The 68742-nt window shown below is 49.6% G+C and overlaps 5 protein-coding genes, 2 long non-coding RNA genes and 3 other non-coding genes across 14 annotated transcripts in view; 3 read left to right on the top strand and 7 right to left on the bottom strand.

Moving 5' to 3' along the window:
• Positions 1-4804, bottom strand: part of LOC101824201 (myelin associated oligodendrocyte basic protein) — a 32032-nt gene extending 27228 nt beyond the window's left edge. Inside the window, exon 1 of one of the 3 annotated variants that reach the window (XM_040740324.1) lies at positions 4648-4804. The gene's annotated coding sequence lies outside the window, so the exon portion shown is untranslated. The remainder of the gene's footprint in view (positions 1-4647) is intronic. The other 2 variants (XM_040740325.1, XM_013122221.3) reach the window with 2 other exon arrangements.
• Positions 4805-14302: 9498 nt separating this feature from the next.
• On the top strand, positions 14303-17325 carry LOC121137675. The gene is made up of 2 exons (XR_005874986.1): positions 14303-15194; positions 16423-17325. It is a non-coding gene; the product is annotated as an uncharacterized LOC121137675 (long non-coding RNA).
• A 7878-nt stretch (positions 17326-25203) lies between these two features.
• Positions 25204-29498, bottom strand: Rpsa (ribosomal protein SA). Its single transcript, XM_005082331.4, has 7 exons — positions 29390-29498; positions 28568-28734; positions 27779-27897; positions 26272-26517; positions 25781-25909; positions 25524-25689; positions 25204-25363 (listed from the first exon to the last, which is right to left on the bottom strand). Exons 2-7 carry the CDS (start codon positions 28698-28700, stop codon positions 25269-25271), a joined length of 888 nt encoding a protein of 295 aa, XP_005082388.1. The 5' UTR covers positions 28701-28734; positions 29390-29498; the 3' UTR covers positions 25204-25268.
• LOC121137740 lies at positions 26087-26232 on the bottom strand. The gene has a single exon (XR_005875043.1). It is a non-coding gene; the product is annotated as a small nucleolar RNA SNORA62/SNORA6 family (small nucleolar RNA).
• Positions 27503-27704, bottom strand: LOC121137738. Its single transcript, XR_005875041.1, has one exon. It is a non-coding gene; the product is annotated as a small nucleolar RNA SNORA73 family (small nucleolar RNA).
• Positions 28086-28240, bottom strand: LOC121137739. The gene has a single exon (XR_005875042.1). It is a non-coding gene; the product is annotated as a small nucleolar RNA SNORA62/SNORA6 family (small nucleolar RNA).
• Positions 29499-31665: 2167 nt separating the features above from the next.
• On the bottom strand, positions 31666-51160 carry Slc25a38 (solute carrier family 25 member 38). Of its 3 annotated transcripts, none has more exons than XM_005082333.4 (7): positions 50989-51160; positions 46821-46942; positions 36228-36312; positions 34835-35014; positions 34429-34603; positions 33490-33656; positions 31666-32371 (listed from the first exon to the last, which is right to left on the bottom strand). In XM_005082333.4, the coding sequence occupies exons 1-7, from the start codon at positions 51115-51117 to the stop codon at positions 32249-32251; spliced, it is 981 nt and encodes a 326-aa protein (XP_005082390.1). In that variant the 5' UTR covers positions 51118-51160; the 3' UTR covers positions 31666-32248. The 3 variants fall into 3 exon arrangements, with proteins under 3 accessions (XP_005082390.1, XP_040595954.1, XP_012977621.1); XM_040740020.1 differs by lacking the exon at positions 50989-51160 and adding an exon at positions 49464-49674; XM_013122167.3 differs by lacking the exon at positions 50989-51160 and adding an exon at positions 48409-48543.
• Positions 36612-36966, top strand: LOC101824729 (40S ribosomal protein S29-like). The gene has a single exon (XM_040740021.1). It carries the CDS (start codon positions 36654-36656, stop codon positions 36822-36824), a length of 171 nt encoding a protein of 56 aa, XP_040595955.1. The 5' UTR covers positions 36612-36653; the 3' UTR covers positions 36825-36966.
• On the top strand, positions 48424-49607 carry LOC121137547. Its single transcript, XR_005874826.1, has 2 exons — positions 48424-48561; positions 49113-49607. It is a non-coding gene; the product is annotated as an uncharacterized LOC121137547 (long non-coding RNA).
• Positions 51161-63694: 12534 nt separating the features above from the next.
• On the bottom strand, positions 63695-65302 carry Ccr8 (C-C motif chemokine receptor 8). The gene has a single exon (XM_005082334.3). The coding sequence runs from the start codon at positions 64992-64994 to the stop codon at positions 63933-63935; it is 1062 nt and encodes a 353-aa protein (XP_005082391.1). The 5' UTR covers positions 64995-65302; the 3' UTR covers positions 63695-63932.
• Between the last annotated feature and the right edge of the window lie 3440 nt (positions 65303-68742).

Raw genomic sequence — 68742 nt, 5'->3', positions numbered from 1 at the left:
CGGGGGCCTTTTATTATTGTTCAGGTGCGGGTTGTTTACTGTAATTACTAAAGTCAAGTCTGAGCTCTGCACACACTCTGGTCTCCAAGTTCCAGCTCAGTGCTGGCCACAGGGACTCCCAGCAAATATTTGCTAATCGAGTGGGGGAATGAGTGAATGGGAAAACAAAATGTGACACAAGCTTTAAAAAAACAAAAACAAAAACAGGAAGAATGCTTGAACGTAGACTTCCAGTTGATTCGGAATTCTTTAAATCATTTGTTCACATTTTTTTATTTTGTGTGTGGCCACACGCATCCCTCAGTCCCAGAATTTCAACTTCCTCTTGTTAACCACACAGGGATGACTGGTTAACATCAGTTAATTGGTAGTGTTGGTGAGTCCAAGACTATTCCAGGTGTGGCTGCTGGGAACGTGGATGTCAGTGAAAAGCTCCATGTAGTGAGGGGTAAACTGAGGCATAAAGAGAAAGCACCTCTCCGTATCCTCCCCACTGGGAAGGCACGGCGCCTGTGGAGTTCCCAACTTACTCAAGGTCTGTGATTTAATGGGCTATTCACCTGTGAGACTGTAGTTGCCTTCATGCAAAGATTACATCACCATGAAGAAAAGTAGATTATAAGGGCAAGTGACATAGTCTGTTTTTCAGTGAACTTGGGCCCCCGGGAAGATTCAAAATGTAGGATGATAATAACAACAATAATAATAATAGTAATAATAATAAATAATAATCAGTAGAGGCTCTGACACCTGGTTTTCATTTGTCCCTCAGGAGGCTAGTGCCTCCCTTGGGGCCCTGAGGTGCTGTCCCATGATTCCCTGCTCCTGGGAACTCTGAGTAAAAAGTCTGCCTGTATCCCTTGGCTTCCTCCCATCAGAACAGTAACAAAATCCAGGTTCGTTTTTAAGCAGGCTGGGTCCTTGGTCACTCTGTGCGCAGATGCTATGGAATTACTATTATTATCGGATGCTTTAAGGGTCACAGGGACAGCAGGAGCCAGTAAGCTGCAGATGGGGGTCACAGCTGATGAGGGCTAAGCCAGCAGACCTGGCCCAGCCGACTTCTAGGTTGTAAGAAGCAGGCAACTCTCGACCACAGACTCTCCTGGCCTTAGACTTTACCGATCCTGGTCTACAATTGTTTTGACTGAGAAAAACGGGATTCTGTGTCTCCATTTTCCACTCCAGGGTGGCTCATCGTGGAGATGTATGATTAATTATAAAACACTTTATCGACGGTTATAGAAATAGCTCAACAGCTAAGAGCATTGTCTGCTCTAGCAGAGGTGTGGGCTTGGTTCCAGCAACCACACTGCCATTCGCAGTTACCCTTAACTCCCGATGCAGGGACCCCAGACCCTCTCCTGATCTCCATGGGCGCCAGGCATGCAATGGTATGCACACATACATGCAGGCAAAGCACCCAAACACATGACATCAAATAACAAAATGAAAGTGTTTACCACATGGTAACCTCTGTGGCCTTAACACAACAATCAGGATACCTAAAGCTGTTACCAGAGCTGGACCCTGGCTGTTCAAACAAGCTGCGTTTGACCTTCTGCCCTCACAGGCCAGTTCGAGAGACCAGTCAGTGAAAAGCAGGTGGGATCACAGGGTGGTGTTACCAGGTTTGCGCACAGGGTGGTGTGACCAGGTGTGATCACAGGGTGGTGAGGCCAGGTGGGATCACAGGGTGGTGTGACCAGGTGTGATCACAGGGCGGTGTGACCAGGTGTGAGCACAGGGCGGTGTGACCAGGTGTGAGCACAGGGCGGTGTGACCAGGTGTGATCACAGGGTGGTGTGGCCACCTGGGAAATGTGTGCGTTTCCTGCCTCACAGGTTTTGAGATTAGGAAGGCCTAACTTGCCTTAGAAACATCTTGAAGTTGTAATTCCCACCAAGGAAGAAGTCTGTGCTGGGAGTGGTTTGGGGACACATGGAGATGCTTGATCAGGAGCCTGCTAAGCTCCAGGACAGACAGCCATGGTGTTCAATTACTTCAAAGTGCACCTCAGCTACAGACGTTTGTGAGTTTCTTGTAATTTCCAGTTATAGAGACACTGGGTGCTCCCTTAAAATCCTAGTCACTCTTCAACAGAGCTTGGATTAAAGATTTACATAATCAGATCCCATAAATACAGTCAACTGAGACCCCACCCAGTCCAGCAGAATTCTAGATCATTCGAAGCAAGTGCCGTCCCCAGACCTCTGCCTCCTAAGCCCTCTATACCCTGATCCTCAACTGTTTTAACTGAGAAAAAGGAGGGGTTTAACACCTTCATTTCTACCCATGAATGATTTGCCATAAGAAAATATAAGCTGTCTGTCTGTCTTGAAGTAGGATCTTTAACCCAGACTGGTCTTCTACGTAGGTGAGGATAGCCTTGAACTTCTGATCTTCCTGAGTTCTGGGACCGTGCCTAGAGGTCATAGGTATATGAGAACATGCCTGTATAGCTTATCTAGTATTTGACTAAATCTGGGGCTCTGTGCATGCTAGACAGCACTGCTCACCATTCCCAGCCCCACAATGCTTTAACACAAACCCATCAAACTACAGGTGACTCTTGAGATACAACAGTCACGGTACCTAATGCTACATTTTCCCAGTAAGGGTGAGGTCTATGCTGGGTGGAAGTTCTGGAACCATGGGAGAAAGTGTCTTGGCCAGGAGCCTGGTCAGGAGCCGGGTCTAGCATTAGCCAATATAAACCTGTCAAAAGCTGCTTCCTCACTGGGCCTTGGTGGTGCACACCTTTAATCCCAGCACTCGGAAGACAGAGGCAGGTGGATCTCTGAGTTCGAGGCCAGCCTGGTCTACAGAGCGAGTTCCAGGCAGACTCCAAAACGATACAGAGAAACCCTGTCTTGAAAAACAAACAAACAAACAAAGCTGCTTCCTCTCAGCGTCATTCAGACCATGCACTGAAGGACATTTGATAACACCTTCACAGCTGCCAGCGTCTTAACTGGGGGGGATGACTCAGTGGGTAACATGCTCGCTGTGCAGGAGTTCAGACCCCTGTTTCACACATGACAGCCCGTCATGGGCACTGTACCGTCTGGCGTCTGGAGTGGAGAGAGGCAGATCCCTGGAGCTTCCAGCAATAGAGTCTAGGTCTAATAACAAGCTCCAGGCTCAGTGAGGGACCCAGTCTCAAAAACTAAGGTGTCGTGGGACAGGTGAGATCATGTGACATTGACTTCTCACCTCTGCACACTCACACACAAGTGTACGAAGGGAAGGCATACATTTCACACACACACACACACACACACACACACACACACCATCAACAACAGCCATGGCTGCCAGAGAATGGCTGTCCTGTGCGCGTTTGCAGGTTAAAGGAATCCGAAGAGACAAGACAGCCAAAGCAATGCGTGAGCCTGCACTGGCTGTGAGCCTGCACTGGCTGTGAGCCTGCACTGGCTGCTTAGAGCACTGGTGAGTTTGGGGGCCTCTAGATTATGCACGAGATTAGCGTGCTCCCTGTTAGTTTCCCGACATTAATAATGTGCGCACTTAATCTCAGTGGGGGGGGTAAGGTGCAGGTGTTTGCACATACAGAAAGAGTAATCAGGCAAACGTGCACAGCTGGAACTCTTCATGCTGTTTGCAACTTTTCCATAGAGTTGAAGCACTTTTGAGATCCTCTCACCAGCAATCCCCTGCATCTTAAATACTCCCCAAACAGCAGATCCTGGCTGCCTGTTCTGTTCTCTCAGCATTCAAAACCTTGTCTCCATTTTCTTCCTAACACTATAGCCAAGCTCATGGCTTTCTTCCCCTGGTGCAAATCTTTTCCATTTCCCTCAGCCAAAGACTGGAGACTCCGTGCTTTCTGAGAGATTTGTTTGAGACAAAGCATCAGCATGGCTCCAGTTAGGGTGCGGATTTGGGCTTCACTGCTGCACGCACACTTACAAACCCAGCTGTGTGTTTAAGGGGAGAAGGAAAAGCCCCTTGTATTTCTTTTTTAGCTTTAACTCCTCTACTCCTTTTTAAATGTTTTCCTTGGCATACACTCGTTGTACATAATAATGGACTTGGTTGCAACATTTTTACACATGTACATAATTATTTCAATCATATCCACCCTTATCACCTTCCCCTGTTTCCTTCCACTCCTGAAGATCCCCCCCTCTTCCCAACTAGCCTCCTCCCTAGGGGGAGGGGTAAAACCCAATGAGTTTCTTTAGGGTCCTTACAGGAGCATGCACAAGGGTCTGTTACCAGGAGCATGGTTACATGACTAGGGACAATGTCTCTCTTCCCCGTTAACCATTAACTATACATAAGTCATCAGGGAGGGGTGAGATCCCAATAAACTCATTTTTAAATCAGGATAATAAATAAGAGAAGAAATGCAGCCTTGGGGGAGACACCAACAGCACCGCTGATCACTCTCTCCAACAGCAAAGGTGTCAAACCCAAGAGAGTCCAAGCATCTTTCCCGGGGCAGGCAAACCCCGATGCTAGCAAGGACCATTCTGAGGCCCCTTGTTCTTTATCTCTTGGGCTACCTGCATTCTTTTGTGTCCTCCCATCCCCAACTGCCATCACAGCAGGCTTCCCCTGCGGCCCTTGGACCCTTAGGAATGTGTGCCCTTGCCCAGGGAGCCTCTGGAATCCTCTTACCTGCAGGTAACGGGTGCCGTGTGAAACAGAATCCCGTGGGTACCGGGCCCTTGTGGAGCCGGGCTACTGCAGGACGTGCAGAATATATAGGGAGAGGCTAAAGGTCTGGGGTCTCATTACAGAAGGTGTTTTTGATGGGTCCTCAGGCACGATGTACTTTACAACAAAAGCTACACAGGGCCGCACAAAGGCCACACAGACTTCCAACAAAAGGCTAAAGAAACACCAGACAAAAGCTAAAGAAAGTTGAAACAAAGAGTGAAACAAAGAGAAAACAAAAGCCAAGCGAAGACAGGGACAAAGGCCAACAAAGAGCAAAAGAAAAATCTGAACAAAAGCTAGAGCCACATCGGGCACGCACGCAAGCACTCCGCAGACCTCGCTCACTCCAGCATCCACTGCCACAGCCAGCACCCGCACAAAGCCTCCCCTTCGCCAAGGCTCTTACCCCACCGCTCTATCCACGACAGGTCGCACGTGCCACGTCCCTGCACACCACACAGATGCTCATCCTGCAGAACAGCCATGAGCCCAGCATGCTGGAGACACGGAGGGATACGCCTACGTCTTTCCACGGTGTCAAAACGTATTAACCAGACGTTCCCAAGCTACACTGGTGTTGTTGGCCGAGATTTGCTGGGTAATCCTGACTTCTCTTGATGGCCCGTCACTGGCAAACACAGGGTTTTGCATGCCAGATTTAATGGGCAATATTAACTCTCGGATCAAACATTACCCATCACACTGTAAACCATATCTATATCTATACCTATACCTATATCATCTATAGCTACACTACACAGGTTGTAGAATGGATCTGAAAGAGTTTAGAGTCAAAGAGACTCCACTCCAGGCAAAGCTGACACAGGCAGAATTGCTACAGAGGTATTCTGGTTTCCTTTACTGCTAGTAGAACCTCTGACCAAAAGAGACTTAGTAGTGGGGGGGTGGTATTATTCTAGTTTAAACATCCGGGTCGCAGTGCATCATGAGGGAAGTCAGGGCAGAAACTCAATCGAGAACTTGAAGCAGAGACCATAAAAGAACGTTGCTTGTTCCCGGCTTCATGCTCGGCTAGTTGTCTTACAGAGCCCAGGTCCACCTATTAGGGAATGGCGCTGCCTACAGTGGCTAGGCCCTCCCACATCACTAACAATCAAGGACACGCCCACGGACATGCCCACAGGCCAGTCTGAGCTCGGTGGTTCCTCGATCGAGACTTCCTTCTGACTCTAGGGTCTGTCAAATTGCCAAATAAAGCCTACTAGGACAAGGTGGTTAGATACACAGCAACAGTTCAGGTGAAGAACTTGCAGAGACCTGAAAAGGTGAGCTACGGGGCAGGACAGCTGAGGCTTGGGACCCTGACCATGGATGTGAGGGTCAGTGGAAGGATGGATGGACAGAGTGATGTTCAGATGACGGACAGGAAGATGGCAGCTTGATTGAGCCTTGTCAAGCTCTGGGGAACATGCTGAGTGTACAAAGACAGGTGCGTGTGTGTGTGTGTGTGTGTGTGTGTCTGTCTGTCTGCCTGTGCGTGTGTGTCTATCTGTGTGTGTCTGTGTGTGTGTCTGTGTGTGTGTGTCTCTGTGTGTGTCTGTATATGTGTGATTCTGTGTGTCTGTGTGTGTCTGTATATGTGTATGTGTCTGTGTATGTGTGTGTGTGTCTGTGTATCTGTGTGAGTGTGTCTGTCTGTGTCTGTGTGTAAGAGTGTGAAAACAAGAATTTGTGAGTGTGACTCTCACTGGGATGTGTCGTGGACTGTGTGGGTAGCTGTGGTGTGCTGGCAGCATGCTTACTGTGGCATGGGGCGTGTTGGTGGGTCTGTGGTCTGTGGGCAGAGCGGGCTGTGCCCTGCTCCAAGTCACTCCCCATTGTGTGAAACTCTGACTCTCAGGCCGTTCCTCACCCTGGGAGGCTCCACTTTACAAGTGGTGTTTGGTTCCAGTTTCAGTGCAAACACAGAGACGAGATGGCTCTTGTTTGTACATAGAAACACCGCCTGTCCAATCCCAGCTGGAGGGGCAGATGTATGGATATCTCATTCCTGAAAGGGGCTTAAGCAAAAGAGACATCAAGGCCCACACCCTCAGTGACACACTTCCTCCAACAAGGCCACACCTCCCAATAGTGCCCCTCCCTATTAGTTTGTGGGGCAAGTTACATTCAAACCAGCACAGGGGGTATGTTTATTTGCTTGTTTGTTTGTTTGTTTGTTTGAAGCAGAGACCGAGGAAGAAAGCTGCTGGCTTCCACTCAGGCTCATGCTCAGCTAACTTGCTTATTCCGCCTACGACCACCTACCTAGGGAATGGCACCGCCCACTGTGGGCTGGAACCCCCTATGCCACCAACGATCGAGGAAATGTCCCACAGGCCGATCTGATCCAGGCAGCTCCTCAACTGAGACTCCCTCCTCGGATGACTCTAGACTGTGTGAAGGTGACAAATCTAACTAGGTCAAGGTGAAGTTACCACATGTGTGGAGATCAGAGACACAGGTACTTCCCACATACACACATAATAAATAAATAATATACTAGTGGGTTTGGGGGTTTTTTGTTGCTATTTTTGCATTTATTTATTGTTGGCTGCCTTGGAACTTGCCTATGTAGACCAGGCTAGCCTGGAACTCACAGAGATTTGCCTGACTCTGCCTCCTGAGTGCTGGGATTAAAGGCGTGCACCACCACACCGGGCTTGTAATTTAAATTTTTGAAATTGTCTTATGCTTTGAAGGGGAGTCTACCACTGTGCCACCCTGGTTGCATCCCATGCAACCAGATAAAAAGACAGACAACCTTTTACACGCATGTTTTCTTGTATAAATAAGAAAAGTGAGCATTTTGTTTCATAAGCAACCATTGTAGTTATTGGGGGTAAACAATGGTATCGAGTTGACTGTGAAAATCCGGGGAGAAACAAGCCCGAGTCTCTCCTCACTTGTCCTCAGTCTTTGCTTTGGGTCTGAGTCTACAGTTCTGAGCTCTGCCTGAAGGTTTCCTGCTTCTTGGGCCTCTGACTTTGCACAGCAACTAGGTTTCTGATGCCAGCTGGACAGCCGGGCCACGCACACAAAGCTCCTGTGTGTCTCCGAGCTCCACGCCCAGCATCACTCTCTGTCTCCCCACGTTCTGCGAGGACCCAGTCACAATTGTTTCTGGTCAGTGGTGACCTGTGTGAGGATGGACACCGTGTTCCCTAAGTAAGGGACTGTGTTTTCTCCCGTTCTGCTGTGTTAGAAGCCCCTTGATTTTATAACCAACTCATGGGTGGTATTTTCTTCGCCATTACACCGGAGAAAGAAACTGGAGTGGAAGGGCACTGCACAGGAGAGACGCGGGGTAAGGCTGTGCCTGCGGGACACCAGCCTGCCACAGTGGTTCTGAGTGTGACGTCAGCAGTCTAGAAGGGGCAGGATCCCTACAGATGGAGACCATCTTTGAAACAAGCAAAGTCTATGCTCTGACCTTGTGTTGCTAAGCGGTGAGTGTCTGCTGGGTTGTTTTAAGAGTGCGCAGAGGAGCACCCAAGTGCTCCCCATGGGTAAAGCTGCTTGGGACAAGCCTGGCAAACTAAGTCATCCCTGCAGCCCGCATGGTCAAGGAGAGAACCAAATCCCACAAGCTATCCTCTTGCCCGAACACTGTATACCATGGCGGCGTGCACAGAGGCACGTGTACGCACACACCACAGAGACACAGCACACAGACACAGACAGAACACAAAGCACGCACATATACACAGCACACAGACACACACACAAGATGTGCAGACATGAAGTAGACTGGGGAGCAGATGGGTCGAGGATGAGGAGGGTTAGCAGGAGTGGGGGAGGAGGAGGAGGAGGAGGAGGAGGAGGAGGAGGAGGAGGCGGCGGCACTGGGGGAATAGGATCACAGTGCATTGTGTACATGTAAGAACCGTCACGATAGAAATAAAAAGTGAGGTCTTCTACTCTATTACGACTCACTGCCAAGAGTGTTGGGCACCAAATTCACACAAGCAGGAAAGCGGGGAGTCTGCTTGCCCCCACGCTGGAAGACAGAGAGGCGGGGAGGGGAACCCTGCATCTTCTATTGTTAGCTTTGCGTGAAGCATCCTCTTTGTGAGCAGATGAAGCCTCCATGTGCCCCTAACACCCTGTTTTGCCTGGTCCCCCAAAGCAACCCAAATAGAGTTATATGTTAGTTATCTGCACTTCACAGCTGATGAAACCAAAACTTTTTAAAAGAGCAATTTTTGACGAGGTGTGTGTGTGTGTGTGTGTGTGTGTGTGTGTGTGTGTGTACATGAGTGAGAGCACATTACCCTCAGAGGAGGGTTTTGCCTCCCCTGGGGCTGGAGTTGCAGGCTGTGTGAGCCGCCTGACACGGGGGGGGGTGGGGGGGGTGGGGGGGAAGCAGGGCTTGGGGCCTCTCAAGAACAGTTCGCTCTTAGCCACTGAGCCATCTCTATCCCCAGCCAAAACTCCTTAAGATCACAGTTAGTGGGCTGTTGTTTTTTTCTTTGCTAACTTGTTTTGTTTTGAGGGGTGGGTTGTTTTTATTTGGTTTGGTTTACTTGTTTGTGACCGGGTCTCACTGTGTAGTTCTGGCAGTCCAGGAACTCATTCTATAGACCAGGTTGGCCTTGAATTCACTAAGATCTGCCGACTTCACCTCCCCGGTGCTGGGATTGAAGGTGTGCACCTCCACGCCTGGCTTCGCTTTTATTTTGAAGGCTGGGTCTTGTTAGTGGCTCAAGCTGACCTCTAATTCATGGTCCCTGCTCCCACATGCCAGTTGGGGCTGTTAGTTGACACAACTAAGTCCCCTGAGAAGGGGAGGTCTCTTTGCTTTGTTTTGTTTTGTTTTGGTTTTGGTTTTTCTTTTTTTTCCTTTTTTTTTTTTTCTTGGTTTTTCGAGGCAGGGTTTCTCTGTGGCTTTGGAGGCTGTCCTGGAACTCACTTTGTAGACCAGGCTGGCCTCCAACTCACAGAGATCCACCTGCCTCTGCCTCCAGAGTGCTGGGATTAAAGGCGTGCGCCACCAACGCCCAGCTTGGTTTTGGTTTTTCGAGACAGGGTTTCTCTCTATTGCTTTGGAGCCTGTCCTGGAACTCACTCTGTAGACCAGGCTGGCCTCAAACTCACAGGGATTCTCCTGTCTCTGCCTCCAGAGTGCTAGGATTGAAGGCGTGTGCCTGAGGGACTGTCCAACTTGTGGGAGTATCTGTGGGTGGCTGTCTGGACTGCTAATTGACCCAGCTTTACGGACAGCCCCAGGTCCTGGGCAGGAGGTTCCGGATGCATAACCATGGAGGGTCTGGCAGAGTGTGAGCAAGCGAGCAGGCAGCGGGTAGCATGGGTGCATTCATTTCTCTCTGAATTTGACTGTGGATTCCGTGTGGCAAACCGTGTCCTGCCCCTGTGACTTCCCTGCAGTATGGGACAGTAACCTGGAACAGTAAAGCCCTTTCTCCCCTGTGTTGTCTTTACTCGTTTGTTGTTTTGTTTTTTAATCGTGGCCATAAAGATCAAACCTAGAAACTCCTCCTGCCTCCACTGTGATTACAGGCTTGGGCCACCAAGCCCACCGACGAAGAATTACAGTAGAGTCTGAGCTGGCAACCACTGTGCTGCACTGCCCCCTGGTGGTCTTAACTAGTCAGTACCAACAGTTGAAGGGCATTGAATGGCTCTTCCTGGATTGCTCTGCAGTTTCCTTAAGGCTGTGATATTAACCAACACAGTTTCCACACCCTACCGGTTCCCACAGCAGGTGACTTCCATGCTGACAGAGATAAGAAACTATACAGAATCTAGGCCAAGCCCATTTATGTCTCTGTTCCTTGTGTCCCTCCCATTTCACTGACTGGCCAAGAGTTTCCACGCCGTGGCAGACCTGTTCCTAATGGCATTAAAATACCCAGGATGTGCTGGGTGTGGTGATGCTCTCCTGTCCTTCCAGAACTCAGGACAGAGGCAGGAGCTGTGAGTCCAGGGCTAACCTGGTCTACAGAGAAATTCCTGGCCATCCTGGGCTACACAGTGAGACCCTGTCTCAAAAGCAAAACAGCAAAAACCACCAAGCTGGTTGGGGCTGTAATGTTGGTACAGTGCTCACCTCCTATACATGGAGGCAAGCACTGAATAAAGCCAAGCAGGGTAGGTGTTGTCTGATTTTTTTTCCTCAGGAGATGAAAACAAGCACTATTCACTTAGGTAAGGCACAAACAACCAAGGAAACAGTTCCTCCCAGTCGTGTTTAGTGCGTGCTATTTATAGGAGGGTGGGTGAGGAATTATAGAAGCATGGACGGCTTCAGGGCAGCTGCATCACCCAGCAGAGCAACAACCCACAAAACCTGCATCTCCGAAGTTCCCAGCACAATTTTCAGACAGCTCAGCCTGTCTGAGAATATCTGTCCAGCAATCATAGCTGACTGCATAACCTTGGGAAGGGGCTTCGTGAATCTTGTAAGTTTTAGGAACCTCCTGAGAGTTGTGTGTTTGCTTCCTGGGTCTTAAGGAACCTCCCTCTCCCTCCAAGAGCAATGCAGAAAATATGCAGTTTCTCACAATGGAACCTGCTGTCCAGGATACAAACGCCCTCTTGACCTTGTTATTCAGACTGGACCCTTTCACTGGTGCTTTCATATTTCCTGTGCTGACTGATGTCCTTCTGGTCAAGGTCTCCAGCCTGGCTGACTGACTCTTTAAATGGTGCATAGCTCCCACTTGCCCTTAGGAGCAGTGGAAAGCAGCGTGGGGTATCAGCCCCCTCCACCTGGAGACTAACGTCACCCTCCAAATAGGTTTGACCTTACTTTTATTTTATTTTTATTTTTTGGTTTTTCGAGACAGGGTTTCTCTGTATTGCTTTGGAGGCTGTCCTGGAACTCGCTCTGTAGACCAGGCTGGCCTCAAACTCACAGAGATCCACCTGCCTCTGCCTCCCGAGTGCTGGGATTAAAGACGTGCGCCACCAACACCTGGCCTGAACTTACTTTTAATGAAGAGAGAAAGAGAGAGAGAGAGAGAGAGAGTACTCACATCTGTTCATGTGGGTTTCCCATTTGCTATGAAGATCTCTTCATTGTTAATTTTATTTATTTTTATATATGAACACTCTGCTTGTGTGGGTTCATGTGCACCAAGTGTGTGCAGGTACCTGAGGAGGCCAGAGGTAGGCATATTAGATCACCAGAAGCTGGAGTTTCAGATGGGTGTGAGCAGCCAGACATAGATGCTGGAAACCCAACCCAGGCCCTGTAGCTGCAGAATGTCCAATGCCCTCTGCTGGCCTTTTAAAAATATCCAGCCGGACATGGTGCACACACCTTTAATCTCTGCACCCATGAAGCAAAGGCAGGCAGATCTCTGAGTTCAAAGCCAGCCTGCTCTGTAGAGCCAGTTCCAGGACAGCCAGAGCTACACAGATCAAAAAAAAAAAATCTAGACATCATGGTGGTCCACACTTTTAATCCTAGCCCTGGGGAGGCAGAGGCAGGAAGATCCCTAGAGACTGTCATTCTAGCTAACCTCTTTGGAGAAATCTAGACCACCTAGAGCCGTGGTTCTCAACCTTCCTAACACCGAGACCCTTAATACAGTTCCTCGTGTTGTGCTGACCCCCAACCAGAAGATTATCTTCATTTCCACCTCATAACTGTAATTTTGTTACTGTTATGAATCATGATGTAAATACCTGTGTTTTCCAATGGTCTTAGGTGACACCTGTGAAAGGGTTGTCTGGTCCCAGAAGGGGTTGCCACCCACAAGTTAAGAAGCACTGACCTAGAGACTGTCAAACAAAAAAGTGGAAGGCATCAGAGTAACGACACCTGAGGTTGTCCTCTGCCCTGTGCACACACAAACTCACAGTCAGTTCACACACCTTTAAGCCAGGTGTGGTGGCACACACCTCTAATCTCAGCACTCAGCACTGGGGAGGCAGAGGCGGGTGGAGCTCTGTGAGCTCAAGGTCAGCCTGGTCTACAGTGTGAAGTGAGTTCTGGGCCAGCCAGGGCTACATAGTGAGAGCCCTTTTAAAAAAAGAAAGAAAGAAAGAAAAGCATATACTTTTTAAAATAAGTGGTAAAGAAATGCCACACATATTAACCCCCATTCCCCCCCCAAAAAAATCTGCCATGCAGTTGAATTAAAGAGAAAGAGGGAAATGATGAGGTGTGGTGGGACAACTCAACCCCAGTGCTCAGTAGACTGAGACAAGAAAAGAGGTCTGTCTGCACACTCAAGTCCGGTTCTCGCTATATAGTATAATGTTGGGGATGCTCGACCACACTGAGAGCCCGAGTCTGCCTTTGTTTTAATTAAATGAGGGCATCTGAGAGAGACACAGGAAGTAGTAGGGTGGTTATGGGGTGGCGAGGCTTTGGGTCTTCTCAGAGATGCCAGCAAGGAAAGAAGGTTAGCTAACTGCAGCCCAGCCTCTCTGAGCTAGCAGGTTTTCACCCCAGCTTTGAATCTCGAGTCTTATTTGTAAATAGAATGATAGAGATTTAGTTAAAGCCACCTTTAGTGGCAGCAACAGAGCAGTTGCCTGGAGGAAGAGGATTCCAGCCAAGCAGCTGCTAGAGATGCAGACCAGTAACTGCAGAGTTGGAATTGCTGGCTAAAAACAGCAGTAGATTGAGGTGCAGTCTCTGTGCCGAAGTTAAAACAACACAGTAAATTTCAGACCAGCGTGGTCTGTATAGTGAGTTTCAGGGCAGTGTGGGCTACAGTATGAGACCCTATCTGAATAATAATAATTTGGAATTTTAAAAAATTATGTATGTATATATTTATATATGTATAAATATGCATATATTGTGTATATATGGCTGGAGAGATGGCTCAGTGGTTAAGAGCACTGGCTGTTTGTTTTACAGAGGACAAAGGTTTGGTTCCCAGAGCCCACACAGAGGCCCACAATGGTTCTATAACCCCAAATCCAGGACACCAATGCCCTCTCCAGCCTCCACTGGCATCAGGCATGCATATGGTGCACATAAATACATGGAGGCAAAACACTCACACACATAAAACAAAAATGTTAAATTATTATATATAATTGAAAAAAATTAAAATGTCACTCGTTGTTTTGTGCAACTAATTGGCATATGCAGAAAGAGTTCTATCCTTTGGCCTGGCTCCAAAGGTCATCTCTAGGCTTGTGGCATTTGTGTCTTTGCCGATCAATGACTGTTGACCTGGGGACCTGAGCCACCTCCGATCACCTAATGACAGGAGGTCACACAAAGTGGGTATCCAGAGGAGCAGGAGACTAGATGTCACGAATGTCATCAGTCACTGGTCAGGCACCAACTGTAACTCGGGAGACTAAGCTCAAGGTGTGAGTGGTGATCCCAGGCTCAGAGCCTTTACAGGAGGCACCCCTAGTGCAGCCCACCCTCCCTCCTCCCTGGGTCATGTAGCCACACCTTGAACCCTCCTGCCCTCTTCTCGTCTGGTCTTTCCTCCGTCCCCACAAGAGTCAGCGTTTCCTGCAGTCACACATCTGCTGGCCTCCTCCCCGGTGGCTTCCGCCTCTCCTTTCCTTCCAACTGTAGGTCAGCGCCTCAGCTCAGCTCCAGATCCTTTCCTAGATTCCCCGAAAGGCTTCTGGGCCTAAGTGCCAAACTATCCCCACAGGTTAAGGCCTAGCTGGCACCGTGTGGGGGGGGTGGTATTCAGGAGAGAAGCCCAGGGATCCTTGAAGTCAACGGGGCCTCTATGGACTGATTGGGAAATGTTGCATTTACTGGGGACACTAGGGACAGGGTAGAGGTTGTTGGAGTTGACTGGGAGCCATCTGTATTAACTAGGGGCAATTGGAGTCAGGCTGGGCTATTGGACACAAGCTGGTGACCGTTGGGAACCGAGGGGTGTGGCTAGGAACTGACTTCCGGCCACTGGGGACAAGCTGGAGGGTATTTTGATCGGGCTGGGGGCTGACAGAAACGGTGACCGGTGACCGTTGGGGCTATTGGGGGATGTCAGGTGACTGTTAGAGACAGGTTAGGAACTGTTAGGACCAATCCAGAGACACTGGGAGCTGGCTAGGTTGGGGCCACTAGGAATTCGTGGAACCCAGAGGAAGGCCATGCGTGTGCCTTGGCTGGATCAACCAGAACCACAGAGGCCAAAAGGTGGGAGCCAAGAAGCAGGCGCAGTGGAGACACACGCTGCCCACCCAAGAGTCCTGCCCCAGTGGTCTCCACCCAACATGGAACTTCGTGGGGTAAAGAGGAATCCAACTTCTCGCTCAACTGCGGGGCCCGGGCTGATGAGCAAGAGCATCCAGGGCACAGAGGGGCAGGCCTGGAGCTCAGAAAATCCTGACCTGCATGGGGTTCAACTGGTCCCCAAGCCCCCGAGCTCGCCTGCGCAGATCCAGGAAGCCCCCGCGAGCGGGCCACAGTATCCACAGGGGAAGCATGGGGTCTTTGGCTGGACTGAGGTACTGTGGAGGTTTCCGGACCTGTGTGAACACAGACTACAGTATTAGAGGCCGTAGACAGGCCGGATCACCCTGGCTTCTTTCTCTGTACACCAGTGAGTGGCGATTCATGTAGCTTGGACCGGTTGTGTGTGTACCTCCTTCCCCCAAGTCCAGGCCTAGGCCAGTGCGGCTCCATGTCAGGTGCGCGTGCGTGCGTGGGTGCCTGCGTGCGTGCGTGTGTGTGTGTGTGTGTGTATGTGTGTACAAGTTTGACCTAAGCATGTGTGTGTGTCCACGTGTTTGTGTGCATGCTAAGCATGTGTGCTAGCGCTCATAGAGGCAAGTAGAGGGCATCAGATTCCCTGGAGCTACAGCCAGATGTGGGTGCTGGGAACTGAACTATAGCCCTCTGTGAGAGCAGCTAGTGCTCTTAACCACTGAGCCACCTCCCCAGCCCAGGAACCTCCCTTTCATAGGGCAGTGTCTCTCTGAAATTCTTTGTCTCCTAGGCTAGAGTGGCTCAGGGTCTTCTGCATTTACGGTCCCAGTAACAAGCCCAGCAGATCCTAATGCTGGGCTTGTTACTGGCAGATGGTCAGTGAGGCCAAAGTGACAATAACTAAGACAATGCGATTAGAAAGTGGTGGATTGCGTGCGTGCGTGCGTGCGTGCGTGCGTGGTGTTTCCTGTAAACCCAAGTCCATAAAATCAAACCCTAGCTATCTTGGTAACATGACTCACAAACCGCCCCCAAAACACCCGAGGGGCCATCAGCAGCCACACAGCCAACCAAGCTGCCTTCTGCCTCCATCCATGTAGCCCACCCGGGACAGCTAAGCTCGAGGGAAGCTTGAGTTGAGATTTGAACCTCCAGCTCTCCCATCTGAATGCATTGTGAGTGCTGAGTCTGGAAAAGGCCAGTGAGCTTTCTAAGCAAGTTGTCCAACTTTTTTTTTTTTTCCCGAGACAGGGTTTCTTTGTGGCTTTGGAGGCTGTCCTGGAACTCACTTGGTAGTCCAGGCTGGTCTCGAACTCACAGAGATCCGCCTGCCTCTGCCTCCCGAGTGCTGGGATTAAAGGCGTGCGCCACCAATGCCCGGCGGAATTTTAAAAATGTATTGTGGGGTACACGTGAGGAGGTCAGAGGACAGCTTGCAGGAGTCTGGTCTCCCTCCGACATACAGCCCTGAGGATGGCCCTCGGGTTCCCAGGCACCTTTAGTGGCTCAACCATCTCGCCGATCCAGGCAGGGTCCCCCTATAAGAGCCACTCTTCGGGAGACTGTGGGAGAGGCTTTGTCCTCCCACACTCTAACCTTTCCCCTTTCCCATTCCTCCACAGGCTTCGCTCCAGGACTTTGACTAAGATGGCGACCGGAGCCTGGAGGCCGTGAGGACTCAGAGGTCCAACCTTCTCTCCGGCCCTCACACCCCAGCCCCAACGCCTTAGAGCAGAACAAAGGCCGTGGGAGGGAAGCGGCCCTCCCCTGTCTGAATTCAGGGGTGAGACTGATGGTTAGAGCTCTGCCCCTCAGTGCTGCTCCTGGCTGTCTTTCTACATAGAAAAGGATGCAAAAGGCCCAGAACTCTGCCCTAACGAGAATAAACCCGGGCCCCTCGGTGCCCTTTGCCTGCCAGCTCCTTTCTTCAGGAAGTGAATCCTAGAGAAGGACTCAGCCCATGGTGCCCCGCCCTTCTGTCCAGGCCTGGTTCTCCTCTTCATCCTGGTGAGCATACGTGAACAGAAACCCACCAGTTCCGTGTTTATACCAACTCAGGAGAACCAAGCTATTTTGTTCTGCCAAATTTTTTTTTAGCCTACCAATGACTTGGGCCTGAAGATTTCCTGACATTTGAAGTCTCTCCATATTTATGGGACCATCACCCACAGACAGACAATTCTTTTATTTTACACGACAGTCCCCAGCACAGATACGGGACAAGAGGAAGTAAACTCTGACAGTGGTGCTGCTGTGTTTCTGAGAAATGAGGAGGAAGGCAGGCAGCTTTGTGCCCCCGGCCCTAACTATGCCTTGTGCCTGACATGTTAGTGATGTCCTTTCTCCTTGGAGCTCGGGTAGATCCTACGGCAGAAGCCGTGAAGAGTCCAGAGTCGAATTCAGCTCCAGCCTTTCTTAGTTCTCTGGATTGTATGTATTTCTCAATTGTTGTTCTCTTCAATTACAGCACTATGTTACACAGCCATCGCTGTTTGCCTAATTGAAATACAAAACCCGGGAAAACATGGCTAGGGATGTACTTGCTTCCCTGCCGTGGGGTTTGCAGTTGACTAAAACCTCTGGTCCTCCGTTCATTCTGTTCTTTGCACTAGAGGTCATTTCATTCTGCCCGGATTTTAGTTGCCCACAGAGGGGTCTGAGGCCTGTCCTGGGCTGGAAAGTGAACGTCGGGAGGAACTGCCCAGGGATCCTTCCCCCTCCAGAAAGGACTTCCCTTCCCTTCTCTGCCTTCTACCCATCGTTGCCTCATTTTCCCCTTGGAGTTCTTAGTTGTTGTTGTTTTTTAAGCTGATTTTTTTATTTTTTAAGTTTTTTTATCACTTTAATTTTAAATGGCTTGCTTCACATGTCAATCCGTTTCCTCTCCCTCCCCTCCTCCCTCACCCCTCCAGCCATCCCCCCCCCCCAGCCTCCCACCCTATCCCCACTTTCCTTCCACATAGGGGATATCCAGAGTCTGTCATTTCGCTCAGGGCAGGGTCCAGGCACTCCCCTAAGAGTCCAGGCTGAGAGAGCATCCCTCTTTGTGTTATGGACACACAAAGTCCTTTTGTATGCCAGGGATAAACACTGATCCACTGCTCAGGACCCTATAGGTAGCCCAGGCCTCCTCATTGACTCTCACATTCAGGGGGTCTGGATGGGTCCCATGCTGGCCTCCCAGCTGTCGGTCTGGGGTCCAAGAGCTCTCCCCTGTTCGGATCAGCTGTCTCTGCTGGTTTTGCCAGCCCATTCTTTGCCAATTTGCTCATCGCTCCTCTCTCCCTGTCACTGGGTTCCATGGGTTCAGTTCAGTGTTTAACTGTGCATGTTTGCCTCTGCTTCCATCAGTCACTGGATGAAAGCTCCAGGATGGTTATAGACATCAAGTTCATTATCAGGAATGCGCATTTGAGGTGGTCTCTCTACCATTGCTTAGCTTGCCAGTTGGTGTCATCCCTTTAGATCACTAGAGGTCTCACTGGTGCCAGATATGTCTTATAACCTATGATTCCCTCTTCCTCCTATTCTACCCCCACTCAACCTTCCTGTTCCCCCATGACCTACTCTCTTTTCCTCTTCACCCCCTCTCTTCTTCCCAGCTCCCACTTCCCACTACCCCTCGCCATGTTCCCAGTCTGTTCAGAAGATCTTGCCTCATCCCTCTTCTCTGTGGTACCATGTATATCGCTTAGGTTCTTTCCTGTTTCTCAGACTCTGTCAGTGGAAGTGCAGACTGACACTATCCTGATCCATGTCTAAAATCCATATATGAGTGAGTACATACTATGTTTGTCTTTTTGTGTCTGGGTTACCTCACTCAGGATGGTTTCTTCCAGTGCTATCCATTTACCTACGAATTTCAAGATTGTTTTTTTCTGCTGAGTTATACTCCATTGTGTAAACGTACCACATTTTCTCTATCCACTCTTCAGTTGAGGGGCATCTAGGTTGCTTCCAGGTTCTGGCAATTACAAATAATGCTGCTATAAACATAGTGGAGCAGATGTCCTTGTTGTATGATTTGGCATCTTTTGGATATATGCCTAAGAGTGGAATTGATGGGTCTTGTGGTAGATTGATTCCCATTTTCCTGAGGAATCCCCATACTGATTTCCAAAGTGGGTGTACGAGTTGGAACTCCCACCAGCAGTGGAGGAGTGTTCCCCTCTCTCCACATCCTCTCCAGCATAAGTTGTCTCCAGTGTTTTTTATTTTAGCCATTCTGACAGGAGTAAGATGGTATCTCAAAGTTGTTTTGATTTGCATTTCCCTGATGGCTAAGGATGTTGAGCAATTTCGTGTCTCTTGGCCATAAATAGCATCGAATATCTGGGGATAATGTTAACCAAAGAAGTGAAAGACCTGTACCGAACTTTGAGTCTTTAAAGAGGATACCAGAAAATGGAAAGATCTCCCATGCTCTTGGATTGGTAGGATCAACATAATAAAAATGGCAATCTTGCCAAAAGCAGTCTACAGATTCAATGCAATCCCTATCAAAATTCCAGCACAATTCTTCACAGACCTTGAAAGAACAATAATCAACTTCATATGGAAAAGCAAAAGGCCCAGGATAGCCAAAACAACCCTATACAATAAAGGAACTTCCGGAGGGAGGCATCACCATCCCTGACTTCAAGCTCTATTATAGAGCTATAGTCCTGAAAACAGCTTGGTATTGGCACAAAAATAGGCAGGTAGACCAATGGAACCAAATTGAAAACCCTGATTTTAACCCACACACCTATGAACACTTTATTTTTGACAAAGAAGCTAAAACTATACAATGAAAAAGAAAGCATCTTTAACAAATGGTGCTGGCATAACTGGGTATTGGCATGCAGAAGACTGCAGATAGATCCATGTCTATCACCTTGCACAAAACTTAAGTCCAAATGGATCAAAAATTTCAACCACACTGAAACTCTTAGAAGAGAAAGTGGGAGATACTCTTCAACGAGTTGGTACAGGAGACCGCTTCCTGAACATAACACCAGTAGCACAGACGCTGAGATTGACAATTAACAAATGGGACCTCCTGAAACTGAGAAGCTTCTGTAAGGCAAAGGACACAGCAAGACAAAAAGGCAGCCCACAGAATGGGAAAAGATATTCACTAACCTCACATCTGACAGAGGGCTGATCTCCAAAATTTACAAAGGAGTTCGTAATTGTTATATGCTCCTAATAGGAGCAACTTGACCATTATGTCACAATCTACTGGCTAAGTCACAGGAATACGAGTAGACGGAAAAGTTCCGCACTGTCACAGAATATTTGTACACTGTGTGAAGATGTGTTGCCATGATTGGTGGAATAGATAGCTGAATGGTCAATAGCTAGGCAGGATGTACAGGCAGAACCTCCAGGAACAGAGAAACTCTGGGAAGAATGGTGGAAATGCTAAAAGACATTCGCTGAGCAAGCGGGATGAGCAGGAGGAGAGGTATCAGCCACAAGCCAATGGCAGAATGTAGAGAAATATAAATTGGTTAATTTCAGTTATAAGAACTAGTTAGAAACAAGCCTAAGCTATAGGCTGAGCTCTCATAATAAGTGTCTGTCATTATTTGGGAACTGATGGGATAAAGGCTTGTTACATTTGGTGTCCAATGCACAGCATGTAAATCCACACAGGGCCTGAAAATGCTGAAAAGAAAGTTCCATGTAGGCTAGGTGCTTGCAGCCTACACAGACAGGGGTGGCCACCAGGCACGTGAGTGGGGCTGATGAGCAGCAGGTGGTACACTGCTTGGTGGCAGACCAGGCTGAAGTGCCTATCAGAGCTGGGGCAGGAGACAAGCTCCCAGCAGGGGCCACAGGCATGAGACTCTCTCACCAACCCGAAGGGATGGAGCCAGCTGCCAGGCCATGTGTTGAACAGAGCCACATGGCAGAGGACCCAGCTGCCACTGAGCAGTTTAAAGTTTAGCTCACACTAAACTTTAGAGAAGGCTGCAAATATGCAAAAAGTCGGGTCTAGACGAAGAAAACCTCTAAGTAGATAAGTGTGCTTAAGTGTGCTTAGATGCTGATAGAAAAGATGGTATAGACAGTCATAGACAAAGTTTAAAGGTAATAAAGTGAAGTCAGGAAAGAGTAAAGCTCTATACGTATGGGTGGGGAGCCCTGGAACACAGGGCGTTTGGACTTTATATGTTTTGTTCTGAATTTTTTGAATGCTAATGAACAGAAAACAACTTATGAGAGACACTGGTTTGAGGAACCACAGAATTAAACCAGTGTATTTACTTTAGGAATGTCTTAACTTTAGAGTGGAAGTCAGAAAATGTATTGCATTGGGGGAGAGGTTACAATTTTGTTTCCACAGGAAACAAAAAGCTTCGGATTCCTTCAAAATTAATAGAGACCAGATTTGATTGGAGACCTCCTGAGGATCTTGTCTAGAGATGTGGGAAAAAGCCAAAAAAAAAAAAAAGACTACAGGACAGACAGGACGTGTAAGCTGTTCCCTCTACATGGGAACAGCTCTGAGACTGGATGAGACATGATAAATATTGTTGACTAGTCTTCATGACTTATTACATGCCATCCTTTCATATGGCATGGATAGAGGTTTGGTTATACAGTCCTAACAGACTTAAAAGTTGACAGATAACTTTTACCCGCTCAAACATAGAACAAAGATCTTTAGCTGAGTTGTGTACACTGCACATGAAGTGACCCAGCTCTCGGAGCGCCTCTGTTGCAGTTTCCTCAAAATCAGCATCCAGAACAACTTCAAAGCTATCTGAGATGGCCCAGCTTCAGACTACTCCAGCCAGACTTCAGATAAGCTCTACACTTTCCCTCACACAGAGACTGAACAAAAAAGAATACAGCTAGCTCTCCCAGGGCTTGACCAGCAAGTGTTGAGCAGGGCAACTGGTGGTGAGCGTGGCCTGTGAGGTGAGCCCGGGTTTCTTTTGGTTCTCTATGTAGGCCAGCTTTTCAGCTCCTGAAGGAATCATCACTTGCGTGTGCTTGTACTTGTGAGCACTTGTGACGTGTAAAACGGCACTTGGCAGTTAGTCACCCAATAGGAACAGAAGCAGATGTGAAAAGACTCAAAGCCTTGGTGATTATGGACTGTGGTCAGTAGAACCTGGAGACTTAATGACGCTGCTTGTTTTGCAACATCTGCAGACATGGTTCAACTTGAGACTGGACAGTACTTTTATAAGCTGGCCAGCAACTTAGTACTGTTACCTATCTGCTGAGCCGGGACGAATCAGTACACTGGAGACACCAATCTTTATGTGGCTCTCAACTGGAAAATGATGGTGTCAAAAGTAAATGTCCCAGGAACTCCAGACCAAGGTGACAGTTGTCATATATTTTCCTTAAAGCCACATGGCATCACTTTTGTCACAGCTTACTAATGAAGAGAATCACAAGGTTATAGCCATGAAAGGGAAGAGTCCACTGGGTATCAGCATCGTCATGAAGGGAGACAGGCAAGCAGGACATGAGCCTTTCTTACATTCTAAAGTGGATATTTAAATACTTTGCCTTTGGTAGTTTTCTCTTCAGATTGCATTATCCTCCTGTGTGCTTTGTTTCATGTATCCTCATCTCTATTAAAAATTTTCTACTTTTGGCCTAAACCCTAAATTGGTATTTTCTTAAGAATTTATATTTGGGGCCAGGCACTGGTGGCACACGCCTTTAATCCCAACACTCGGGAGGCAGAGGCAGGCAGATCTCTGTGAGTTTGAGGCCAGCCTGGTCTACCGAGTAAGTTCCAGGACAGCCTCCAAAACAATAGAGAAACCCGAAAAACCAAAAAAAAAAAAAAAATTATATTTCAAGGGCTGGAGAAATGGCTCTGCTGTTTCTTTTCCAAGAGGACTGAGGTTTGATTCCCAGCACCCACATGGCTATTCACAACTGTAACTCCAGTTCCAGAGGAGCTGACACCTTCATACAAATGTGCATACAAAAAAAAAAAAGGTAGGGTGGTATGGCACGCTTTTAATTCCAGCACTTGGGAGGCAGACACAGGTGGATCTTTTTGAGTTCGGGGCCAACTTGGTCTACAGAGCCAATTCCAGGGCAGCTAGAGATATACAGAAACCTTGTCTTAAAAGAAAACGAGTTATTTCCTTGCTATGTGTCTGTAATGTGGCTTTTGCCTGTTACTGAACTTCTCAGATGGAAGCACTTCTTAGGGACAGTTTCCTGATGTACTTACTTGGTTCAAAGTTGTGTGCCACACAGCCCTTCCTTTGTTCATTTTCACTGTTGTCTGGCATTTGACTGCCAGCTATCCTGTAGATGCATGCCTCATCTGCTTTTGGTTTGTTGGCTAGCACTCTCATGTTGCTAAATAATGCCAAACTACCAATTTCTACCCCCACCTACTTGTTCCTATGATTTCACCCAGCTTTCTCTCATCTGGATGGACAGCAGCCCCTAATCACCTTAATGACTGCTTCCTGAGCGGCAGGACAGCTTCTGCAGGCTGGCTGGATCCCACTAGAGGACCAGTCTACGGAACAGGGGCCAGCAGCTGAGAAAAAAAAAAAAAAAATCAAGGAAAGTCAATCCTTCCAGGGTTTTCCTACCATTCATTCCCTAATGCCAAGTTTGGTCAGTACCCTACAACAGAAGGGCTCAAACCTAACTGGAGCCTTCCTTCCATTTGATGAGGCCTGGCTTCAGGTTAAGACTCAGGTTAACGATCACAAGCTGGGAGCACGAGCCTTAGTGAGCAACCAGCTAGTGCCTTCTTAGTACTGTCGGATGACACTAGGACTGCCCAATCTCCCTCATCCTTCCCAACTGAAACTATTGGCATTCTTTTCTTTGGCTGCTTTCTAGAAACTTCTTGGTTCAGGAATTATTCTCAGGACATAGCTCAGGACAAGTTTGTAAAAACTATGTTAGAACACACCAATATCCTACACCCATGTGAATCAACCAGGGGACTCACCATGTCAGCATCTATCTTCTGTCCAATTTTGTTATTTGTAGTCATTGCTCATTTCCTGTTTGGTATCTAGGCAGCCCAAGCAGGCCTCTCAAGCACAGCAATCTTGGGTTTCTCAAGTGCTGAAATTATTATAGGTTTGTCCACCATAGGAAGTTTCAGGTATTCTCTAGTTCACTAAACCCTTCTCCAGCATTCTGGCCCTATTTTTCATTCAGACCTAAATTGCTGGGTTTCATACTTTTAAAAACACTATTTGCTGGGCAGATTTTGAAGCAGCTACCATAGTGGCCCAGCACGCCTCACATGGAAAGTCGAAGCACATGGAAAACTCAGGTGTAAGAAGGTGGCGCAAGGCCAGGCATTGCTGGCGCACGCCTTTAATCCCAGCACTTGGGAGGCAGACGGATCTCTGTGAGCTCGAGACTAGCCTGGACTACCAAGCGAGTTCCAGGACAGCCTCCAAAGCCAGAGAAACCCTGTCTCGAAAAAACCAAAAAAAAAAAGTGACGCAATGTGTTCCACCATGGGCACTGAGTCTGAACCAGCAGGAGGAACCAGTGACCACCCAAGCAGTCATCCTAAGCTGTGTGTGGTGTCCTAGAGGCTCCTGTTTTCTTGGCTCAGATTTTCTATCTCATTATGACTCGTGCCACCCTCACAATCACAAGTCAGTGACTCTGGTCACTGCTGTAACATGGGCGTTTAAAATTCTTGATCCAGGGTTAAGTGCTAAATAGGTCAAATGTAAAAAATCTTCAATAAAAATCACAAAAGCAGAATTTACAGATTGTCAAAAGCAGCCAGAATTACTCAAAATTATAAAACCAATGCAAATCTTGGCTGTCCTGGAGCATACACTGTTAAGCCCTGCTTGGTGCCAATGGGAAGCTACTGAGTTATGACTATCAGTGGTACTTCAAAGCTTACAGCATCAAGTACTACTGGCAGACATAAGAGCTATATATGGAGATGCCCTCTTCTGACCAATCTTAGCACACGGCAGCACCAGAAGCGCAGCCTTGCCTTCAAGACTTCCCCACTCTAGCACACATTACAGAGCATCAGTAAAGAGCCTAGATTTGCGACCAAAGCTAGTGAGACCATTGCCTGTGCATCACTACCTGGGGACCCCTGGACAAGTCCTGAAGGGAATGCCCAACAGTGGTAACTGTTGTGGGACCTAGACCCCCAGTGGCACAAGCCTCTTCTGTCTACACCCCAGAAGATGACTGCATTCGAAGGAAACCATCATCAGTGGAACATTAATGTGCTGTCTTTTGCACAAAAACCCTCCCCTAAAACCTGTGCACAAGATCAAGTACTCATCAATCAAGTCATTACCCCACCCCTCCAATGCCCGTGCTTGCTTCTGTTCCTCAGCACCTTTTACCCACAGTGCCCATTAGCACCTTAGCACCCTGCAGCAGCAACCCAGGCACTGGCCTGGAGTAAAGACTTCAAGAGACAGCTTGTAGAAACTTTATTTTCCTTCCACCTTTTTTCCCTTTGCTCGGGTGTCCCCAGAGCAGCTCAGGACCACTCAGTGGTGGCTCCAACCCACTCAGTGGCCTGCGCCGTGGGAGCTGCTGACCAGTCCTCAGTGGCTGGCTGGGCACTCCAGTCTTCTATAAAAACAAAAACAAAATGCCATCAGTTCTAAGAACAGAGTAGTACTTTCCCCAGCCCCACAAACATCCTGACTCAGTCAGAAACAGCCCACACTGCAAGGTCAGAGCAACACCTTCAGGCTCCCTAGCAACCCGATGCCCTGGCCTGGACACTTACCAGTAGGAAACTGCTGGATGGGTACAGAGGGCACCTGCACACCTTCAGACCAGTCGGCCACCTCTGGCTGAGCAGCAGTGAACTCAGGTGCTGGCGCCGTCCATTCGCCCTGAAATTCCTCCTTGGTCACAGCCTTCTCGGCGGCAGCCTGCTCTTCCTTCTCAATCTAGTGTTCCAAAGCAGACAAGTGTCAGACCAAGGTGTTCCTCCCATTCCCTCAGTGGCAACAAGCGCTGAGCAGACAGAATGAGCCTTACCTCCTCTGGGTCTCTGTAGAAGTAAAGGTCAGGCATGACCTCCCATGGATGCTCTCGGGAGATAGTGCCACGCATGCGGAGTACTTCCCGGGCCAGCATCCACCACATCAGACCCACTGAGTGAGCTCCCTGAAAGAGTGAGGCTCAGTAAAAACAAGCTGCTCACCTCACTACCTCTGGGGGCATAGGAACACACTGGTACAGACACACACGCAGGCAGAACTCACACAAAAAACCCCAAATTAGGTTTAAAAAGCTAACACTCCTTGAGAAGACAAGGGCCCATGATGCAGGCACAGCTGTCACACTTGTAGCAAAGGTTACTATCAGACCCCACTCACGGGACAGAGCGGGGTGTTAGCGAAACCTTGCCACTCGTTTAGCACACTACCTACACTTGGGAGTCACCGACCAGTTTATGACCTCAACTCCAAGCTCTAACAATGTGCACAGGAACGAGGGTCTCCCCACAGCTCTCCACCAGAACACACCTTGTTGTTGCACGGGATGGCAATGTCCACGTAGCGCAGAGGAGAGTCTGTGTTACACAGAGCAATGGTGGGCAGGTTGACGTAAGACGCCTCTGTGAGGGGCTGGTGGTCAGCCCTGGGGTCAGTGACCACCAGAAGCCGAGGCTCCCGGAACGCTGCTTGGATCTGGTTGGTGAAGGTGCCAGGAGTGAAACGGCCAGCAATTGGAGTGGCTCCGGTGGCAGCGGCAAACTTCAGCACAGCTCGCTTTGAAGAGAGATGTTGTTGACTCAGCATTTTCAAGCATGATTTCCAATGGAAACTGTTGACGCCCACCCCACTTCCAGCCACAAGACACCGCCCTTCAAACACTGTAGTCCAAGTAGCAACACCTCCTTCAAGTGCACTTTCCTCAAGCTAAACTGAAATCTGCATGCCCCACCCATCTCGCACACCCCAAATTCCTCAGTACACACACACAGCACCCCTGGCTTCTGCACAAATTTATCAGAACAGCAAACCCATCTCCCTTCCTTTTCCTCTCGTTTCTGTGCCACTTGTACAAGTATATCACTCATACACATGGAGGTCGTGGCCACTGGACCCTCTGAACTGGAATTGTTTTTGGCTGTAAGCCTAGCCTTTAACGGCTGAGCTGTCCCTCCAGCCCTTGAACTGGGAATTATTGATGACCGTGAGTGCTGGCTTCAGGGCCTGTTAGAGCAGTTCTTTGTCAATGAGTATCTGTCCCCATTTGGGGGTAGACAGGGTTAACTGTGTAGCCTTGACTTTCCTAAGAGATCTATCTGCCTGCTCCTCTCACCCCAGGTTTCTTGACTCCAACTCCCTCCCGGCGATGGTCCTAAGCACCAGCAACACTTCCTGTGGAGGTTTAACAGTAATTAAGCCATATTCTATTCTGTCCCACAACACAGGTCTAGCCAGGTCCATTCTTAAGGAACCATCTGCACAGACACAAGACCCTTACTGCAACATTAAAGGTTTAGCTGGAATTTAACTCAGGATGAATTGAAATCTCCAACCTAACTCAGCCAGCCTATATGTAACAGAAATAGCAATTTTCTTAACAGCAAAAGATACACTTTCTCATTTTTAAAACATGAGTCACTCAAGTTAACAAGTAGCTTTTAAGACCCCAAAGGACCAGGCTAAAGGAAATAGTTATTTTGTGGCTGACATCACCTTTCTTTTTCTTAAAACACACAGCACTATGTGCCAGTGAGGAATTCAGGACTGTTTCCTGCATGGTTTGCCTCCTCAGTCACTGTCCACAGGACTCTGAGAAGTTGTAGGAATATGCAGGCGCAGGCACAAAGCCCAGCTTCGTCTCCAACGTTGTGGAAAGGGACTGTACTTCATAGGCAACGCCTCTGCTCCCCTACGCCACCAGGACAGAGCCCAGGGAGAGTGACCTCCTGGGGTATCCACGTTGGGTGCCTCTGGCTCTGTATACCGCCAATGTTTTTTGTGAATCACTGCCACAAGTATCTACCCCCATTCTACAAACCTGCCCAGTGTTCCTGGAGGAGATGACGCTGACATCAGCCGGGTTCTCAATAGCAACGATGGCCCGGGCTGCCAGCAACAGCTTCTCCCATGTCCTCTTCAGATTTATGATGTAGATACCTATGTGACAACAAGTGAATTAGGGCAGGGTTTAAGAGTTTGTTACCCAGGCACTTTATCAAGCTGGCCTCAACTAGATCTGACTGCCTCACAAGTGCACCGGGCAGCAAATAATTTCTAAATGGGGTGCCCCAGATGGATTTGCTAACGACCTGGGAGAACAGGACACTACAGGAAGGCAGACTGAGGTATGTGGCAGAGACCACTATCAACTCCAGTCATCGAGGCAAGCTCTACTGGTGTTAGCGAAAATCCTGCCGTGTATTCAATGTAGCACACTTCCGACACTCAGGAGTTCACTGGCCAAGGGTGGCCTCCACCCTGAGCTTTAATAATGTGCAGCTTCAGTTCTGTCGGTTCTCGGCCCTTTGGACCGCTGCAAGAAGACCAAATCCACCCCACCAATGCCCCACAACGCTTCATTCCTTCCCCGGCACACGGTGAACGCACAGCCCCCCCCCCAGTCTTCTCACACCCACCCCGCCAATCACCAAACCTACGACTCCCGCTGCGACTGCGCCTGTGATACAGGGTGCACTGTAGGAAGAGATCCCATCACCCTACCCTACCCCTACAACTCTCCAGCATCGGAACATTCATGGCGGCGCACCACCCACCAGAGCCTAGTCTTTAGAGAGCTTCACCCTGCTTATCAAGAGGGGTCACTGACCATCACTTTTCCTTTTGTAGATGTACTGCTCCATCTGAAAGTCAAGGTTGGTGCCACCTAAGTGGGTTCCTGCAGCAAGGAACTTGAGGACATCTTCCTCCTTCATCTGCAGGACGTCAAGGGCTCCGGACATTGTGTAAGTTTCCCTTTTAAGTTACGACGGGAATCTGAAAATGCAAAGATTCATCTCATCTCTAATCTCCCTTTTCTGAGTCTAGGTTTCAATGCCGCCGGGGCTGTCCTAAGCCCCGGGCGTCACTCACAAATATCCACCGTGCCTCCAGAGAGCGGGGATTAAAGGCGTGTGCGGCCGCCACGCTCCGCACTCTCCAGTCTATCATGTGAAGCTCTAGTGGGGCGTGCACGAATTCCTCTGCCCCTCTCAACTTCTCCGGTCCCCATCACACAAGCGCCCCGGAACCAGCAGGAACGCCGGGCAACCCAAGTCAACGCTCCCGCAGGCACACGGGTACCCCGGCGTGGACGCACGACAACGCGTAGCGCATGCGCGGCCGCGTCTGGGGCGCTCCACGTTTCACGTGGTTCCAGACTGCGAGCGGCAGCTCCGGACCCGCCCCGCAGCCCCTTCCTTCCCCAGCACCCTGCCGACAGGGCCCCCAGCCCGGCGCGAGCCTACAGGGGCCTCGGGCGGGCGGGCGAGCGCCCGCCCCACCTCGCTGGAGGACGACACGCGGCGACGACCACGCCGATACCGAAGCCGCCCGCGTAGCCGCCGCCCTCGGAGCGCCCGCACCCGCTCACGGAGCGGGAGGAACGGGCCCGTGGCGTCGGGCGGCACCGGGGACCCCACGGGACACTCACCAAGAACAACGCCGTATGGACCCGTCCCAGGGCAGCGCGGAAAGGACCGGCGGCCGGAAATGACGTCCTTAAATACCCCGCAGCCAGCCAATGGCAAAGCAGAGCGGGCCTGCTCGCGGCGCACGCGCAGACTGGGCAGGCGGGCCGGCTACAACGCCCGGAGCGGAAGTCGGGACGTCCCGCGCTGGCCCTGGCGCGGTGGCTGCGTGGAGCGCGGGCCGGAAGGAGCTGCGGACCCGGAGGGGGGTGACTCCGCTGCTGGGGTGCGAGGCGCGCTGGCCTGTCTGGCGGTCTGTGCGAGGCAGGCGACTTCGGCAAGCTCGCCCTGGAGCGCTGGCATGTGGTGTCTGGAGGACGAATACCGACGCGCAGTTCAGACTTCATTTCCGGCGTCTTTTCTCTGCCCTCTTTTGGTTTTTCCAGGCAGGGTTTCTCTGTGTATCTGACTGCCCTGTAGACCAGGCTGACCTCGAACTCAGAGATCCTCCTGCCTCTGCCTCCTGGGATTAAAGGCGTGCACCACCAACGCCCGACTCTGGAATGTTTTCTTAAAAGTATAAACGACATGACTATATATAAAGTTATTCTTTTGGTCAAAGAGAAAATACAGCTAATAAGTTTATTCTGTTCAATAGAAAGCTCTAAGACATTTAAGGATAAAATATGACCTGTCGCACAAAAGAATGAGAACCTGAGGACAACCACGAAAATAAAGTTGACATCCTATGTGTGAAAGATGGCTGTAAAAATGACTAGATTGTCAGAAAAAAAATATTTACTTACCCCTTATAACCACCCTAGGCGTGGGCGGCGTTACTGCCCCCATTTCTTTGACCAAGTGAAGAACAGGTTTTAGCCCTGGGCATGTGTCAGGTTAGTAAACACGGGAGCACAAACCCACCTGCCCCTCTGCTCCTTGCAGAGAGTAATGGCTCCTTCCTGAGCTTGATAACAGCACCAAAAACAAACAAATAAAAAAAAAAAAAACATGACGGGTGTCCAAGAGGACATTCCCAAAGTGTTGAAGGATATGTGGAGGTTTGGATGACACGGGTCATCTATCTACAGAGCATTTACGCTGCTCATCCTGCTCAGGGGTAGAGTGCTTGCCTTACCTCACAAGGCTCTGGGTTTGCTCAGTTCCCAGAACTTCAGAAGAAAAACTCCTGTTAATTCTATTGCTCTGAATGCCAGAGAAAGAGGGACACGGGTAAGGGTGTAGTAATATCATCCCACAAAAGCAGTAAAGCTAAAAAGAAGAAAGTATTGAACTTCTACATCAAGACCTCAAAATATTTTCGTAAGTAAAAGAATACAGCTGGGTGGTGGCGCACACCTTTAATCCAAGCACTCGGGAGGCAGAGGCAGGAGGATCTCTGTGAGTTCCAGGCCAGCCTGGTCTACTAGAGTGAGTTCCAGGACAGGCTCCAAAACAATACAGAGAAACCCTGTCTCGAAAAACAAAAAACAAAAAAAATATATTGTTTTAGGAATTTGTATGGTAGGTCAAAACTGAAGTCACCTCCAAATTGCTCTGCTATCCTCAGGGAGTGAAACATACTATTTAGGTTTCCCAACCAGCATTTTTTTTAAAGATAGATCTGATCATGTAGCCTTGCCTGACTTGGAACTCCCAGAGATCTACCTGCCTCTCCTTCTCAAGTGGTGGGATTTTCTTTTTTTAGAGATTTATTATGCATACAGCATTCTGTCTGCATGTGTGCTTGCAGGCCAGAAGAGGGCGCCAGATCTCATTACAGATGGCTGTGAGCCACCATTTGGTTACTGGGAATTGAACTCAGGACCTCTGGAAGAGCAGCCAGTGCTCTTAATCTCTGAGCCATCTCTCCATCCCCCTTCAAGTGCTGGGATTAACAATGTGCTCTTCCTCTATCTGCTAAGCTTTTGTTGTTTTTCTGTTTTTCAAACAGCTCTCAAAGTGCTTTATTCCTCTGAACTTTAATTATGGGAAATGTGAGATTAGCACAGATTAAAGCAGTACATTGGTGTTGGTGGTGCACGCCTTTAATCCCAGCACTTGGGAGGCAGCGGCGGGCAGATCTCTGTGAGTTCAAGGCCAGCCTGGTGTACAGAGTGAGTTCCAGGACAGCCAGGGCTACACAGAGAAACAAAGACAAAACAAAAAAACAAAACAGTACACAAGCCAAGGAAGTCATTGTGCCCATTCTCTAGGGCCTACAGGAGATTCCCTAGGAACAAAATTTGGGTGTTTTGCTGTTGCTCCTTGGTTTTTGTTTTTGTCACCTCAGACAGTCTCCAGCCTGCTGATGTCTTTATTTAAAAAAGAAATTACATTTATTTACATGTTGGGTATGGGTGCTTGTCGAAGTGAACGTGAGGAGCTACTTCTCCCTCCTCCATGGGTCCTGGAGACCCGCTGCGGCCGTCTGCCAAACGCCTTTACTTGCTGAGCCATCTCATGGTCCAGCTCTCGTTAGCTCCATCCAGTCTTCCCCAACTTGAGCCTCCTCAGCCATGGCAGGAGCCCAGCTTCTCCGTTGTGGGATTCCGCACTTACAGGCATATCTAAGGTGCCCTGTGATGTAGGGAGGTGGCTGAGACAGTAATCTGGCACAGTTCTCTCTCTAGAAATGCCTCTCTTGTAGCCAAGCTCGACTCCTGGCTCCTGTGTGCACCGACGGGGAGTGTTTCTGGAGCTGTGGGCATCGGTGACTCCACTGCTGAGGCTTTGGGGACTCCAGTCTTCCCCCGGTCTCTCTGGATGGGGGACTAAAGGCAACGCGCTTGCCCCGGGTTCCTCAGACAGCGCTTCACCTGACTCCACAAGGGTGAGCTGCAGGGGCCCACGGCAGGATCTTCCGTCCCCAGCGCTCTCTGTCAGGACTTCAGGCCCATCCTGGCCATCATTTCTTCATAGACAGTCCACGCCATGGCAGCCATCAGAGTTCTGCGGAGCGCCCGGGGAACACTGCCGTGAAAGAAGCCACGCAGGCCGTGGTTCTGAGGAAAACAAACGACAACACTTCAGAAGCAAAGCCGTGCAGCTGGGTGTGTCCCCACCACACAGCTGTCACTCCTCGGCTGTCCCCATCACCAGACAGCTGTCACTCCACGGCACAGTCTTAGTTTTCAACTGCCAAAAACGCCACACTGGGAATTATGGGCCCAAGGGATAACCCATGACCCTCCAGTTTTCTGTAACTGTTAGGGTCACCTCTTTAGATCTGCACTACCTAGGGAGACTTCTTAGTCTGGAGTGGTGTCACACGCCTTTAGTCTCGGCACTCAGGAGGCAGAGACAGGTGGATCTCTTGAGTTCGAGGCCAGCCTGGTCTACATAACAAGCTCCAGGACAGCCAGGGCTACACAGAGACACCCTGTTTCCAAACAAGGACACCCAGGAGCTGAGAACACTGACTGTTCTTCCAGAGTTGGCTTTGCAGACTACATGGCAGCCACAATCGGCTTAAACTCTAGCGCCAGGGGATGTGGTGCCCTCTTCTGGCCTCCATAGGCACACACACTCACACACTCACACACACACACACGCACGCACGCGCGCGCGCGCGCCCGTAAGTAAAATTAAAGGGATTTTTAAAAGACCATTACAAGATTCATCTGGGGTGCTAGAGGCAGCCGAAAGGCTCTCTACACTGGGAACTCCCTTATGCAGGGCTGCTGTGTGCGGGTTGGCTTGTGTGTTTGTAGTTCTGTTTCCGTTGCTCTGTTTGTCTGCTTGCTTTGAGATGGGACCCTCAGTACTACCATAACCCAGACAACACTGGCTTCAAACTCATGACCCCGCCCACAGATCTCAGAGCTACCGTGTCAGGTGTGAATGACGACACTCAGCCAGCTCTACCACGTCCACACTGCCAAGAAGTGCCAGGCAGTACACACAATCCAGACCAGGGCTGCTCACCAAGCCTGGGATCTGGATCCGGCTGCCGGAACTGGGGTTACAATGGGAAGCTGGTAGACACGAGGTCTGACCGCTGCGCCATCTCTGCAGCCTTCCCCAGGGGATCTAATGCTCCCGGAGTCGCTGGCACACGGGGAGGGTGTGTGCTCTAGAGCCGGCCTCCAGCACAGGAGCCGCCTGCACTCTGCAGCCTTACCCTGAAGATGAGGGTGGCCGCCTGGCCAATCCACTGAGACTTCGCTGGGGAGAGCTGCATGTGAGTCTTGATCACGTCTGCAGGCTGCGTCACCAGCGAAGCCAGAATGCCAGCCAATATCCCACAGCTGAAATTAACCAGGGGCATCAGAGCAGCGTCCATCTGGTCTGAAACAGAACAAGGGCAGCAAAGGTTACAAAGCCACGTTCCTCACCTACATGGTGGAGAGGCAGTGTGCTCAGACAGGCCTGGCCAGGCTCCCACGGTGGGAATGGATGACGGCGGCATGGGAAAGCTCATCATTCAGTATAATGATTTTAAACAGTTAATATGTTGTTTATATCCGACAGTTAATTATGACTCTCTGACAGCACCTGAGTGGACAGTGCAGGGATGGACGGCCTCTGACTGGACAGTGCAGGTGAGAACACCCTCAGACTGGGCAGTGCAGGTGTGGACATTCCCACCTTGTTACTAACTCTAGGTAGAAAAACTTGAATTTTTATTCATCAAGGACACTATTGGCTTTAACGATTCAATATTTGCCAGATGTTGGTAGCACACACCTTTAATCCCAGCACTCTGGAGGCAAAGGGAGGCAGTTTTAGGCCAGCCTGGTCTACAAAGCAAGTTCCAGGACAGCCGGAACTGATATACAGAGGAACCCTGTCTCAAAAAAAAAAAAAATTCCAATGTTAAAAAAAAAGGTATTAACTCCCAGCTCCTTTTCCAGCACCGCGTCTGCCTGCATGAGGTCATGTTGCACCGTGACAGGAATGGACTGAACCTTCTGAACTGTAAGCCATCAGTTAAATGTTTTCCTTTGTAAGAGTTGCCATGGCCATGGCCTCTTCACAGCCATAGAGACCCTGAGTAGGACAGCCATTCCTAAGACTGGGGCCAGCCTCTCAGGGACCCCGCCCACCCGCCCTTCCTTACCTGGGCCTCGGAGCACTGTGGCTTTGGTCTGACTGTAAAACATCAGGTAGAGCCCTGAGAAGGGCGCGTCACGCAGGAGAGTTGCTGTCAGGCCTCTGAAGAGGCCCCGGTGGCCCTCGCTGCAGTAGATGCTCCTCAGGGCTGCATAGACGCTCTCATAGCTGTAAGTCCCACTCTACAAAGGGAGAGCAATCCGGTGACTGGCACAGGCCAGCCTCCGAGCAGTGGCCCAAGCAGACCTCAGGTTGCATACCGCCACCGGGGAACCAGGCTTTAGTTCACATGTGACTTGCCCTGCCTACAAAACTGAGTTATCAGAGCACATTTGACCCTGTCAGACTACTCACCTGGGGCCGGCATAAACGCTCACCACCCAGAATCCCAAGGTTCTAAAACTGTCACTTACCTCATAGCGCGTCTTGACCACTGTGATGGGTGACATGCAGACTCCGGCGACAGAGCGTGAGCCCATGCCCAGGATGACCGACTCCAGGGCAGTCGGGGGATGGCCTCGCAAGAAATACTGCTTCAAAGAATACAGAGTACCGAAGTAGATTCCCACACCAGGGACACACCTCACAATGGACTGCGGGAAAGGAGAGGGTGAAACCTAAGACTGAGAGCTGCAAGATGCCTGCTGGGCGTGTCCCTGTGCCATCCCAGGGGGACCCCACGCGAGCTGCCGGCTAGGCGTGTCCCTGTGCCATCCCAGGGGGACCCCACGGGAGCTGCCTGCTGGGCGTGTTCCTGTGCCATCCCAGGGGGACCCCACGCGAGCTGCCTGCTGGGCGTGTCCCTGTGCCATCCCAGGGGGACCCCACGGGAGCTGCCTGTTTAAGGTGTGAAGGGGGCACCGGAGGGAGGAGGGGCAGAGACGGGACAGGCAGCAGCCAATAAGGAGTGTATCCACGCTGTGGGTAAGTCAGTCCCCTCGGCAAGCTCAGCCAATCGGTGAACACCCCATCCCCTGTGCTCTTTCTGCTGACAGGGCAAGGAGTGTAGCAGCTAAACACCACTTCCCATCTCTTAGCGGCTGAAGGCTGCTGTGGGTGGAAGTTGGGAACCAACGCTTGGTATTTCCACGAGCAAGGTGGGTCCGGGGCCAGAAAAGGCTTTGGGCAAAGAAATAAAGGTGCAGCTGCCCCAGCCCGCCTTCCCGCTGGTGGCAAAGGTGAGGCAGTGGATGGCAGCTGTGGAGCCGGCGCCACGCTAACGGTCACACAGACATTAGGGACGCACAGGGGACGGGGACGAGAGTAGTCCCCCGTCTGTCGGGAGCAGGAGTGGGTAGGTAACACTGAGCACTGTGCACTGAGCACTGTGCACACTCTCCTCTTGTTCTCCACTGTGCAGACACAGGTGCCTGAGCATCATTTACAAACAGGCGCAGTGACAGAAACTGTATGACTGTCCTGAGAGGCTGTGAGAGCTCAGGCAGGAGGCCCGACCGATGGATGTGGGTCACAGGAGCTGGCTTCTAGGCACGCCCTAGCCCCACCTACTCCTAGCCAAGGCGCTCTGAGGTGGGACCAGTTATATCATGCCCCTCCCACAAGGAGAGCTATTCCGCTACCATGCCTTTCCCACCAAGATGGACTCTGTCCCCACACGAGCCCAGACAAGCGTCTCCTCTCTTGAGCTATTCCTGTCAGGGATTTGGTCACAGCCATGAGGAGTGACTGACACACACTAACGGGAGGAGCCGCACAGTCTAAGCAACACCTGGTGAGGTGAAGGGGAATCATCACAGGGGGGGGGGGGGACACGGACACGAGGACCCAGACCTAAAGGCAGCTTACAGGGGACATCCCTTTCCAAAGGCCCAGAAGACTTTCTGTGCGAACCACCTTCAGGAGCACAGCCAGCATCCCGACACGCCTGGACCTGACGGGGACAGGGAGAGAAAGCAAACGTTAGACCCTCACAGCAGAGCTCCTACCCAGACGTCTGAACAAGCAAGGACCTCTGCTGGGGACGGCCTTCTGGGTATATGTTGTCCTATTGGTTGATGAATAAAGCACTGCTGGCCAATAGGGAAGCAAGAGAGGTGGGACCCGGAGAGGTGGAGGATTCTGGGAAACAGAGGCACAGTCAGTCACCCTGTAGGATGCGAGAGGAGTAAGATGTCTGGACCCTTTCTCCAGTAAGAGAAGGCCACGTGGAAAGACTCAGATTAGCAGTTATGTTAACAATTAAGTCAGAGCTTTCTCCTCTTGGGCCGACAGATGGGTCACCAGCAGCTCTGCTGGAGTCACCCGCGGAAGTTCCGCCAGGGCTCGCGCTCTTGCCGAGTCTGCTCTAACCGCTATGGCCTGATCCGGAAATATGGGCTGAACATGTGCCGTCAGTGCTTCCATCAGAACTCGAAGGACATAGGTTTCATTAAGTTGGACTAAGCAACCTTGAATGGATTATTCAAGACTCTACCCAGTGAAACAGATCATGATAGCCTTTGTACATAAAGAATAAAAAGATGAAGACCTTCAAAAAAAATAATTAAGTCAGAGCTGGCCAATGAGAAACCATAGCAAGGGCTGGAGAAATGGCTCAGAGGTTAAGAGCACTGGCTGCTCTTCCAGAGGTCCTGAGTTCAATTCCCAGCAACCACATACATGGTGGCTCAAAACCACCCATAATGACATCTGGTGCCCTCTTCTGGTCTGCAGGTGTATGTGCAGGCAGAATACTGTATGCATAATCAATCAATACTTAAAAAAAAAAAAAAGCCGGGCGTTGGTGGCACACACCTTTAATCCCAGCACTCCGGAGGCAGAGGCAGGCGGATCTCTGTGAGTTCAAAGCCAGCCTGGTCTACAAGAGCTGGTTCCAGGACAGGCTCCAAAACCACAGAGAAATCCTGTCTCAAAAAAAAAAAACAAAAAACAAAAAAAAAAAAACAAAGAAACCATAGCAAACAGCTTCATAATTAATATAGCGTCCTATGTGTTCATTTGGGACTGATGCAGCTCTGGGACCAGGCTGATGGGAAGAGTTACTGTAACAGATCTCTATACTGCATCTTAGAATTGCTCTTTTTTTTTTTTTTTTTCGAGACAGAGTTTCTCTGTGGCTTTGGAGGCTGTCCTGGAACTCACTCTGTAGACCAGGCTGGCCTCGAACTCACAGAGATCCGCCTGCCTCTGCCTCTCAAGTGCTGGGATTAAAGGCGTGCGCCACTGTGGGAACACCAGACCTTGAGCAGAGACCCACTTCCCCTTCTGCCTGGGAGTAGGCAGCTGTAAGACAATGTTTAGTAAAAACATGTTTACTAAAAATGATACAATAAGTTCCTGGGAAAGGCCTTCCCACAGAAACCGCCCTGACCTCGACCTTGTCCAAAGACTAACCGCACCTTCAAAAACCCACACACATCCACCTCTGGTGTCAGAGCAGAACCAGCCAGGGGAGAGGAGAGAGCAGAAGCTTCTCTGGTGGGAGCTTTTCTTAGGAAGTTTTTCTTGAACCTTTTTGGAGCCTGTTTAAAGTTCTCTTTATATCGTTGAACGAGTCTCTGTGTTGTCAATCCCCGACACCCTCCGCACATTCTCGGACACAGGCCACGCAGCAGACGTGACAATTGGAGGTCCCACTGAGATCGTGAAAGCGAGGTAAGTGGACGGGGTTAAGAAACTATGGGGAATAGTTCCGGGAAGCTAGAATCATTGCAGTATCAACTAAAAAAGTTACTTAAAGAACATGGGACTGCAGTCAAGTCTAAAACCCTAGAAGGCTTCCTAAAATCGATCGAACGAGCCAGTCCATGGTTCATTACTGGGGGAAGCTTAAATATTCCAGATTGGGAGGAGGTTCACCGTGATCTTCATAGACTTTTACGAAAAGAGGGATCTGAGTCCTTGCCCCCTACGACATTCTCCTTATGGAGATTAGTGAGGGGAGCACTTTTGACAGATAAGGTTCGTCACCGCCAGGTAGTTCAGGACACAAAAGAGGCTTTTTAGAGTTACAAGAGACTGAGACTCAAGCCTCCTTGAGTTCAGGGGCAGAGAGTGATGATGAAGAGACCGTGATTGAAACTAGAGGCTCCATTGTTAGTGAGGATGAGGAGGAGTCTCTTAGTAACAACAAAAAAACGGGTAGACATCTCCGGGCGCGACCCAAAAGAAGGACTCCGGTCAGAATCGGTTATATCCTTCTCTATCAGACCTAGAAAATGGAAGTAGCTCAGACTCAGACTCGTCACAGTCTGAAAAGGAACGGTTACTTGCTGAGATCGCGGCCCTTAAAAAGAACTAAAAAAGATTCTAATTAAGGAAAGACAGGACAGAGAGAGAAACCCTTCCCCATACTCTGAAAAAAGGGACTCCTCCTATGAGATAACCCAGTCCTTCTTGGACCTGGAGGGAAGACCCAGAGGAGGGGTCCAATGCTGCCCGGTGGTGGCCCCAGTAATGGAAGTTCCAGACCCGAACAATTCTCGACAGGTCATTCGGCGCCATGACCCTTTAAGTTTCAAAGATATAAAACAACTGAAAGAGGCAACTTTAAATTATGGAGCACAGGCTCCCTTTACACTTTCCTTAATGGAATCTTTTGCGTCTCTTAATTTGACACCTGGCGATTGGCAGCAGCTTTGCAGAGCAGCTCTGTCGGGGGGAGATTATTTGATTTGGAGAGGTGAGTTTCAGGAAAGATGCAGCCAGACAGCCCAAAGGAATGCACAGGCCGGACAGCCCCAGAGAAATGTGGAGATGCTTACCGGAAGTGGTCAATATGCCACCATTCAGCAGCAAATTCAATATGACATCGCAGTCTATGCCCAAGTGGCAGCAGCGGCCCAAGGGGCTTGGAAAGCATTGCCTTCCAAGGAAGGAGGAGATCATCTGTCCAAAGTCCTTCAAGGACCTTCCGAACCTTTTCAAGACTTCGTAGACCGTCTCAGTCAGGTAGCAGAAAGAATATTTGGGGGCATTGGGCCTGCGATGCCAGTCATAAAGCAGATGGCATTTGAAAATGCAAATAAATATTGTAAGGAAGCCCTTCGCCCCTATCGCAATAAAAGTCTAAATGACTATATCCGGATCTGTAGGGACATTGATGGGAACTTCATCCAGGGCCAAGTGTTAGCTGCTGCTATTCGGCCCCAAGTGGGGAAAGAAAGACCTACTCTGGGAGGGAGAAAAACATGTTTTAGCTGCGGTAGGGAGGGACACTTCCGTAGAGAGTGCCCTCAAAATAGTACTACGGGTCTCAAGAGACCTGGTTTATGCCCCGTTGTCGAAGGGGATATCATTGGGCCAATAACTGCTACTCTAAAACTGACAGGGAGGGAAATTTCCTTTCTGCTAATAATAATCAGGGAAACGGGAGGAGGGCCCCGCCCCAGGGCCCCAAAACCAATGTGTACGGGGCAATGACCCCTGCTCTGGGCAGTGGCAGGACTCATTTTCTCCCCCAGAGCAACCCCTTCATATCTCAGACCTCCTTAGAGCCACCTCGGGGAGTGCAGGACTGGACCTCGCTCCCTCTGCCCGGGCAATCCTAACACCGGAAATGGGGATCCAGGCCCTCCCTACTGGGGTGCATGGGCCATTGCCCCCAGGCACGGTTGGACTACTCTTGGGACGGTCCAGTACTATTCTTCGAGGCATCCAGGTACACCCCGGTGTTATAGACCAGGATAGTGAGGGGAGATTAAAATAATGACATCAGTGGGCAGTGGGGTTGTTGCCATCCCTGCAGGAGAACGGATTGCTCAGATACTCCTTCTCCCTACAGCTCCTTGTGAGGCTAGAAAAATTAAAGAGAAAAGGGGCAACCAAGGTTTTGGAAGTACCGGCCCGGCAGCATTTTGGGTAGCCACTATGGAGAACCGCCCCAGCTTACATTAAAGATAGAAGGCAAGTCCTTTAGGGGCGTCTTAGATTCTGGGGCAGATTTCTCTGTCCTCTCAGATAAATTCTGGCCCCCCGCCTGGCCGAAAGAGGAAGGGACAGTGACCCTCCAGGGAATAGGACAGGCTGTGCCCCAAAAAAGCCTCAGAATCTTAAAGTGGCAAGACTCTGAGGGCCACACAGGGCTTTTCCAGCCATATGTTTTGCCTGGCCTCCCTATTAACCTCTGGGGACGGGACCTCATGCAAGAAATGGGAGTGGTCCTCACCACTCAGGCACCCAAGTCCAAAAGCAGGGGCCCCCAGATGATGCAAGGGAGGGGCTGGAGCCCGGGGAGGGAACTAGGTAAACTAGAACAGGGAGAGGTTTGCCCTGTGGCATCCCTCCCTTTGGAGACCAGGGCCCCAGGGGATAGGAAGGGTTTTGGCCATTTTTGATGAGGGTCACTGTTGCGCCGCCAGCCCCCATACCCATCACATGGCTATCAGATGATCCGGTATGGGTGGAACAGTGGCCCTTACCAGCGGAGAAACTAAGGGCGGCTCACCAGCTAGTTCAAGAACAATTGGAGGCAGGTCATTTGGTTCCTTCCACGTCCCCTTGGAATACCCCTATATTTGTAATAAAAAAATCTTCAGGGAAATGGAGGTTACTACAAGACTTGAGGGCCGTGAATGCGACCATGCAGCCTATGGGGGCTCTGCAGCCTGGCTTGCCCGTGCCTGTGGCCATTCCTAAAGACTGGCATTTGATTGTCATTGATTTGAAGGATTGCTTCTTTTCTATTCCCTTGCATTCTCAAGATAGTCCTCGGTTTGCATTTAGCCTTCCTGCGATTAACTTTAGGGAGCCTGCCCTTCGCTTCCAATGGGTGGTGCTCCCCAAGGGATGGCTAATAGTCCAACTATATGCCAGATTTATGTAGCTGCCTGTTTAGATCCCCTCAGACGTAAGTTTCCTGATCTTTACATTATCCACTACATGGATGATATTCTTTTGGCCGCGGCCGAAGAAAGACAATGTTACATAGCCTTTGCAGAGCTACAGGAACTTCTGGAGGCCCGCGGATTTATTTTGGCTCCTGAAAAGATCCAAAAGAGACCCCCTTATACTTATTTGGGTCATCAAATTCAACAAACTGGCCTCCGGCCACAAAGACTCCAAATTGATTGTTCAAATTTAAAAACACTTCATGATTGGCAGAGATTCTTGGGAGAGGTGCAATGGTTTCGCCCTTCTCTTTCTATTAAAACAGGGGCTCTTAAAGCGCTTTATGATATTCTTCCTGGAGATCCTGCTCCAACTTCCCTAGACAGATTACCCCAGAGGCCAGGGAAGCCCTACAATTGTTGTTAAGAAGTATAGAGCAAGCCCACCTTTGGCGTATAGATTATGGGCAGCCCCTTGTTCTGGTTGTACTTTCATCTAGCTTTTCGCCCACTGCCGTGTTTTGGCAGACTGGTCCTATTTATTGGGTACATTTGTCAGCCTCCCCTAAGAAGGTAGTGACCCCTTACTATGATCTCATTTTACAATTGTTGTGGAAGGCACACAAGTTTAGCATTCAAACCTTTGGAAAGAGTCCTGATAAAATTATCCTTCCTTATGGTAAGGAGGAGGTGGAACATCTACAGATCTTCCATGATGGGTGGACCCTGTTTATTACATCTACAGGCGCACAGTTTGATAACCAATATCCCAACAGCCCCTTGATGTCTTTTTTCAAACAACACCCTGTGATCTTTCCCAAGATTTTAAAGGAGAACCCTCTAGTTGGAGCTCGCTCAGTCTTTACAGACGGCTCCTCCAAGGGTTTCGAGGTGGTGGTTTCTTCTCAGGTACAGAAGAGGGTACCCATAGGGCAGATGTCAGCACAAGCCGCCGAGTTGTTTGCATGCTTGATGGCTTTCCAAATGTTTGAGGGAGAGCCCTTTAATTTATATACGGATAGTGTTTATGTTGCCAACATTGTTAGACCTTTAGAAACTTCTCCATATGTTCTTCCAACCTCCCAGGTTCGTTCCTTATTAGTTCAGCTCCAACATCTTATTTGGCAGCGCATCCACCCTGCTTATGTGGGATTTATTCGTGCACATACTAACCTTCCAGGACCCCTTACCCAGGGCAATCAAATTGCTGACTCCTTGACCCGCCCTAGGGTCTTATTTACTCAGGAGCAGCTGGCCCACCAGCTCCATGAGAGGTATCATCTAAATGCCCGCTCCATTAAATTTCACACTGGGTGCCCCTTATCCATAGCTACACAGATTACCTCTCAGTGCCCTGATTGTGCCCCTTATCATAATTCTCCCAATGAAGGGGTAAATCCCCGGGGCCTCAGGGCCAACCATCTCTGGCAAATGGATGTCACTCACCTGCCACAGGCAGGGAAATTAAAATACATGCATGTCTCGGTGGATACGTATTCTAAACTGATTTTTGCCTCTCTCCACTCAGGAGAGAAGATTAAAGATGTTATTTCTCATTGCCTGCAGGCCTTTGCCTACATGGGTGTTCCAGATGCCCTAAAAACGGACAATGGCCCTGCCTATGCCAGCAATCGCTTTGCTGCCTTTTGCAGGGAACATCACATTGTCCATTCTTTTGGTATTCCTCACAACCCCACGGGACAGGCTATTGTGGAGCGCACCCATGCCACTCTCAAACAGTATTTTAAGAAAATAAAAAAGGGGGAGTATGTTACCTCCCCCAATATTCAGTTATCCACCATACTTTACATTTTAAATTTTTTGACCATAGACCATAATAATTTGTCTGCTATGGAGAGACATTGGAACAAACCCTCCCAGTCCTTGGGATGGGTCAGATGGAAGGATTTGATTACAGGAAAATGGCAGCCACCCACTCCCCTACTAGCTAGGGTCCGAGGGGCTGTTTGTGTTTTCCCTCCAGGAAGTGAGAAGCCCATTTGGGTCCCCGAACGGTGCATCAGGCATGTCGACCCCAATACTACTCCGGATACTAGTAATGCTCACCATGATAAAGATGATCCAACCATTGCTGAACACTCAGGTAAGGGAAATATGGGCGTTGGTGAGGATTCCCCCCCATGTTAATGCCAGTTAGTCATTCCAGCTCCCTGTTCATCAATTTTTATAACACCAATAATACATTGGAAGCGGCTGCTGCCAATGAGATTAAAAAGTCAGAAACTAGACATTCTGAGTTTCCCCCTCCTAAGCCTGATACCAGGGTCAGGAAGTAGGGGAATCCAAGAGATTCCCAGCGGCATACGCTTTTAATCCCAACACACCTTTATGCAAGTCCCAGGACAGCCTCCAAACAATACAGAGAAACCCTGACTCAAAAAAAAAAATTGGTACTGGTATTAATTAAAGAAAAAGACAAAGACAAAGGTATATGGAATGGAAAATTTTGTTTACATTTAAGTTCTATTTTGTGAGTCATCTCTAAAAACTTTTGGCCAAAAGCCTGGCCTCTCTACCTTGCATCTACAGAGTTACAAGGAGTAGGTACGGCTGTACCCCATGACTGTAGCTCAAATGGAGGAATGATAAAAACATATAGGACTTTTTAACCTTTTTAGTTCAAGGATTGGCTGGAGTTGTTCTTTTACATAGATTTCAATTAAGGAAGCTTCATTGCAACAGACTAATCATGACCTAGGGAAAAAGGATGACTGAAAGATGCATGTATGTTCTGAATGTATGGTGTGGCCACACCGGTATGTATGAAATGTGATTGCGAATGTGTGAGTGTGAACTGCTTATATGATTAAAAGGATACTTAAATCCCTTCAAAAATAGTTAAGAAGCTACCTAGATTGCGTTAAATATAGCCAAAAGGAACATCCAGCCAGTCTGTTAATGTTTTAACAGAAAAATTTAAGATACAAATGAGGCCTTGTCAGCTAGTGAGAGTTCTACAGGTTAGATTGGGAAAGACTGCTCACAGACTTCAAATAATTTTCAAAAGTTATTTAGTAAGCCCAATTTACCTAGATAGTTAACCAAGGAGGGTAGACAAATCCTTCTACTGTTATGGTCCAGCTTCAACAGTTCAAAAAGAAAACTTTTTTAGAAAATAAAAAAGGGGAATAATGCCCCCAGTCCCCACATGACTCATCAAATAATACACTCCTCATTTAAAAATTTTATAATGTGAATGCCAGTGAGCTTCAGACAGATTCTGGCATGATGGAACTTGAGCAACCATTGCTCAGGTCAAATGGAGACATCCATACACTAGACAGTGGAGAAGACCCTAATTTGGGGTCGAGGGCATGTTTGTGTTTTCTTGCAGGAAAAGAATAAAGCTTCGGCAGCTGTCAGACCATTTAGTGAGATGCATGGAGCAGAGAAAAACTGGACCTGAGACCATGGGAGCCTACCTAAGCCAGTTTGAGTGAGATCTCCTAAATCAGTGTTCCTGACCCTTGATGTCATCGAATCTAGAGCCCAAGAAAGAAAGAAAACAGTCGGTTCGAGATTTCCAGTTTCTCAACAGACCTGCTGCATCAACCTTCCGGACCCATGAGTTTTCATCGTGAAGCCAACAGAGAAAAAAGGACCCATTTAAAGCATTTGGACATTGGTATGGACTATGATGAATGGCAAAAGCCTCTTTTCAGTATTTGAACAGGACATGGTCACTTGAAATATCAGACTTGATGGTTCCTATTTCTGGAATCACGACTAGGCCAGTGTATTTTTCTGGAGAAATGCAACTTGTCCTAATGCGACAACTATTGTTCATATTTTTCATAATGCTACATGTGTAACATCAATGATTGTACCCAATGTATCTGTGCAAGTGCACTTTCTAAATGCTTTCCTGAGCAGATCTTAAAACGATTGGAAACTTTATCAAATTGTAAATGTAAATCACATGCGGGTTACCCTTGTAACAGACGAAGGCTGGTAGAATGTTATGGCCCAGATCTGGTGATGGGTATGGTAATGGAGAGGCGCTATGTCAATGGGGGTCCTGGAAATGGTGGCAGTGGCGGTAGGCATTCTGGCTTTATGCCGAGCTCAAACGTGCCTTGTTCCAGAGACAAGAGATCCGTAACCAAGTATTGCTTAGCTTAGCCCATGGCAATCCCGATAGCCATGAAGGTTGGTTACAGATGATTTAAGGTTGGGGTATCTCCGATGACGGGCAACCTGTGGGGAAGACCCCTCCCACCTAAAACAGGGGTTCAAGGTCCCCCAAAGACGGGAAAGGGAGGGTGACCCTACTTGACCTAAGCCAGGAGTGCCTCATTTGAAAATAAAAAGGGGTGAATTGTGGGAACACCAGACCTTGAGCAGAGACCCACTTCCCCTTCTGCCTGGGAGTAGGCAGCTGTAAGACAATGTTTAGTAAAAACATGTTTACTAAAAACGATACAATAAGTTCCTGGCCACTTCCCCTTCTGCCTGGGAGTAGGCAGCTGTAAGACAATGTTTAGTAAAAACATGTTTACTAAAAATGATACAATAAGTTCCTGGGAAAGGCCTTCCCACAGAAACCGCCCTGACCTCGACCTTGTCCAAAGACTAACCGCACCTTCAAAAACCCACACACATCCACCTCTGGTGTCAGAGCAGAACCAGCCAGGGGAGAGGAGAGAGCAGAAGCTTCTCTGGTGGGAGCTTTTCTTAGGAAGTTTTTCTTGAACCTTTTTGGAGCCTGTTTAAAGTTCTCTTTATATCGTTGAACGAGTCTCTGTGTTGTCAATCCCCGACACCCTCCGCACGTTCTCGGACACAGGCCACGCAGCAGACGTGACACGCCACCAACGCCCGGCTAGAATTGCTCTTTTAAAAAGTTATGTATCTCGTGTGTGTGTGTCTGTGTGTGTGTGTGTGAGAGAGAGAGAGAGAGAGAGAGAGAGAGAGAGAGAGAGAGAGAGGGAGAAACTTGTAGGAGTCAGTTCTCTCAAGTGGGTCCTAGGGATCAACCTCAGGCTGTCAGGCTTGGTTGGCGGCAGCACCTTCACCGCTGACCCATCTCACCAGCCACTGAATTATTCTTGACTTCCATGTATTCGTGGTTTGGTACACACACATTTAATTGTCTACCCACACCACAAGCAATGGGATAAACTCCTCTTTACATACACTTTGTGTGGTTCCCACAGCACTGAGAGACACAAACACTTTCAAAATGGATGTTATTTCCAAAAACAACCCAGTACCAGGCAGCACAGTTACAATGTCACACGCTAGCACAAGAAAAATGCAGATGTCACAAAGAAGGTCTCCTGGAGCCATTCAAAAAGTCCCCAGTCAATCAAGAAAAATCAATAGAATGCATGTGAATATAAAACTATTAACTTTCTCTTCAGAAAACAGCATCCACAAAGTTGAGGCAGGAGGCTGGCCAGTTCAGGGTCAGCGTGGGATGCACAGCAGTACTCTTGTCTGAAGCAAACACAAAAACAAAAACAAAGAAAGGAAGTCCAGCCTGGCTGAGTTTCTCTAACGTAGTGAAGTCGGAGTTAACCTGTAGGGCTAGTCCTGTGGCTGAGGAGCTGCTAAAGCCTGCTCCTCCATCAGGAGGGCAGCTGCCTACCTCAGGTCTGAGGGCTGCAGGGTCTGCAGGCGGGTCTTGAGGAGATCCAGAGGCTGGAAGAGGAGGGTGGAGCAGGTCCCACTGATGGAGCCACAGAGGAACGCCTTGATCACCGGGTGTAACTGCAAGGCAAGAGGCCGGGCGTCAGCAGGCCCAGTCAGCGGGCCAACCCACCACGCCAGCGCCTGTCCCCACACCCGCACCTGCCCCTCTTTCCCGAAGACCTAGAGGCACTCCCTGCCACAACCCCGTTCTAGCCTACTACTTCTAGCTTCCTGATTTGCTGGGCTGTGACCACTTGCCTCGTGCCCCCCACAAGGCTGCTGGAGGCTATTCCAATTGCCACACCCTTCCCACCAGGATGGGAAGGTAAAATCTGCAGCCAATACTAAAATGTGCACAGCAAAAGGTTCTCTCTGGTCTCCCTATGTGCTGTTACAATGTTGGGTCCACGAGGCAACACGTTCATATTCATGGCACATTTCCCTATCTGTCCTGCCTGAAGACTGACTGATCATGTCCTTATCCTGAGTGTAGTTTCGGCTCCTGGCTCCCCCAGGCTACCTGGTTGTGGGTCTTCAGATATTTATAAGAACAAGTCTAAACCCATGATAGCATAAGCTTGGCCACTATGTATAGCTCCCAGTACTCCATTAATTGCTGTGCTTAAAGCTCTGTCTTTCTAGCTAGGTGGTGGTGGCACACACCTTTGATCCCTCCCGGCACCTGGGAGGAGGGGCATATGGATCTCTGAGTTTGAGGCCAGCCTTGCCTACAGAGTGAGTTCCAGGACAGCCAGGGCTACACAGAGAAACACTGGCTTGGAAAAAAATTCAGCAAAAACAAAAACAAACAAACAAAAACCCCTCTGTCTTTCTTCTAGCCACCATCATACTGGGACCAAGCCGACCTCACGCTGGCCAGAGCAGTCACTTCTAACATGCGGCCCCTCCCCGCCCCTCCCCCAGCCCTGCTCTGTCACAGGCTGGCTTATCTTCTGGCTCCTTACAGAAGGGCAGCACTATTCCAGATACTGAAGTATCTCCCCCAGGCACACCCCAGGAGCGCCAGCTCACGAGACTGGGCTGCCATGGCAGTGTTCCCTTCCTGGAACGCAGCAGAATCGCCAATGACAATGGACAGACCCTTCAAACTCCCTCTCCTCCAAGCAAGACACTTGGCAGAGCCCATCTGGAGACCCCCCCCGTCCTCTGTACCTCCACCCCCTAGGTCACACAAGATTAAGCTCATTCTGGGTGGGTTTAACAAATAATAAATAATACATCACCACAGGAACCCACATGTCGGTTATCTTAAGTACCCACTTCAGAGCGGAGAGAGTCCACCCTAACTTCCACCAAATACACCTGGAGCTGGTTTCAAGACCACTGGGACTAGGTAAGTTCTGAGGGTTGAATACTGGACGGGGACAACAGCCCCGGGGTGCCAGCAGGGCTCTCAGGAGACAGCAGGCAAAACCAGGCAGTGTGTGTACGTGAGCACATCTCAACGGGCAGCCAATGCGCTCTCCCCAGCGATGCCAACTACGCCGCTGACCAACACCCCCGAAGGCTGCTCCCAGCCTCACCTGAGCCTCTGCAGTGGTGGGGGGTTCAGCCTCCTCACACACCAGGTCCCTCTCTTCCTTGGACATCTCTTCTCTGCCCGGAAGCCTCTCCGGCGCGACACCATGCCATCTCCCTTCCCGCCTCAGGCTTGACATCTAGTCAGAACTCCCCCGGTAAGGCTCCTCGCACCCCAGGGCCCCTCTTCTGCCCCGGGCCTTAATTTACTTTTACTCTTAAGTGCACTTGATATCAGTGACCGCCTCTCTCTCAGTACTGGTCTCTTCCACCGCCACCCCGCCTCGCCCCTCCCCGTCAGCAGGTCTCTCTCCCCTCCGCCCGCTCCTCAGTGGTACCGCGCCTCCTGGCTCCTCGGTCTGCAGCCCTTTCTCAGCAGCCTCACCCACAGCCCATCTCCCCACTTCCAGCCCTCTGTCTGTCTGTCCGTCTGTCTGTCTGTCTCTCCCTCTCTCCCTCTCTCCCTCTCTCCCTCTCTCCCTCCCTCCCTCCCTCCCTCCCTCCCTCTCTCTCTCTCTCTCTCTCTCTCTCTCTCTCTCTCTCTCTCTCTCTCTCTCTCCCTCTCCCTCTCTCTCTGCCCACCCCGTATCCCCTTCTGCCCCCGGGGGTCCCACACGCAACAGTTCAAACCGGAAACTGGGCCCGCGGCCCCCACACGTGCCTCCCCCCAGTCCCAGGACACTTGCTCTGCCCGCTGCTTCCTGACCAGGCCCTGATGGCTGACGCTGCAGTCTGCCCCATGGATCCCTCCAACCTAAGCCGCGGGACTCTGCAGAATGAGTCCACTGGGGGACAAGCAGGGGGCTGCAAACGCCGGGAGGAATCGCGTCCGCGTCCTTGAGCCCGCTCTCCCTCCAGCCCCAGCAGAGAACTCCGTCCCTCATCTCCGCTTCCCTCCCACTGCCCGGCTTCACCGAGGCAGGCTCCCACAGCCCTCAGCCAGCTTCGGTCCCTTCTGTTTCCATCCTCTCGGCCACGCACACTGCTCTCTGGACAAAGTCACACCGCCACCTCAGATGACAGTCCGTAACCCCGAGCTAGCTCTCCCCTTTCCTCCAACCTGCTGCTCCTCGGCAGGCAGCATCCAAGCGAACACCCGGTGCTTATCCACCCTGGTCTGGGCCTCTCCACACCCGCTCATTCTTGTCTTCACAGAGCAGTGAATGAACACCATCACTGGCCCAATAAATAAATACTGAACCAACACAAAGAGTCAACAGCTTATTCTAATTACGTTTGGTTTTTTGTTTCTGTTTTTCAAGACAGGGCTTCTCTATGTAGCCCTGGATGCCCTGAACTCAATCTGTAGACCAGGCTGGCCTTGAACTCGGAGATCTGCCTGCGTCTGCCTCCTAGGATTGAAGGTGTGTGCCGCCACCACCAGGCCACAATGTCAATTCTAACAGATAAATCCAAGGGGGCAGGCAGGTAACTTGACAGCACCGTGACTTCTGTGTGTGCACAGCATCTGAGTGGGTTATTTTTTTGTGCATCTACGGCTGTGCCTGTTTTGAGACAGGGTCTCACTAGCACACAGATCTGCCTGCCTCCGCAGGAGCCCCTGCGCCAGGTCCTGGGTTTAGTTTTATTTGTTAGAGAGGTGGACACTGAGAAGTCATGCCACAGGGCTACCCCTCCAATTTCAAGACAGATCTAATTTATTTCAGTAGCTCAACCTTACTAAAGAGCGGTGAACATTCCAGTTTTCCAGGCGTGAGAACAGACAAAAACAATCAAAGGGGCCGGAGAACAGTCAAAAGTGAGTAGCGGTCTTGCAGGGGACCAGGGGGTTCCCAGCACCCATACGGGAAGGGGAGCTCACAGCCACCTGTAACTCCAGCTCCAGGGGATCCCAGCACCCTGCGGGTCTCCATGGCACCTGCACACACACACACACACACACACACACACACACACATACACACACACACACACACACAACCAGCAAAATCCCTATACACAACAGAAGGGGAAAGACGGCAGTCCAGTGAGAAAAGGTATGTAGTTTAGAAAGACGTGATCCTGGAGCCGCCACGGCCTTCTTTAAAGCTTTCCAAAAAGCCACCACTCACAGGGGAGCACACGCCTTTCGTATCGGCACTCTGCGAGTTCGAGGCCAGCCTGGTCTAAACAGCGAGTTTCCAGCCGGGGTTGCACAGCGAGACTCAAAATCAGATTAAAAGAAAAAAAATTCTAGAAGCCATCCCGAAAGGAGTGCATCCTCCTCCCTCCTCCCGCTAAGGAGCATCGCCGCCCGGCCTCCCGACGCACCCCCGCCGCTGCCTATGGCTGGCGAGGACCCGCCCAGGCCGCAGGAGACACCGCCCCGCCCCGCCCCCGTCTCCGCCAATGGCAGCCCGGCGCCCGGCCGCGCAGCCAATCTGGCGGAGGGGGCGTGGCCTTCGCGGGCCGTGGGCGCTGAGGCCGCAGCCGCACGGAAGCCGGCGGGGTAGACGGCCTGCAGCGAGCGGCCGGAGCGAGGCCGGGCTGACAGCGGCGCGCTCGTATCCACCACCGCGAGCGTTCTAGAGCTGGAATGTTCCAGACGCACAAGGAGACCCGGTCCCCCGCCCCCACGAGCTCACCATGAGCGTCTCCACCGTGTCGTCTCCGTCCTGCGGCGGCAGCAGCGCAGAGCGCGCCTTCTCGATCACGGGGGACGCGAGCCCGGCCCCGGCGACCGCGAGGCTCCGCGGCTCCGCGCTCACGCCCATGGCCGCCCGCCGGCCTCAGTACCCGAGGCTAGCGGGTCTGTGTTTCCGGGGGAGGAGAAAGTACAGGGAACCACTCGGGAAGGTGAGAGTCCACTTCCGCTTCCGAGACGCGGCTCATCCGGCGCCGAGTAGTGTTCCTATTGCCACCTGGTGGCTACACGCAGAACTGCCGGGTCCCCGGTTGCCTCCTGCTTGGGGCTTTTTTGCTTTTGGTGGCTAAAGCGCTTTTTGGAAATGTGTGACTGGCTGAATTTTAATTGTATTCAATTTTAATTAAATTATATTTAAGAACTGAAACAGGTTGGGATGTTTCTTTTTTTTTAATAAGATTTATTGTGTATACAGCTTTCTGTCTGCATGTGTGCCTGCAGGCCAGAAGAGGGCACCAGATCTCATTACAGATGGCTGTGAGCCACCATGTGGTTGCTGGGAATTGAACTCAGGACCTCTGGAAGAGCAGCCAGTGCTCTTAACCTCTGAGCCATCTCTCCAGCCCCCACAATTTCTTAAAAACAGAAATCACAAGTTCGAGGCCAACCTGGTCAACAGAGTGAGTTCCAGGACAGCCTCCAAAACAATACAGAGAAACCATGTCTCGAAAAGCAAAAAAGAAAAGAAAAAAGATAGAATTCACATTTATCCACTTATTTATCTATTTTTTGTTTTTGTTTTTTGAGACAGGGTTTCTCTTGTGTAGCCCTGGCTGTCCTGGAACTCGCTCTTGTAGACCAGGCTGGCCTTGAACTCTCAGAGATCCGCCTGCCTCTGCCTTCCAAGTGCTGGGATTAAAGGCATGCTCCACCACAGCTCAGCTTTTTAAATTAATTTTTGTAGATCTTATTATCTGTGGGTACAAGTGAGTGTGGTGCTGACAGAGGCCAGAATAAGGCCATCAGATTCCCCCAGCACTGGAGTTACGGACAGTTGTGAACCAACCGCAGGTCCAGTACCACATCCCTCCCCCCTCCCCCTCCTCCTTTTCTTTTTTAATTTTTTTAAATTTTTTTTTTTTGGATTTTCGAGACACAGTTTCTCTGTGTAACAGCCTTAACTGCTCAGGAACTCAGTCCATAGACCAGGATGGCCTTGAACTCACAGAGATCGGCCCACCTCTGCCTCCCGAGTGCTGGGATTAAAGGCATGTGCCACCACCTACTGGCCTCTTTTTTGTTTCTTTTTTTTTTTTTTTTTTTTGGTTTTTCGAGACAGGGTTTCTCTGTGGCTTTGGAGGCTGTCCTGGAACTAGCTCTTATAGACCAGGCTGGTCTCGAACTCACAAAGATCCGCCTGCCTCTGCCTCCCGAGTGCTGGGATTAAAGGCGTGCGCCACCAACACCCGGCTCTCTTTTTTGTTTCTTAAGAATTTCATAAATGCATATAACATGTCTGATCAAATCCAAGCCCCATTCCCTCCCCTCTGGCTCCTTCTTTATCACCCTCCACATCTCTGTCTGAACGCTGGTATCTGAAGTGGGAAATGACACTCCCTGTACGTCTGTCACTTACCTGATACCTAAGATTTATAGGATAAAATATGTCAGTGCTTTTTCACTCAGTTTTGGTGTTAGAGACAGAACCCGAGGCCTCGGGCTTGCAGCAAGCACTTCACCGCGGAACGGCACTGAGTTCCATTCGTTCATGCACGTACGCACGTGTGCATGCATTAATTCATCCATTCATCTGAGGCAGGATGTTACTATGCACCCCTAGATGGCCTGGAACTCACTACGCTTATGAGGCTAGCCTCAAACTCACTGAAATCCACTTGCCTATGTCTCCTTAGTACTGGAATTAAAGACCATCACCACCATGTCTGACTCGATAGCCATTTTTTTGTAGTACATGTTGAAATGTTACTTTAGCTATATGGGGATCAATAAGTTTTATTACTGAAGTTACTTTCACCTGCTTCTGCTTTTTAAGTTTATTATTTTATGTGTGTAAGTACTTTACCTGCATGTGTTACAGCTCTGGAGGGAAAGTCAGACTATACCTGAAGCTAGGGTCCAGTGGGGATGGTCTCCCCACAGGATGTGACAATCCTGCTCCTCTCAGATATCACAGCTGAGCTCTTTCCTGCTCCCAAGGGAGTGTCCCAGCAGAGGTTTCCGTTTCCTCTCAGCTCCTGCCCAAGGTGTCGCTTCCCTGCTTCCCTCTGCTTCCGGCTGCAGAAATGTAGCAGTCTGCCCTGGCTCCCCTGGAAAGTTGTTACTTCTACTCCACTGCCCTAAGCGAGCTTCCCAGCAGAGATTCTGCTTCACACCAGAGAGAGGTCCCAAAACTCTTTCAAGAAAGACATTTATTTGGGAAGGAGGAGTCCAGGAGAGTAGCTGCTTCTGCCAGGGTGAGAAAGGACAGCCCACAGCTGTACAGACAGAGGGGCTTATGTAGGGCTCCTTAGGGGCAGAGTTTTTCCAGGGAGAAGATTTTCAGGGGCAGAATTGGTCGGATTCTGATCCTCCCATGTAGTGACTGCAGTCAACACTCCTCACGGATTCGGGTGAGGGCCCGAGGATTGAAATGAAGACAAGAGATAGCGGGTCATCCTTGCAAGGAGAATGCCGTTTATTGCAACAAGAGGGGAGCATTAAATACCAGTGAGCAGGAACGGTGGAAAACTACCAAGGTCAGAAGTTCACGTTCCCAGGCCCATCAGGCAATAAGGATGGGTGGACAACAGGAACTTGCATTCAGGCCTTATTGGAAGGAGGGGGAACAAGAGGTCTTTGCTAGGTAAGCTCCTAGTCACAAGCTGGTCAGCAGATCCCTGTGGGGGAAGGGCCCAACACCCTTGAGCTTGGACAAGCTCAGATTGGCTAGATTTCATGCTGGGGGATTGGTTGGTTTCATGTTCAATTGGTCAGGGGCAGAGTTGGCTCTGGTTTCAGGGCCAAAGTGGGTTTCTTTCGCTGGTCCTGGTTTCAGGGTCGAGGTGGGTTTCTTTGGCTGGCCTTTTTACCCTACATGCAGTGCCTGTAGAAGCCAGAAGACATGGGATCTCCTGGCACTGGAGTTATAGATGGCTGTGAGCCATATGGGTGCTGGAGAGCCAACCTTAGTCTTCTGTAGGAGCAACAAGTGCACTAACCATTGAGCCATCCCTCAAGCCTCCCATTATGCCTTTTCAAACATGACTGCTAGACCATTAAAAATACCACATCGGTTTGCACTGTATTTCAGTTGGAATTACCAGCCCAGATATCTAAAACTGTATGGTCTATGACTCACCTGCACATTTTTGGCTTCCAACTTCCCGTGTGTCTATGTGGCTGACCTGTAGAAGAGGCCTTGACACCCTTGTTGAAAACACACACACATAACATCAGTGCCTGTCCACCCAGAGAGTAAAATCCGAACTTATAAATACTCGATGTCAGAACCCAGCTGCTGCTCAGGCCCAGCCCCTGCAGCAGCCCTTTCCCCTCACGGGTAACAAGACCCTGGCTGTGAGTCTCTAACTAACAGACTTTGAGGTGTCAGAGTATCTCATCTGGGGAAGTGAGTTTACATCAAAGGTATATTGGCCACACACCCAGCTCCCAACCCCCTTCCCAGCATGTAGGGAAAAGGGTCCAGCTGAAGAAACACACCCTGAGCAGGGCCAAAGAAACACACTTTGGCCCTGCAACCAGAACCAAAGAAATGTACCCTGACATTGAAACCAGTGCCAAAGGAACACACTTGGTCTCTGGAATCAGAGCCAGTGAAAGAAATGCACCCTGGCCCTAAAACTAGAGCCAAAAGGCTAAAAAGGACCAGAGAAAGAAACACACTTTGGCCCTAAAACCAGAGCCAAATCTGATCCTAACTCTGTGCAGAAAATTAACCAATCCTTGAGCAGGAGATTAAAATCTTACCAATCCCCACCCTGGAAGCCCCATATAAACCCTGTGTCTGTTCAGCTTGTGGCTGTTCACGCTACCAGGCTGTCCTCTGCTTCTCTGGCAGAGGGCAGCCACTCTCCTGGATTCTTCCCTCCCAATAAACCCCTTTGGGTGACACCTCCTTTTGCGGTGGAGCAGAGACGACCCTAGGCAGAGCAGAGCAAGCAGGGCTGTAACACTTTTGCTGGGGAAACCTTCCCTGGCAGAGCAGAGTTGTTACACTCGGCTCTCCACTCTCCACTCCCTGGAGCAGAGCTGAACTGTAGCAACTTCACCCTGGGAAACCTTCTCCTGCTGGAGCTGGAAGACCCTCTCCTGCTGGAGCAGAGCTGATACACTGGGGAAGCCTTTCCCTGAGGCAGGGCTATAAGCTGCTATGCTTCCTGCGGCCTGTGATACCTTTCCATCTGAGCTGTGTAACACTCAGTATTCTGTGACTCCTGAGTGCCAGAATACCTGTCCCATTTGATCCATCCAAAATGCCTACACAGTATCCTACCTGGAAATCAGAAAGCCTGGCTGAAGGCTTGTGCTGTTGTCCTGCCTAGTTTTTTGTCAACTTGATCCAAGCTTAGAGTCATTTGAAAGGAGGGACCTGTAATTGGGAAAGTGTCTCCATAAGATCCAGCTGTAAGGCATTTTCTTAATTAGTGGCTGATGGGGAGGGCCCAGCCCATCGTTTGTGGTGCTATTCCTGGACAGGTTGCCTTGGGTTCTATAAAAATGCATGGTGAGCAAGCCAGTAAGCAGCCCCCTCCATGGCCTCTGCATCAGCTCCTGTCTCCAGGTTCCTGCCCCGTGTTGAGTTCCTGTCCTGACTTCCTTCAGTGGTGAACAGCGATGTGGAAATGTAAATCTAGTAAACCCTTTCCTCCCAGACTTGCTTTTTGGTCTTGGCTTCATCACAGCCGTAGAAAGCTGTCAACTGCTGCCCCCCATCCCGTCAGGAGCCATGAAAAGGAGTCCATCCCATCTTGCCACAAGTTCAGAGAGCTCGAGTCTGTTTCCCCTGGCAGTGGGTGTCTCTCATCTAAATCACAGCTGTTTTACTCTGGACCCTGGAAGGCCAGATGGCAGGTGTGGCTACCAGATACCTGGAGGATTAAGGGTAGTAAATCTCTTCGTCCCTTTGAAAGACCCCTACCCAGGACCCCCTAGGAAAAGAAAAGCAAGGCCAGGCCGTTGCCTAATGAAAGAAACCCAGACCAGGTGTTTCACCCTCAAAACAGGATGCCTGTGATCACTATAGCAGTCATGGGACCCGGATAATAATTGCTGAAGCGTGCTGGGAACTTTCATATGACAATACTAGAAAACCTAGTCCTTGGCAACTACCCTGGCCCCCAATTGTGTCTGATCACTGTAGCAATCATAGGACCCGGATACTAATTGTTGAAGCATGCCGGGGTCTTTCATGTAGGAAACCTAGTCCTTGGCAACTACCCCTGCCCCCCCAGATGATCTCAGCCCATGCTTCAGTAGCCAATGAAATATCTGTTGCTATGCTGATACTTATGTAATCATTAAAACTCCATAAATAGTGTACTCCCTACAAAGCCCGGTATGCTCTGCACCCGAGTTGCAGTAGCATCCGCAGGCGCCTGTGTACTCAATAAATCACCTCTTGCATTTGCAGCCAGTGGTCTGGCCCTGGTTCTTGGGCAGAGGGTTCGGTTCAGTGCCCGGCGCTTTGATGCCGAGGTTTTTCATTGGAGCTTCCACCGAGATTTCTGCCCCAGAACCACCAGTGCCACCGGGAGGTAAGCTAGCCGGCACCCTGTCTGCTTTGTTCTTTGTTATATGTATGTATGTTGATCTGTCCCCGAGCAGGTTGGCTACGTAGTCATTCAGTAACTAGGGCGGCTTGAGAGGGGGGCTGACGAGCCCAGACTTCTCCCCCCGCCACCCTGGCAGACGTGCCAGGGATCTGGAGAGCTCAATTGTTTGGAGCTCATGGGCCTGAAAAGGGAAAAACAGGACCACTACTCCTGTTGACCTGTCTGAGTATTTACTTTCGGTTCTCTGCCGAAAGCGAGCAGCGTGTCTCGTTGTGAGTTGCTTAATTGTGTTATTTGTCTTGTTCGTCTACTTGTCTTTGTATTTTGAGTTTTCTGATTCAAGAATGGGACAAACCATAACCACCCCTTTGAGCCTTACTTTAGGTCACTGGAATGAAGTGCAGATTCGTGCCTCTAACCAGTATAAACTGCACATCTGAGTGGCCAACCTTTGATGTGGGCTGGCCACGGGATTGGACCTTTAACCTAGAAATTATCTTACAGGTTTAGGATCGGGTCTTTGACAAGGGACCCCATGGACACCTGGACCAGATAGCATACATTGTTATTTGGGAAAATTTGGCTAAAGACCCCCAACATGGGCAGCCCGGTTTGTGACTCTCTGACCTCCTCTGAAGGCAGTCTAGGAGAAAACTGTCAGCTCCTCCCCTACCCCCTTCTTCACCCTTGGTCCCTGTCCCAGCTCCAGATCATCATCTACTCCTAGATGATGCAGTTCTCATAGAAATATTACAAGGGGAAAACTACAAGTAACAAGTTTTGTAAAGTTAATTTAAATTTGCTAATAGGTTTTCATGTTCAGGATAAATAATTTTTCAACCTTGTTGATAAGGTGACTTTCACATTAAGACAGCTGTTGCATGCCAATTTTTTTTATGTGTGTGTACAATTGGTTGAGTATCTAATATGCCCCAGGTTCAGTAACTAAACAATTCTTTTTATAAGTTGGTCCTATGGCTGAGGACTTTGGCCAAGCCTAGCTAGTCACTGGCCCATCTTATCCCTCTGTCTCTGTTCTTGCCTGCCTATACACGTGGAGCAGGTCAGGGGTCTTCTCTTGCTGCCCTAAACAAATGGCATGCTGGGCAAAAGTCTCTCCCACCATGTGCCATGGTATAGAACATGCTGCAACAGGGTCTCCTATCCCTGAGCATGCAGTGAGGCAGCTGCTCTGTTCTCCAACTGCTGCTGCAGCCCTCACAGCTTCTCTGATCTATCAGGTTTTCACCCAATATCTGACTTCTGAGTCCTTATTGGTATAGGTAAAAAAAAAAAAAAAAAACAACGCTATCCATTCTGACCCTGACAGCAAGGATTTCTGTATGACTGACTTTCTGATGACTACATAGCAAATCAACCCCTCCTAAGAAAGCCAAGCTCTACAGCTGTAGCTGGACTTTTTCGTCTGGACCACCAGCTCCCAATAATGAAATAGAAACTTACTATTAATTGTGAAAGCTTTGCTGATAGCTTGGGCTTGTTTCTAACTAGCTCTTATAACTTAAGAAGCTGTGAGGTGTGCAGGATGTGAGGATGGGGGTCTCTCTCTCTCTCTCTCTCTCTGTCTCTATCTCTCTGTCTCTCTGTCTCTCTGCCCCACGCACATGGCGTGCTGGCAAAGGATCTGCCAGCTTTTCCCTCCACCAGAGCTCCCTGCTCAAACACACAGGGCTGGAGCAGGTAAGCCATTTGGCCAGATCCGGTCTTTCCACAGAAACTAAATGGCTTTAAAGTTATAACTACAAGAGAAAAAAATGTAAGCTGTTTACTATGATGTTTCATTTTTACAAATGCTAAATTTTAAAAATTAATCTCTCAAAAATTATGTATGCTTGTTTTGTTAAAAAGTTCTATCTGTATTTTCTGTCATAATCTAAGTTTTATTACAAGCATAAAGCTAAAACCAAAGTGGTGCAGGTTGCCACTGTTTTACAGTCAGTCACATGCCAAGCTGGCCACATGACTGGCTGGTAGCCATTTTAAAAGAGATACCTGATCCACCATCTTAACTAAAGGTGACCACATGAAAGTTATGAGGTACCATCCTATCAACAAGTTTTTATTCAGATTTAAAATGTTAATGCTTTTATACACAGGAATGCTAAGTTTTATAATTTAACAGTTACCCAGATAATAACGGGTTTAAAGGCCTAAAATGTATTTTAATTTTCAATAAAAAAACATTAAGGGATTTCAGAAGTTTTTAAAATGTTTTCAATTTATAAGGTTATAAGATATTTATACTGTTAAAATGTTTAAAGCTAGACCTAACAATATATAGTTATAGTTTTATAAAGGTTAATAAAGTTTATACTTTCAACAGTTAAGCTTAAGGCAGACAAACCTCTAATACTTCAGAGACCTGAAGAACATGGCATTTAAAATGTTAATTTAAAAGTTTATAATATCAGACAGACTGCCAGATCCTAACAGTGACCCAAAGTCTCCAAAGAAGATTATGAGGCACCCTGGTCCCTACACCTGGATTGTGTTAACTCTAACCAGTGAGCAAGATGCCCAAAGGTGACACCTGCTGCTGCCAGGACCTGGCCCAGAATGTGGACAAAGCTGCTGGACACTGGAAAATTGATTGCACCCCTTTTGCCGAGACAAAACAAGGTCAGTCTTTTCCATGTCCCTCTTCCACAGAGAGAAAGAAAACTCACCTTACAGGCCTGGTAGAGATTGATGCTGTTCCTGATACTTGTGCCTCCAGTGCTAATAGAGGAGACTTGGGTATGGCTGTATATGGACTGGTACCTGGCACTTTTTAATAGATTCGAAGACTGTATAAAATTTATCCTTCTCGGATCTCTAAAAGTATTAATTGTTGTCAGCTTGGCATTAGGCAGTCAAATCCACAAGACTATAGTCAGGTTGATAACTCGTTTTATTTATGTAAAAATCAAGCCTTAATATGTCTCAATAAGGATCAAAGGATGTAAATACTTGTTCAGTCATAAGCTCAAGGTTTATTTTGGTTGTCATCTAAGTATAAACATAAAGGGCTTTTCATCATGCCATAGATACCTCTGTCCAATTCATACTTGGCTCCCTGGACAGAAGACAAATGTACACTACTAGCCCAAATCTGTAGTTTCTGCTAGGACAAAATACAGACACCCAGATATCTGCTTTTTCTACAATGTAGATTTCAGTACCAATTGATAATGCTACTGTACCTATAACCTTTATGTCCTTTTATATAACAAAATTTATATAGGCTTCAGAGGATCAAAAGTCATACAGCTTGGATCCACTTCTCACAGGTCAAAGAGGACTCCAGATAAGTACAGCCAGTTATCCCACCTGTCTGTTCCTGAGAATGAGATTTTCTCTCCTGGTCATGGGATTCCTGACCTTCCTGATCACTAATACTATGGGTCTAAGGAGTTCCAATTAAATACATAAGTTTTAACTTCTGTTCGCAGTTTTAAACATGTCTTAAACAGGTTTCCACTTCTGGCAAACACATCTGAACATCAGTTGCTGACCACAGCCTGCTCCTAAAGACTGCGAGCCCTAGACTTGCTGTGGATGTGAACCAGTTCAGCTGATGTGGACACCCCCTGTCTCTTCAACACAGTCTGCCAATCAGCTGCTCCTGGATAGATACCCCATTGCCTAAATTCCCTTTTTGCTTTTGACTTGCATTTCAGCCTTCTTGGGTCCCATAACTTCGTCCCAAAGTCAGCAAGAAGTAGCATGGAAAGGAATACATCGCCCTCTTTCCCCTGGTTGAGATGCAAAGTCAAAAGAAAAAAATTCCCTTACATAGGGAACAGTATAATAAGAGGGGAGACATATATGCCACTCTCAAAGAGGAATGTTGTTTTTATGCAGACAAGACTGGGGTAGTAACCAAAACTCTGGATAAACTCAAGGAGAGGCTCACTGTTCGTCAGAAAAAAATTTAAATCCCAACAATACTGGTATGAGGGTTGGTTTAACAAATCCCCTGGTTCGCTACACTAGTCTCTACTCTTATGGGCCTCCTAAACTTTGGGCCCTACATTCACAAACAATAATTCAAGCCTTAGTCCTAACTCAACAATACCATGCCCTCAAACAGATGGAACCATAAGTAAACCTTAAGTAGAGAGGGCTGGACAATAGGTAAAAGATTCTACCTATGCACAAGAACAAGGGGGGAATGAAAGACCCCTACCCAGGACCCCCTAGGAAAAGAAAAGCAAGGCCAGGCCGTTGCCTAATGAAAGAAACCCAGACCAGGTGTTTCACCCTCAAAACAGGATGCCTGTGATCACTATAGCAGTCATGGGACCCGGATAATAATTGCTGAAGCGTGCTGGGAACTTTCATATGACAATACTAGAAAACCTAGTCCTTGGCAACTACCCTGGCCCCCAATTGTGTCTGATCACTGTAGCAATCATAGGACCCGGATACTAATTGTTGAAGCATGCCGGGGTCTTTCATGTAGGAAACCTAGTCCTTGGCAACTACCCCTGCCCCCCCAGATGATCTCAGCCCATGCTTCAGTAGCCAATGAAATATCTGTTGCTATGCTGATACTTATGTAATCATTAAAACTCCATAAATAGTGTACTCCCTACAAAGCCCGGTATGCTCTGCACCCGAGTTGCAGTAGCATCCGCAGGCGCCTGTGTACTCAATAAATCACCTCTTGCATTTGCAGCCAGTGGTCTGGCCCTGGTTCTTGGGCAGAGGGTTCGGTTCAGTGCCCGGCGCTTTGATGCCGAGGTTTTTCACCTTATACATGATAATAGAAGTCTTCTGCCATTGTCCTCGCTGTTGGTTGCATACAGAAGGTGGTGTAAGAATAAACTAAGGGCGCATTCAGTGTGGATTGAATCTGCCCTCCCCACAGCTATCCTGTCTCTGTTCTTAACCTCTTTCTTAGCTAGCCTTCCCCCATCCACACTCCCCCACTCAGGTTCGAACCTGGGGCTGCTCGACGGCTCTGATTGCAGCCCCGACAAACACAGCCCCCCATTCCCAGAAAGGTATAAGGAGAGCCCCCACTTCCACTATGTGGACCCCGATTCCTCCCTTGAGAGCCACTGCCATGATGTCTGCCTCCAGTTGAGCCCCCACTCTGTCTGTCTGTCTGTCTGTCTGTCTGTCCATGGCACTAATAACTCCTAATAAACTCCTTAGTCCCAACAATCATTTCAGTGTCCTCTGAACCCACATCGGGGGGCCTTTGATGCCGAATACCTCTAGTTATTTTTTATTTTATTTATTTATTTATTTATTTATTTTGGTTTTTCGAGACAGGGTTTCTCTGTGGCTTTGGAGGCTGTCCTGGAACTCGCTCTGTAGACCAGGCTGGTCTCGAACTCACGGAGATCCGCCTGCCTCTGCCTCCCGAGTGCTGGGATTAAAGGCGTGCGCCACCAACGCCTGGCCTTTTTTTTTTTTTAGTTATTTTTTATTATTTCTTAGGTGTGTGCATACGCACCTTCATGAGTTTATGTGTGTGGCATGCATTGAATTCCCCGTAGCTGGGTTACAGGAGGCTGTGAGCCCACAGGCGAGCATTGGGAATCGAGCCTGGGTCCTCTTCGAGAGTGGTGAGCCCTCTTACCTGCTGAGTCGCCTCTCCAGCCCCAGCTCACCTGGCAGACAAACAAAGCCTGGGTTCTGGGATGTAGCAATGAACCAAACAGATGGGACTCATATCCAACAGCAGGCAGGTAATGCCAACCGTGTCGCAGCACTGCTGGGCATGTTTGCGAAGCTTTGCTTGTCTGCATGCAATCCCGTAGTCCAAATGTAAGTTACCAGATGTCCCCAAAGCATCCCCCGTGCATTTCGTAGGTCACGTGACCCATCCCTGGAGTCTAGGACCGCTCTTCAGCCTTCCCTTGACAGAGCACCTGCATGTACGTCTTTACACCAGCAGAGGGCACCAGATCTCATGTGGTTGCTGGGAATTGAACTCAGACCTCTGGGAAAGCAGCCAGTGCCCTTATCCTTTGGGCCACTTCTCCAGCCCGACAGGCAAGTTTTTGACTGGAACCACTCTAGCGGGAGGGCACTTATGCTCCTCCCATTGACTACGAGACCATGGAGACAATAGACTCTGAAGAGTTAAAGCTTCCCCAGGGATCCTATGTCAGAGGAGAGACTTGGAGCCCAGGTATAACCTCCCCAGGCATCTCATGCTGGAGAAGGGAAAGGCTGAAGTCAAAACCAGCCAGAGGAGAGGCTTGAACTTGCCTCCAGCAAGAGATGGCTCACGGTTCTGCAACTTGCCAGACCACCCTGCAGGAGAGGCGAGCCTGGACGGTGATGATGGGCAGGACCACACCCTAACCAGACTCCTTAGCTCTGCCTACCGCGTGCCATCTATTTAAACCCAGGCCTCAGGTCAGACCAGAAGATGGACTTGGGGGTTCACTGGACCCCTTTATTAGCTCCTTTTCCCAACGCGACCACATAGAATAAACCTAGGCATTTCACTGTGACTTTTCTCAATTTTTAAAAAGCTGTGTGGATGGGGTGGGTGGAGTCTGTGCTCAGGCATTGGGTTCCCCAGAGCTGGAGCTACAAGCAGTTACGAACTGCGACACCAACCTGCCAGACCTGGGTACTGGGGGCCAAACTCGGGCGCTGTGGCAAGCGCAGTCGGTGCTCTTAGGCACTGAGCCACGCCTCCAGCTCCGTGTCCTGTTTAATTGGCGTGTTTGGGAGGGGTGGCCGAACGTAGCTTTCTGGCTCTCCAGGAATGAATGACACGGCGTGTGGGCACACAGATACACACTGAGGGAAATGAACTCCAACCTTTGCAACGTAGGCAGCTGGTGATGCCGCCAGTCGGTAGACAGCAGGTGGCGCTGGTAAATTAAATGCAAGTCTTTGTACAGAAGTGCCCCGGATGGGCTTATTGACAAACTGTATCAAACCTTCAAAGAGAAAGCAATGCCTTTTTATTTACACAAACCGTCTCAGAAAATAGATTTTTTTTAAAAAGGGAATATTTCTCAATACATTTTAAGAAAGCAAAGCCTGGCCAGGTCATTACAAGTGAGAGAGAGAAAAAAAATTACAAAACGCCGCCTCTCATGAACGCAGGCACAAAGAAATCCCCAAACCACGAGGTCGCTTTTTGTCCAGGGAGCAGAGCCGGCGCACAACACCCTCCTCACAAGATGTAGTCCAGGGTGGAGGAGTGAGAAGACCGCTGATTGGAGGACAGCTGCCTCTCCCACGCCCCCAGCGGCGCTCGCCCCCCGACGTGCAGGAAGATGTGGCTGCAGCTCTTCTGAAACACGGCCGCCAGGTTCTTCTTGAACTTCTCCCCTATGAAGGCGTAGATGACGGGGTTCACGCAGCAGTGTGTGAAGGAGATGACTTCCGTGACGTGGGTGGCCAGAGCGAGCCCCTGGCTCACGGCGCAGCCGTCCAGGACGCGCAGGTCGTGCAGGGACCCGAGGAAGAGCACGGCGTTGAACGGGACCCAGAAGAGCAAGGACGCGATGACCACGGCGAGCACCAGCTTGACCGCCCTGGTCCGGTTGTGGTTCTGGCAGCCCCGCAGCTGCTGCAGGACCCTGATGTAGCAGAACAGGAGGACGGCGAAGGGGAGAAGCAGGCCCAGGACGTTGACCTCGAAGTGCACGGAGAGCTTCCACCTCAGAGACTGGTTGTCGTAAAACGGGAAGCACTGCAGAGTGCCGTCGTCAGGGGCCACCTGGTAGAACACCAGCAGCGGGAGCGTGGCTGCCACGGCGGTCAGCCACACCGCCAGGCTCAGGGCGCCGCCCACTCTGGCCGTCCTCACTCGGAGGGCGTAGACGGCGTGCACGACCGCCAGGTACCTGTCCACGCTCATGAGGGTGACGAAGAACATGCTGCTGAAGAAGCCGACGTAGTAAAAGCCAGACACCGCTTTACACACCGCAGTCCCGAACACCCACTGGTCCAGCAGGTAGTGAGTCTGGAAGGGGACGGAGAAGACGAAAAGCAGGTCGGAAACGGCCAGGTTCAGGAGGTAGATGTCGGTGATACTCCCCAGCTTCTTGCAGGCCACGAGGACCAGGATGACCAGGCCGTTGCCCAGAAGGCCCAGCACAAACAGGATGCAGTAGAAGACGGCGAGGGGCAACCTTCCGCCTCTGACGGCGGACTCCGTGTCACAGGGGGTGGTGAAGACGTCGGGGTAGTAGTCGGTCACCGTGACGTTGGGATCCAGGGTGTGATCCATCCGGGCTGGAGGACCTGGCCACAGAGGTGCGGGAGAGAGATACTGGAAATTGTATCCACACCCTGAAGCCCTTAAGGCCCTCCCCTCTCTCCCTGGGACTCAACGGCAGGGTGTTAATGGGATACAAGTGCCCTACCTCAATGCCACCCTCTCCCTAGACCCTGCTTCTTTACACAGGGTCACACCAGGGGGTTTTAGAACTAGGTATGTAGCTCAGGCTGGCCCCCTGCCTTAGCCTCCCCGAGGCTAGTTTTACCACTCAGTACCATGCGGTACCCTTGCCTGGCTCCTCTCTCCCTCTCCCCCCTCCTCTGTCTCCCTTTCTCCCTCCCCCAATTTTTTTTTGTTTTTTTCGAGACAGGGTTTCTCTGTGGTTTTGGAGGCTGTCCTGGAACTCACTTTGTAGACCAGGCTGGCCTCAAACTCACAGAGATCCGCCTGCCTCTGCCTCCCAAGTGCTGGGATTAAAGGTGTTTGTCACCAACGCCCGGCTCCCTCCCCCAATTTTAACTAATTAATTATTGCATTTTGAAATAGACTCTCACTATGTAGCCCTGGCTTTCATAGAACCAGGCTGACCTCAGACCCTCAAACTTGCAGAGATCCACCTGCCTCTGATTCTCAAGTGCTGGGGTTATAGTCTGTGTCTGGCTTCTCCTTCATTTTATGTATCCATAAACTCTATACAGGCAGGATGTGATGGCACATGTCTTTAGCCCCAGCACTCGGGAGGCAGAGGCAGGCGGATCTCTGAGTTCAAGGCCAGCCTGGTCTACAGAGTGAGTTCCAGGACAGTCAGGGCTACCCAGAGAAACCCTGTCTCAAACAAACAAAATGTATATGAATATACAACATACAACATTTGTGTATCCATTCATGAGTTACATAAATGATGTCTCATTTTATATTTCACTTTAGATGTATATCCCAAGGGAGCTGGAGAGGTGACTCAGTGGTTAAGAGCACTGACCGCTTTTTCAGAGGACCCTGGTTCAATTCCCAGCACCCACACCGCAGCTCACAACTGTCTGTAACTCCAGTTCCAGGAGATCCAACACCCATGGCAAAGCACCAATAAATATAAAATAAAAATAGATGTATCCATGATATTCATAAATTTATTTCATTCTTTCATTGTTTTCATAATCCCCAGAAACAATTTAAAATGCAATAGAAAAAAATGAGCCCAACATACAGTAAAAATGAAAAGCATCAGGTTTTCCAGAAGTAAACTTAATTAATGAAGGCAACAATTCAGTCATATCAAAAACGGACACCAGGGAAGACGTAGCTCAGTAAGGTGCTTGCGGAACAAGCATGTGGACCTCGATTCAACCCCAAAACTCACGTGTGGCGGCGAGTTCCTGTAATCCCAGTGCTGGAGGCAGAGACAGGGAGGTCTCAGGGGCTCTGGCCAGCCTGGGCTGCTTCGTGAACACAAAGCCAAAGAGAAACTGTCCCAAGAAGCACTTGAGCGATGGCACTGAGGTTGACCTCTGACCTGTACATGCATATGCAAATATTCAGACACTCACAAAATAAAATAATGTGGAATAAAAATTATAGCTCCCTGGTAGAATACATGCTTAGCATGCACAAGGTCCTGGGTTCCATCCCCACAGCCCCACATCCCCCACTTGTAAAACTTCACTGGAAGACAGACAAGAGAGTGTGACAGAGGAAACGTCTTGTGTGGAAGGGCTGACCCCAGGAAAGCTCTTTTTGCCGAATTTTCCACTCTTGTGGGCTTTTCACTTCCTCCCATGTCCTGGAGAGAGCAGGGGGCGTGGTGCTCCCATCAACCACCAAGACGTTCCCAAGAGTGTGGGCTCAGACTCTGGAGACACTCAAGTTTTTAAAAAATAATCTGGGAAACCATAGTCTTCCCCTGACCTCTCTGTGAGGAGATAAGAGCCGCCCTGCACGGCCTCTGCGCCCTCACCCTAGGAAGCGCCCTAGGTACCTGAGCAGCCTTGGCTCTGAGGTTTCACAGTTGCCCACTCTCCGTCTGCTGCATGCCTGCCGCGGTGTCGCCTCCTCTTCCTCTCCGCCTCAGCTATATGTCTTGCCTCAGCCAATCCGAAGAGCGGAAAAGGCAATAGAGCTGGTGTGGAGACAGCCCTGCCCCTGCCCCTGCCTCCAGAGGGCCGGCATGGCTTCTGTGCTGCAGCTACGAGGCCGGGGGCTCTCTACTCTCAAGCTTCAGCCGACTCTGCCTGTCTCTTCCCCTCAGATCTGCGGCAGAGGCGAGCAGGGGTCCCTGCACTCCAAAGGACGGTGATGATGTGGGGGTGGGGAGGAGAGCTGTCCAGAAAGGAAGATTAAAACAGAACCTGTGACAGCTCTAAGGTTGTTCTCTAGAACCCAAGCAGGGAAAAAAAGAGTCAGCACTGTTAGGTGTCAACACCCCCCACCCCCATCCCCTACCTCCCACCCCTGCCAAACGCCAAGGTGCCTATTTAACATGTCACAGCAGACCTGGCTTTTCTCCCTCCCTGTTATAGGGTATGGCTGCCATACCCCACCCTCTCCCCCAACCCTCCAGCCCAGCTGCGTCCCTGTATAATCCAGCCATTTGGTTACCTGGTCTTTTCTGTCTACTCCCTTGACCAGTCTCTTGGCCCACGCCACCCCCCTTGGTCAGCAGCTGCTCTCCCCGTCCCCCTCTCTCTCCTCACAGGGCCCCGGCTCAGGGTCGTGTCCACTGTGGCTTCTCCCAGAAGCCCCTGCCTCTGCTATGTGCTCCCTTTACCTACAGTAAATGTTCTCTCCCTCCATACCTAGGAGCAGTCACGTCCTCTTCTTTTTTATTTTTCATCCAACCAATAAAGACTATTTAGAAGATGGTTACAGACTTTAAATTTGAAGAAGGAGGAGGAGAAGGAGGAGAAGGAGAAGAAGGAGAAGAGGAAGAAGAAGAAGAAGAAGAAGAAGAAGAAGAAGAAGAAGAAGAAGAAGAAGAAGAAGAAGAAGAAGAAGAAGAAGAAGAAGAAGAAGACTCAGAGGTTAACAGCACTGGCTGCTCTTCCAGAGGTCCTGAGTTCAATTCCCAGCACCACATGGTGGCTCACAACCATCTGTAATGAGATCTGGTGTCCTCTTCTGGCCTGCAGGCATATATGCAAACAGAACATTGTATAATAAATAAATAAATCTTTAAAAAGAAGCAGCAGCAGCTGGGACATAACTCAATTGTTTGCTATGCAAGGATAAAGACCCAGCTTTGTCCCCCAGGACAAGGTCAGTGCGGTGGTGTGTATCTACAATCCCAGCACCGGTGTGGACACAGCGGGATCCTGGAGTTTGATGTACAGCTGTTTCAGCTGCCTCAGTGAGAGACCCTGTCTCAGAAAAGTGTAAGGTAGAGAGTGCACACACACACACACACACACACACACACTCTCTCTCTCTCTCTCTCTCTCTCTCTCTCTCTCTCTCTCTCTCTCTCTCTCTCTTTTGAAAATATTATGACCCTCCAGTCCCAGACAACCCAAATAGCTGGAATTATTGATGTATGCCACCATGTCCCTAGACTGCTCAATTCCACAGTGGCATCTGAATAGCCGACATGCTTGCTAACCCTATGCTTCCTTCCATAGAGCAACAGCCATTGGCTCTTCAGGGATCTGTAACTTCAACACATAGCTTACTTCTGCAGTTTGAGACCAGGCCAGTGGGGTAACAGCTACCAGCATGGAAGGCGATGTCTTGCCTGGCTCTCAAGAGCTAAGGACATAAACAGAGCCCC

The sequence above is a fragment of the Mesocricetus auratus genome, unplaced genomic scaffold (assembly GCF_017639785.1).
Source record: "Mesocricetus auratus isolate SY011 unplaced genomic scaffold, BCM_Maur_2.0 Super-Scaffold_100691, whole genome shotgun sequence".
Classification (NCBI taxonomy): domain Eukaryota; kingdom Metazoa; phylum Chordata; class Mammalia; order Rodentia; family Cricetidae; genus Mesocricetus; species Mesocricetus auratus.
Note: the sequence above shows the minus strand (reverse complement) of the source record. Positions and strands in the feature narration are given on the sequence as shown.

What these genes read in the sequence shown, in the direction of transcription:
- Rpsa (XM_005082331.4), bottom strand. Translation starts at nt 28,700, where the DNA reads ATGTCCGGAGCCCTTGACGTCCTGCAGATGAAGGAGGAAGATGTCCTC. An exon ending in CTACAAAAGGAAAAGTGATG is followed by an intron (nt 27,898 to 28,567) that starts GTCAGTGACCCC and finishes GTTGTCACATAG; the next exon opens with GTATCTACATCATAAATCTG. An exon ending in CATCCAGCAGTTTCCTACTG is followed by an intron (nt 25,364 to 25,523) that starts GTAAGTGTCCAG and finishes TTGTTTTTATAG; the next exon opens with AAGACTGGAGTGCCCAGCCA.
- LOC101824729 (XM_040740021.1), top strand. Translation starts at nt 36,654, where the DNA reads ATGGGTCACCAGCAGCTCTGCTGGAGTCACCCGCGGAAGTTCCGCCAG.
- Slc25a38 (XM_013122167.3), bottom strand. Translation starts at nt 48,543, where the DNA reads ATGTCAAGCCTGAGGCGGGAAGGGAGATGGCATGGTGTCGCGCCGGAG. An exon ending in CCACCACTGCAGAGGCTCAG is followed by an intron (nt 46,943 to 48,408) that starts GTGAGGCTGGGA and finishes CTTGCCTTGCAG; the next exon opens with TTACACCCGGTGATCAAGGC. An exon ending in CGGCCACCCTCATCTTCAGG is followed by an intron (nt 32,372 to 33,489) that starts GTAAGGCTGCAG and finishes TGTTTTCCTCAG; the next exon opens with AACCACGGCCTGCGTGGCTT.
- Ccr8 (XM_005082334.3), bottom strand. Translation starts at nt 64,994, where the DNA reads ATGGATCACACCCTGGATCCCAACGTCACGGTGACCGACTACTACCCC.